At 38.1% G+C, this 62,340-nt stretch overlaps 2 protein-coding genes across 3 annotated transcripts; both read right to left on the bottom strand.

Annotated features, from left to right (window-relative positions):
- Positions 1-12,173: 12,173 nt before the first annotated feature.
- vtg3 (vitellogenin 3, phosvitinless) lies at positions 12,174-21,430 on the bottom strand. 2 transcript variants are annotated; one of them, XM_037250221.1, is made up of 28 exons: positions 21,367-21,430; positions 21,238-21,258; positions 20,985-21,136; positions 19,796-20,047; positions 19,556-19,717; positions 19,304-19,452; positions 19,065-19,221; positions 18,822-18,979; positions 18,246-18,411; positions 18,034-18,159; positions 17,120-17,338; positions 16,708-16,925; positions 16,530-16,627; positions 16,330-16,454; positions 16,135-16,230; positions 15,944-16,057; positions 15,671-15,860; positions 15,481-15,568; positions 15,222-15,407; positions 14,178-14,319; positions 13,941-14,109; positions 13,744-13,853; positions 13,602-13,664; positions 13,253-13,459; positions 12,969-13,114; positions 12,722-12,860; positions 12,515-12,630; positions 12,174-12,442 (listed from the first exon to the last, which is right to left on the bottom strand). In XM_037250221.1, exons 1-27 carry the CDS (start codon positions 21,404-21,406, stop codon positions 12,538-12,540), a joined length of 3,786 nt encoding a protein of 1,261 aa, XP_037106116.1. In that variant the 5' UTR covers positions 21,407-21,430; the 3' UTR covers positions 12,174-12,442; positions 12,515-12,537. The 2 variants fall into 2 exon arrangements, with proteins under 2 accessions (XP_037106116.1, XP_037106115.1); XM_037250220.1 differs by having other exon boundaries at positions 12,532-12,630.
- A 1,359-nt stretch (positions 21,431-22,789) lies between these two features.
- Positions 22,790-33,154, bottom strand: adgrl4 (adhesion G protein-coupled receptor L4). The gene is made up of 16 exons (XM_037248853.1): positions 32,985-33,154; positions 32,659-32,808; positions 30,646-30,795; positions 29,775-29,924; positions 29,439-29,509; positions 28,274-28,441; positions 27,969-28,152; positions 27,794-27,907; positions 27,208-27,407; positions 26,117-26,296; positions 25,417-25,620; positions 24,639-24,859; positions 24,146-24,212; positions 23,970-24,061; positions 23,720-23,888; positions 22,790-23,306 (listed from the first exon to the last, which is right to left on the bottom strand). Exons 1-16 carry the CDS (start codon positions 33,097-33,099, stop codon positions 23,244-23,246), a joined length of 2,298 nt encoding a protein of 765 aa, XP_037104748.1. The 5' UTR covers positions 33,100-33,154; the 3' UTR covers positions 22,790-23,243.
- Positions 33,155-62,340: the final 29,186 nt, after the last annotated feature.

Below are 62,340 nucleotides of genomic sequence, written 5' to 3'. Positions count from 1 at the left end.
CGTAGTGAGTCATAGCTACTGTATTTTGAGGTCACAAATGTGTATTTCATCCATATCTTATTTGCAGCCACAAACTAGTATTTCCCAAAAGAACATTTTGTATGCACGGTATGTCAAGTCAGGGGCTCCCGTACACAAATCCTCTGGCATAAGCAGCAGGGATACTGCTCTCAAAAACATCATTTCAGCTGTTTAAAAAGTACTATACAATGAGTTATATTGTCTAGTACACTACCGATCAAAAATCTGGGGTCACTTAGAAATCTCCTTATTTTTAAAATAAAATCGCTATTTTTTTCAATGACGTTAATATTAAACTAATCAGGAATAGACTATATTCACTATTAATGTGGTAAATGATTATTCCAGCTGCAAATGTCTGGTGTTTAATACATGTTTAATGAATCAACATAGGTGCATAAAGGCCCATTTCCAGCAACCATGCCTCCGGTGTTCTAATGGTCCATTGTGTTTGCTAATTGTGTTAGAAGACTAATGGATGATCTGGAAACCGTTGAAGACCCTTGAAAACCCTTGTGCAATTAGTTAGTTTTCATGGAAAACACTAAATTGCCTGTTTTGAACGGTACTTTTATGTTATATTTCTAGCTCTTCTGCCACATGCCCCCTTTTAAATTTGTGCGCCTGCCCATCCTAAGCTTTCTGCACGCCCCAGCTATGCAGCAATTACCAATCCCAATAAATCCCCTTTGGCAAAATCCTTTCAGAAGTCATACATTTAACGTATTTAATGCCACGTCTTCCTATCACTGTAGAGGAAAACCTAATGGTCGGCAAAGTTGTGATTGTGCTCCTGTGAGAATTTTGTGTGGCTATGGAGCATGACAAGGCTTTGCTGTGCTGAATTCATTCTACTTTGGTAACATTGCCGGGCGCTCTGCTCTCAATCCAGGTCAGTACGGGGTGCACTTGACTTGAACGGATGGCGACATCCTCACTGGAGAAAGACTGGAGAAAAGCCTTGTAAAACCGGAGAAAAATGGTGTAGCAGGGCACACTAAGGAAAAAAAAGATGTGTGACTGACAAGCCTGAAGAGGTAAGAGGACATTGCCCTGAAACAGGGCACCCTCTGCTTGAGAGAACCCTGTCAGACATACAGCAAGTACTGCTATGCTTACATACATGGATGGTTTTGTTTGTATGTCTAAAACACTGACTATGATGTGAATATTTACATTGAATATTGCAGCGAATATTGATGTACCGTATTTTCCGCACTATAAGGCGCACCTAAAAACCTCAAATTTTCTCATAAACCGACAGTGCGCTTTATAATCCAGTGCGCCTTATTTATGGACCAATATGGATTCGTGGATGAGGACTAATTTATTAAAGTAAGCTTTACGTGTTTATTTTGTGTGTTGTGCGATATTAACATTTGAGCAACGTTGAGTTATTGATATATTGTTATTGTTTTCACTATTTCGAGTGTTACTATATTGTGACTGCATTAACGTTTGAGCAACGTTGAGTTGTTTATTCTATGCGCCTTATAATCCAGTGCGCCTTATATACGAACATAGTTTTAAAATGGGCCATTCATTGAAGGTGCACCTTATAGTGCGGGAAATACGGTAAGCATACTACAGCAATTGCCATGCTAGTTGTCTCTGGGGCAGTTCTGATAGAACCTGATAACTGCTTACATGCCAGCCACAGTCAGCACGGTAATGAGAAAAGATAAAAAAATCTGTGCCATTTTGCGGAATGGATACTATACCAAATTGATTTTAGGCTTCTGACTGTAACTAGGTCATATTGTAGCTTTTCAGTATCCGACCACAGCAGATGCTTTGTCGTCATTTGCTTCATATCAAAAACCTGAACTCAGACACAGGTGGTCCTCAAAGCTCTTGTCAAGCCATTTTAACCTCACCATCTTCAACACCTAACCTTTGTATGTGGTGCTCTGTGCCACTCCCGGTATTTATATATTCCTCCTGTGGGTTGGTGAACAGGACCATGACACGGCAGATGGAAAGAACAGTTGGAGGCTTTGGAAGGGATGCAGGGAACTGTTCGAGCCCTTCAGCAATTGTCACATTTAAAATGGAAGATGATTGCAATAATTGAGCAATATCCTCATAAATACCAAACACGGATGAAAGCCATTGAAGGGCATGACATGTACTGCACACTACATGGTATAAGCTGATTTTCTCTTCCCTTTGCGGCGAGGAGGTTGGGTAGCTGCAAATCTCTCCAGAATCAAGGTCATGCAAGTAATGACCAGCAGAGTAAACTTTTTATAGTGAGGCCTTGGGCAACAGTGTGTAATAATTTGACCTTAAAATAACAGCTCCAAAAATCGTTCAGATAGTACACTGGCTTGTAATAGGGAGAATCGAAGCACAGTACCACGGTGACCTTCGACTCTCCTACTTTTAGGATCTGCGATAAACGTGAACCAGGTGGGACACACTCGTGTTGTGCTAGCAATAATATCCATGCTAGTTCATATTTATGTGCTGTACTTGACAATGATGAGATGACACTGATAGGTTTCATTACATTGACTTGTTTTTGTCCAGTGCTTAAAAACTAAGACAAGAGCACAGAAGGCCACAAAATACTCAGCAGTATTTTTCCACTCCAAATCCAGTGAAGGGCTTTCAGATAATGCTCAACACTGTACTGCTTGACACCAATGCAAGTGGACTTTAAATGGCAAAAAGAGAAAATACATTTTATTTATGTCAGAATGGTCCAAATGCACTTGTGGGTATAGTTGCACTCCAACAACATCATGTACTATAGTTATATAAAAAAAACTATTCCCAAACATAAATGAATTTAATTCATATGACAATATTTCATTATCAACTGTGTAATCCTTCAAATCAATATATCTTGAATTATATTATAAATCACTGCCGACTTCCCTCTCAGTTTTTTTTCCCTTCTCATATTCTATTTGGCCCACAAGCAGTACTCGATGCCTCACAGTGGAACTCCAAAGTGGGCTGAAATAATCACATTTTTTCTGCCCCCCTCCAAGATATTCCCTGTATGAAATTGGTTCACATTTTAAGGGTTGCGCATGTTGCGTCATAAATGGGGGGGAATCACATCAAAGCCAGAAGGTCCTTAAAATTAGCCTCCATGGATTGGTCGGTAATATATATTTGTAAAGAAGAAAGGGATGGTGGAGACAAGAACTATAATTATGGAACATAGATTTTGAAGATATGTGCATATTCTTTTGTTCAGACAATAAAAAAAAAAAAAGTACCTGTTGCGACGTCATCCGACGTGCTGCCGACGTGTCATTTATCCATTTCTCATTTTTCCCCTAGAAGGGTTTTTTGAGTTTTTCCTTGCACTCCCGGGAGTTTAAGATCGGGGTATGTTTGAGAAAAATTGAAAAAAAAAATGTGTACATGTACAGCCCTTTGAGACTTTCTCGTGATTTCGGGCTATCCAAATAAACTTAACTTGACCGGCTCGGCGGACCTGTCAAAGTCCGCCGAGGAGATCAGGAAGCGAAATAAGCACGACAATCAACAGGGATGAAGGGGCGTACACCCGATCGCACACCTGGGATTGCTTCGCCAAATACCGGCCAGTTGATAAATGAAACGTCGGCAGCACGTCGGATGACGTCTCTGAGGAAGACTGCAGCAGCAGGTAACTACAACTACAACTACAAATAATCTGCACATATCATTTTGAAGACATGATGAATCTAATCGAAATAAATAGATTTTGAGGAGATGTGAATTTTGCATGGTTTAAAAAGAAGCGGTCAAATGATTTATTTGACCTCAACTTTGCTATCCCTTGAGATAGTGCAAAGGTGAAGACAACACAAGCTGCTCCTTGCTTTAAATGTGCATCTTTTCAAAGCAACCAACGAGACCTAAATGGGATTCCTCTTTTGGCTTAAGCTTTTTATCTTTTTACTGCCTCATGAATTAATATTTTTCAGATATTGTGAAGTCTGACTTTATCAAACAGCCTCTACAAATAGGTCATCTCTTCAAGAAAACACTTTTTAAATTCATGTGGAAGTACTTTTACACAAAGGAGTTTAATATTTTACCATTAGAGGGAAAATTAAATTGAACAAAATATTTTCAAAGCCCCAACACATGCATGCAATCTATCTAATCTATTCATAATTCCTCCTGCCTTACTTTACCTCAGCAGCCACAAAGACAAGCTCTTTAAAGAAAAAAAACCTCAATGCGGCACTTATTAGACGGACTGTCTGAGACATGCTGCTCATTGAGCTTCCACAGCTTGAGGGCTAGCCTTTGAACTGTTTTATGCAGTGTTACATATGTGACTGAGAAACATATGTTTCAATAATAATTACATGTTCTGGGCATGGGAATTTTCCAGGATTGCATCCAATAGGCAATGTACGTACAGATGAACCGAATTCATTGGATCATGTCCGCCATGTTCGTAGAGTGCAAGGGGGCTTGCGTCTTGTGCACATATTTTGCTTGGAAATATACTAGCTGAATTTGCTCACTTATTTTTGCATTAATGACTTTAAATTCCAGGTGGCGTCAGTATGGCCACAGTTTGAGAATCTGCTAGCACAGGTTGTAACATATTGTGTGCACCTTTTATGCTACAGTACACATGTGAACACATTACTTTGACTAACAGGCCTAGACAATGAGGAAAGTAGTAATTGTCTGTCCTCAGACTGACGTGTGACATTTGGAACAGAACTTGTTTTCCTTTTAGTTCTACTTTGGAAAATAATTGCAGCTCATCCTTTCCTTGCTTTCCTGTACTTCTCTCTCTCAAAGTTAGACTGACGATATGTTCTAGCTCACTCGTGACCCGAATGAGGACACGCAGTATGGAAAATAGATGGTTTCGATCAAAGTCGCACTCTTTGAAGTTAATTCCTTAATTGGGTTGTGAAATGCATAAAACTGCTGTAGCTCATTCTTTACTGGATAGGTTCAATTTCATTATCGAGGCTATCAAACTTTAACAGCAGTTTGGTATACATTTAATGTGTATTAAGGGAGTAAAGTCAAAGCTCTTCTTCCCTCTCACTATTCCCAGCAGACTGTCCATAGACTCCTTTTAAAAAGCTTCATCTGTTCAGTCTTTAGGCCCATAGAGACAATTTCAGTAAGTGTAAAGCCTAAGTTTATTAAATATGTGATTTTATTCGAACATCATGTACAAAAAACTAAGTAAATATTGTGTGCAATGTGTTGATTCAAAAAAATTCAGGAGGCTTTTGTTCATTTTCAGCTATGTGAAGGACATGTGGTTGAGTGCTTTGCATCAGTGTCTTTTATAGCAGGAAGGTTCATACTGACCAGGATAATGGATCGATCGGGTATCTGCAAATCTCTCATTGTCAGACAGCAAAAATATGTGATTTATCAACGTTGTGTTTTTACACTAAAATGTCAGTGTATACATGTTAACTGTACTGATTTGTGCCGCCTCTTTTTTTAGGGGGGGGGGGGGGGGGTCGTTCCAAGGCTATTCAATCTGTCTGGAAACAACGAACAACTCATTGCTGTAAAAGTGTAAAGTTTAATATGGTTTTCATGCCAAGTTATGACATGAATCAAGAATAGTGTTATCAGTAGAAATCTGTGTCACACTATGTGTGAGCTGCTGCAGTAGTATTGCTTTGCTGCGACTTTAATCATTCTGCGTCACAGGGAGACATGACGGCAGATCTGCAGAGAAACATGTCAAAACCCACCGAGCTAGTGTCTAAAAATGTTTGCTAGCTGCAAAATAGAAGTGCTCTCAATTAGAAATTTGTTGACATGCTAATTTAGGATGACGTTTCTCATTAACAGTGTATCCAATGATGCTGACGCGTTGTCACAACAAATGAAAAGTGCTTTGAAGCACGGATGCTCTATTAAAACACAGGAAGCGTGCATACAAGACAATAAAATTATTTAATTCCAATTCAAAAGGATGAAGCAATTACAACTACTGATGTATCATTCTTGTCACGCTTGTCAAATCAAGTCTAAGCCGACTGACTGGAAAACTAGTGGCTTTACTATGCTAAAAAAAAGTCAACTTCCTTTGCCTGAGCCTTTATATGCTGTAAGAGATACCAGTTCTTCTTCCTCGTGAGAGCAGAGTAGCACTCCACTCCTTTTGAGGTGGCAAGACTGCTGAGATAAGACACCGGCTTTCCACGAAGCTCCATCAGGAAGGCGGGGTTGGTTGCCTAGCAACGGGCAGCAGGGTAGCTCAAACTGTCACTTAAGCCAGTTTCCCTAACTCTATGTGGCAGCAAAGTTGGTGGCAAAGAATTTGCTCGAGTCAAACTGCCCGTTAGATGTCCAGTAACGTATTGAGCAAGTCTTAATTGGATTCAATAAAAATCGTTGACGCTTTGGGTAGCACTGTAAATAATGGGTGGCATGTCTGCTCCACAGTTCTGGGGTTTAGAGTTCAAATTTCACCTTAGGTCTTCCTGTTTGGATGTTGCATCTGTTCCCCATGGGTTTCTTTCAGCTTCTGTATTAGGCAGACAAAAGACAAAACCTTCATTCCACTAAAGTGTCATATGTCTTCTTCCCGGCAGCCTTGTCTTTTCCGTCCGTCTCAAGCACACATATGCCAGAAAGATGATCAAACTATCACGCATTGAGCCTTTATTTGGGATGGGAGCTGAAATGTGCAAAAAATATACAAGCATTGCCCACAGTGGCATTCAGAATGATTGTGTTTCTGTTGGCGTCAGCAGGCAATATGAGAGAAGTCTCGTGAATGCACTGCCTCAGCCGTATACTGTGTGGATAAACTTAAAATGCCTGTATAGCCGAGTCAGCAAAAAGCTTGAAAATACACTGTCTGGTAAACCAAAATGCATCCCATCCAACAGTTCGTAGTATTTAGTTGAACATGCATCATACAAGTTGTTCAGCAAATTTATGTCACGTCTCTCGAGAGATCTGCCATAGATTCCATTCAAGTAATGTTATTAAAATTGCTTCTGATTGGTAAAAACCCAAGAAGAAGTGGTTGTAGTACCGTATTTTCCGCACTATAAAGCGCACCGGACTATAAGGCGCACCTTCAATGAATGGCCCATTTTAAAACGTTGTCCATATATAAGGCGCACCGGATTATAAGGCGCATAGAATAAATAACTCAACGTTGCTCGAACGTTAATGCAATCACAATAGAGTAACACTCGAAATAGTGAAAACAAGAACAATATATCAATAACTCAACGTTGCTCAAACGTTAATATCACACAACACACAAAATAAACACGTAAAGCTTACTTTAATAAATTAGTCCTCATCCACGAATCCATATTGGTCCATAAAGCGCACCGGATTATAAGGCGCACTGTCGGCTTTTGAGAAAATTGGAGGTTTTTAAGTGCGCCTTATAGTGCGGAAAATACGGTACATGATTGTCATAACATAGGCACATAATATTTGATGTCGTTTTTGCAAAATTAGTTAACTTCACATAATTATATACCCAACAGCAATAATGTCAGATTCAAAACAGACATCTTTGGGAGGCATCTATTGCTTTTTTTCCCCAATTTGCCCTAAACGCTGCGAGGACATGCTGTACATGTTAACATGTTTTTGCTGTGAGCAGTCCTGTATGCAGTGTGAATCTCACTGCCACGTGGTTTATTTGCCACATTACTTACAAAGTGCAAATTCTCCATCAGACCTACAAGCCACCAGTCATGCAGCTAATCTCTAATTACCTGCCACCTGCTTACCACTATTCGATGTGTGTGTGTGTGTGTGTGTGTGTGTGTGTGTGTGTCTGTGTGTGTGCGTGTGTGTGTTTTGTCAAACTGCATATTTTATCACTGATTACTCTGATGCTCTGTTTAAGTCAAGGCACAAAGCTCAGTCAGACCACACCTTGCAATGTATTTAAAAAAAAAGATTTTGTGTTTTGTTGAAGTGTCCTTGATTTTTGTTGCTGTGTGTGTGTGTTTGGGAGTCGTGCTAAGTTGAGTGTGTGTCCAAAACATTAGTAGCCTTTCTTTAGAGCATGCAATCTTGATAAACGTTGTGGTTGCCATGGCGACTGAATTTCACAAGCTGGGAGGTTCAGATGCCCTCTTTTGAGGGTGATACTGAGACTTTAAGACTACACTTCAAGAATTGCTATATCCTTGGCCAGTAACACTTAAAGGAACTTTGCTGTCTTTTCAAAAAGGTCTTTGATTTGACATTCTGTTCCCGCAGAAAAAAAAACAGAAGTTTGCTCTCTTGTTTATTTTATTCTTAATCTTTCAGTGAAAGATTATTACTAAACCAAGAAATATGGACAGTTTGCTTGTGTTTCAGCTCTGTAAAACTGAAAAGCATGTTGAATTGTTTTCAGTCCAGGCGACAGGAAAATAATCATTATGAGGTGGTTATATAACATTAAAAAAACGGTACCCTGACACATGCTGAGCACATTGTGTGGGGTTTGACATCATCATCAGTCAGCGTCATGAGACTCATTTTGTTGTAGGGTAGGTGAATTTCCGGGTCAAGTGTAACAGAAGCATTCCAATGATCCGAGCAAGACCACATCCATTTTTCACAAGCTGTATAAATAACTAAGACCCTTCAACATAAGTCTTACGTCACTGCTAGGATGAACAGTGCCCCCTCATGGACTAAAGACCACATACATCCTTTGGGTAATTCCAATTGAGTGCAAGTCATATAGATTGATTCAGTGCATTGAGTTTATCTTGAGAAGAATGTGTGGCAAGCATGCAAACATATTTTACAGCAGTCTTAAAAAATACGAGTTTTTTCATCAATGTGTTAAATGCAGAATATATTTTAATAATAAACAGTAATTCCTCATGGATGGATGGATGGAGTTGATAGTGATTTTGGTGCAAAAAGCGTGAGCTCAGTTCCCACACTGTGACGATCGACGTGAACATTGAGTATAAGAGAGTGTGTGCTCCGTGTGATTGTCAACTGGGTTATGCACCATGTAGTTGTAGTTTCATAAATTTACCTTGAAAATCCCCCATTAATTCATTGGTTAATCTTAATTTTTAGGACGTGAATAAAAAAAAAAAAAGCACACTGTTGTATTATAACATGAAGCACAGGTGAGAGATACCAACCATATTTTACCTGCTTGCCAATGATGATTAAAAGAAGCATATTTTCACAGGATTCCATGGTGTGATATTGGGTCAATTTTGACAGCTGCAGGCATGATGTCATATTTTGAGCTCCTCTGAGTTGTTGACAATCATGTCCACTTTTCCCTTGAAATGCAACAGATGCTTTTTTCCCATCAACTCACGCAATTATGTGAGCTCATGATGTTTTTCATGGCACAACACTGTATAGATCATTTACTGCTGCACTCATCTGCCAAGTGTTGTTTTTCATTTTATATTTTGTGTCCCCTCTTTCACATGGTTGCATGAGGACCAAAACATGCATTTATTTTCCCCCACAGTGTGTCAATATATGCAGCAAAGGCCTCTCTGTGAACTTCACACTGCTTCCAGGCATATTTCCATAACTGGTAAATACTGTCCTCTAGTGCCCAACACAAACATTTTATTTTGCAGCCAATAAAATAATAGCAATAAAATGCCCTTTCAGATTTTATGATGACTATCGGCAAAAATCGGGCAGGGTTTTCATGAGTTTTTGAACAGCATCACATAGAGGTGACAATTTTAACATGCCCCCCTGTTTGCATGCACTTGTATATAATTATTAAAAATGACTGAATGACCTGTCCCTGCAAGTTGATTTGAGTTGCCAGTTCTGGATGCATGTCCTCCATTTTTACAAACTAAAATTAGAATGTTCACTATGTTGTCAACAACATTAATTTCAAGGCACAGTTCCACCATTTCATTTTGTAATACCATTCCCTTTCTTCACTGTTTCTAGTAAAATCAAACATGTTGCGCAGTTTGACATTGAGACAGGTACACCACACAATAAGAACAAAAATGTGTGGTGTCTCAGATTTTAAAAATGTATTAACATATTAAAAATAAAACCATACCCAACTGAACAGTGCTGACTAAAATCAAATGAACAATCTTGCCGTTCGCTTTAGTTATCTTGAGAAAGCAATAAAACCTGGATGCGGTCCAGCTGCTGAACGATTGACTCATGAGGATGCCAAATAGCAAAATGCCATGCTGATGCAACTCCAACTAATGAGTAGATGAAAACATTGATTTACTAATCATGTCTTCAGTATATGGACGTTAGCATGTCGTCTGATTCTTTTCACGAAGATAATTTGCTTGCCCCAAAAACACATTCAACTAATTTGCTAACGTATTGTAGCCGAGCAGATACTGTTGCCCGTAGTAGAGTATATACGTACATATAGGGCCCAATATACATAGGCCCATATGTATATGTACCGTATTTTCCGCACTATAAGGCACACTGGATTATAAGGCGCACCTTCAATGAATGGCCCATTTTAAAACGTTGTCCATATACAAGGCACACCGGATTATAAGGCGCACCTTCAATGAATGGCCCATTTTAAAACTTATGTATAAATCCATATATTTGGACACGCCTGCTGTAGTGGTTCAATATTGGTCCATATATAAGGCGCACCTGATTATAAGGCGCACTGTCGGCTTTTGAGAAAATTGGAGGTTTTTAGATGCGCCTCATAGTGCGGAAAATACGGTACATATAGATGTACATATATATATGTATATGTACTGTACGCATATGGGCAGCTAATCCGAAACATCACATATTACCATCCACATTAGGAAGAGTCTTGAGGGCATCCGAGTCCATGCATTTTTATCTCTTTACGCTGCCATTACATAGAATAAATGTGGTAATTTGGTAGCACAAAGAAAACCATTTGTTATTGTAACACCATGAAGTGAAAATCTAGCCTTAATGACCTCATTGCACAAACACACATCAGTACGACTACAGTATATCTGCAGCCATTGTTGTCAGCTCCCTTCTGATGGCTCTATAGGCTGCCTAATGAGGCTCATCACCATCTCTCCACAGCAAGCAAAGGAGGTGGGAAGTGTTGATCGCTCATTGTCCAAATGACCTGATCGGTCATTCATGGTCATGTATTTTTTTTTCTACTAGTTGAGCCCACTTAACTTAATGACATGTGAGCGCAAGGTCAGTGTGGAGGCAGCACGAGGACACGCGGATCGTGATTTTTGACATAATACATTTGAATTCAAACAGTCGAGTGTCTCTTGACAGCACAAGGCATATTAGAGATTTAAATGAAACGTAATGACACCATTAGAATTGTGCTCATCTTGCAATGTCGACTCTCTACCATGGAACACCATCTGGCTAAAACAGTGCAGGCAAAAGATGCGGTGCCATACGTATTAAGGACAGCCAGTCCTTGTTTAAAAGGAGCCACTATTTATGTATCACCGGCAATGACATAGTATTTGTTGTCATGGCTAGTTAAATTTTAGCCCTCTTATTATTGTGCAAAAAGACTGTGAATCCTGCATAATTGTATGATACACACTTGGAACTGCAATTTGAATTATGCTAGGCGTTCAATGTATTGGTCATTTCATATGTTCTGAGGAAAGCTCTGAACGGTGCGATTGTCATTTTTGTCTTGTCTGTGCTGAATTTTAAGATACAGATGTAACTTTCACAGTAAAATGATGTTTTTACACATTTCTAATGACAAAACTCAAATCATAAATAGAATTTGTATTTATATAAGGAATTATTAAAGTGTTAATACATAGTTACATTCAGTCGAATAGCACATTACAGTACAATTAAATGAAAAAGAAATGGTCCTGTCATAAAATGTTACGTTAGTTTATATTCCTTTTTTTTTTTTTAATTTGTATATACAGCCAGTGAATGTTTTTCTTTGGGGGGAATGGTTATAAAATATGCAATTAGTTGTTTTCCCACAAGGCACAGCGCCCAACATTATTCACATGGACGGTGACATTGTGTTGTGGTATCTGCAAACAGTACCACTGGGTTATCAAATAGAGCATGTCACACAGACCCAAATAGAGCAGGTCACCCAGACCTTGTGAATATCAATATCTTTCAGTAAATGGAAGTTATCATCCTATTCACCTATTTCCAATCATTTAAAGCACTAGAAGGTCAATTAGCACTTCACCTCTTATATTTATGTATACTAAAAAGAAACCATGGAAATTACAGTTTTTTTTTACATCAGTACTGAGGTGGGTTTATTTTTATCATATATATTGGACAAGCAATCTGAACATGATGGTTGCAGGATATTTGAATTATATGAGGATGAGCATCAGAGACTTTGAGACACATAACAGGAACTTTACTCTAGAGATGGTTGTTCAAACATTGACATGGTCTTAAGGATTGCTGACACATCATTTATCGTGCTGCCTTTTATCACTATGGTGAAAACTTTGGGAGTTGTGTCTTCCGCTTCCATTTGGAATGTTCCGTGTCTCGCTCTCTGCAGGGATATAGAAAAATGGCACACTTTTAAAACCTCTTATCCTCTGTTCTTGAAACAGCAAATACTTAATTGTTGTAAGTTCTCACTTGATTTCACCCATGCCTCGACATTGTTGTGTTGTATTGGAGTTCCTGAAGACTGTCGCGTGGCAGAGGAACTGGGATAGACTGGCGGTAGACTGTATACTAATGAAAAAAACAAAGGAAATGACAAATCTGTGTGAATATGTCAGTTTAACACGAGGTAAGAATGTTAAAGGTTTGCTGAAGTATGCACCTCTGGGAACCGAAGCCTCACGTCAATGCTGTCTGATGAGGAAGCAACAACTGAGGCAGAAACTTCTTGCCTCGGATTACTTTCGAACTGCTGGTTGAAGCCAAGAAGGAAAGCCATGCCTGGGATATAGGTCTTAATCCTAAGAAAGGTAAAGAGCTCTTTTACTAACCAGTTATTCTGATAAATGTAATTTAAGAGAAACAACATTTAGTGAGTGAAGAGTCTCATTATTCGCTTGTCTTCTCACCCAGTGAAGAACTCTGACATGGCTTCTGGAATTCTGGTCCAGTGGACTTTGGCCCTTAGCGTTGGGTTGGAACAAGGCAGACGTGAAGTGTTGGCGCTCAATAACATTTCAAAGGACTGACATTCAGCTCCCCATCTAACGTTTGCCTGCACCAAACACGAGACATCAGCCAAGTTTGACTCATGACATTTAACTGTAGCGCCAAATACCGACACAAGACATATTACACTGAAAAGGATCAGTGACATAGAAAATGGATGATATTGTGTGTGTTTGAGGTCTACCTTTGCTTCTGCACGGCCATCCAGCACAGTATCCATACACATTTTCCAGTTGGTATTGTCTCCCACCTGGGACACAATGACTTGGGTGTTCCTTAGGTTGGTCATTGGTGTGTAGTACACAGCTGTTTCATAACCTTCAGGTTTTTGGTTCCCGCTCAATGCAAGAGCTTTGACGTTGAAAATTGCTTCAGGTGTGGAGTTGAAGACCTGGTGAAGCAAAAACAAGAATGTTGGGTGGAGTATTGATCAAGTAAGGAATTGGAGGTATCATAGATAATGATCCAAGACAAACTTTATAGAATTCATGATGTCAGACGAGATCATAATTTGTGCTTTCCATTTCCATTACCTTGCCAGGAGAGCTCAGATTAAGTTCTGCTTCGACTGACTCTGAGGACCCTTCTGAGGTGGTCTGTAAATAAATAGCATAATAATTTTAATGACTGAAATACAAAATGTAGGATAATAGATTTGTCTGCTTAGCTCGAGACCTTTGAGATCTTCCTTAGACTCTCAAGGAGTTCTTGGGTATTGCTAGGGTGTTGGATCGGATCAGCATTGACCTCAAATCGGATCTTCTCAACAGGTTTGTTTGTCTGGACTTGGAAAGAAAGATAATACGCTGTTAGTGACTTTGGGCGATAGCTTTTAACATACATATTTCATGTTTCTGAGTCGTGGAACATACCTGGAACTGCTTTGAGTGCCACATTGGTGTATCCCAACAGGTAGTACAAGGGATACTCCTCGTGGTAATATGCTCGTCTCAACTCAGATTCAACGCACAAAATTGATCCATAAACATTATTCTGTGTGCACCATTTGTCTCTTGGATGCCAGTTGTTGGGTTTCTGCAGCTGTTTGAGTAGAAAAACATTGGACTTTTATTGTTTGTAATTCATTCTTATTATGAAACTGATTATACCTCTCCTTCGTTTTCAAGCTTCGCAATTGTTGGATCCTTTCTGACAAGTTTGTCATTTGAGTCAATAGCTTTGGGCATCATGGGGGTAATTTTAGGCAAAGCTGGCGTTTCGATGTTCCTGGAGACTACGTATACATCGGAGCTATTGGTCAGGAAAAGAAAAAACAAGATAAATGTTCATTTTTGTATATATTGTTGTTTTTTCCATACCCTGACACAGTAAATCACTTATTGCCCTGTTAGCTGGAAACTGCCTCGATACTGTAAATCAAATGATGCATAAAACAATAATGCCAAGTCAAGTCATTATGGATGCCACACTAACCCAGGTAACATTGATGGCAGTTATGAGTCTTCATATTCAGCAAGATTGTCAAAAAAAAAAAGCTTTTCATTTAATATCAATTTTGGCATATAAACACACCATACTTAAATTTCTAACATTTTTTTTAAACTGAACCACTTTGAAAGAAAAGAAAACAGGCTTGATTGAGTCAAATCATTTCACCAGCAGCTGTGGCACAATGTTAGCGCCAACCCAACCCATTTACACACACCTTGGCCTATTGAATGGCCACCAAACAAACAATTAATCAGTGAGGGACCACAAATTCCCGCATGCAGGATATTTAGCTAATTGGATTGTTGATGCCACTTTGGACCAGTTAGATGTTGTTGTGGTCATTACTCCCCATAGCCCCTGTGAAAAATAGTCTGACTGTCGACCGTTGGAGCAAATTATATTTGTGAATCTCTATGGTGTAATGAAACCTGTTCAAGGGTTTGTTTCTTTTTTTACAGAGTTGTTCCATTGGCAGTTTAGGCTGAGGAAAGGAAGCCCTAAACATACTTATTCAAGGGAATCCAAATGCTTCACTTCTTTTGGGGCTTTTTGAGATTGTAAACACATATGATGTACAGAGTGTATGAATAAAAGATAATGATTTCAAAAAGCATCTCCTATTCAGAATAAAAGATCAATGAGTGTATGGAACTATTTTTTTTTTTTACTTTTACATGGTCGACGACCCCCCCAAATCATACCTGACTGAGATGAGTTCAACATCCTTTTTGCTCAAAGGGATGTCAAGTTCAAATTTCCTTTCTCTGATGTTAAGCTTGGCAGATAACTTCCATGGAATGGAATATGGTATTTTGCTCTTAAACTCAACCCCACTGTGGAAAAGTTCCGTGTTGATACCGTAGGACAGCCAAATATCCTTTGTGCAACTGTTAAAAAGAAAATTTAATTCAAGAGATGAAATGATGTAAACTTTTTTCAAACATCGTTTGACATATTTACCCAATGAAGCCATCAGTCTCCAGTGATATTTCTGAGGTCAAGAGTTGGCCGAGGTGATCAGTCAATGGTGGATTCATTGCAGCTTTTGCTAAAAACAACAAAAAGAATGTCGACAATATTAGACATTCAAAAAGTAGTTTTAAATATAATCCAGAGGTTTTTATTAAATAGGGATTAAAAAAGATGTTACCATTCACAGTGATGCCATTAAGAGTCTGATAATATTTGCTGATCTCCACTGGAAGGCCGAGAGTGGTAGCTTGGAAGTAACGAGTCTCAAAGATTAAGAAGGCCTTTGTTCGATGCCATGAAATTCCCTTCTGTAAATTCTCAATGGCTTTCCACACAGCGCTGTTTTTGCCTGCAGAAGGATTCACAGCCTGCAAGTGAACATTAAATAGTCAATACACACTACAGTGGGATTATATTTGCTCTGTATATATTTGGTGTTTTATGCTCTCACATTCATGATATTGCGAATATGCTCCTTGTTGATATCTGCAAAAAACCACTCTTGTCCAGAAGCACGAGAATAGAAATGAAGAAGGGGTTTGTCACCAGTTTCCAAGTTTTGAAGCTGAAAAATGGCACAATAAATTTCAGAGATACCATTTTTACTTAAATTTAAATTAAGAGTTGAAATAATGTCCCAACCTGCCGATAAATGATCTGCAAGTCACTAAGGTCTCCTTTGAGCTGAGGGATGATGGGGGCAAAGATTTGCTTTATTCCATCAGAACGTACTCCCATCTTGAAAAGAGAAACACCTCCGTGTATCATTTCATTTCATTTCATTTTGGACGCCATTTGCATCACATCAATATTTAGATACATCTCAATATACTGTACCTCCAAAAGCTGAATAATTCTACCAATGAAATACAATTTTCCTTTCATCATGATTTCAGTTGGGATGTTTTCTGTTGCATTTCTTAGCATGAAGAACTCCCCAGCTGTGCCAAGAAGTAAATCATCTGCATTGGGAAAGTATAAAGTCATACAGGCTCCTCAAAGAAAATTCCAAACAATATTGCTGTATGTGAATGTACCATTAAACCAGTCCAAGCGCATTGCCTTGCTGAAGCGGTAGGTGAGGCGGCCAAATTTTGGGGCCAGGATTTTCACTGCTACATTACAGGCAGTGGACCTTTTGCAGACAGCAAAAAAAAAAAAAGATGAGTGGTATTGCTATATTATGCCCTTGATTATTTTGATCAGTATACCCACAGGAATGTGTTGTCAGGAGTTCTGGATCTGGCCATGCTTCTCAAATAGGAGTACGTAAAACTAATAACATGAAGGTTCTTCTCCTCCTGCAGATGTGCAGTCACAGTAGACACCAGCGCCATTGATGGCTTTGTGTCAAATAAGATCATCAAGGCTAACATGCGCAACTCAGCACAAAGGTCCTTTTGCAGGTAAAGACTCATTGTGACTTCCTGGACCTGAAAAGTATAATATTTTCATCATAATGAGCTTTCAGAGTTAGGGTACAGCCAAAATGTATGTTTTTCACAATTCCATGCAAACCTTATTTGCCAATAATTCAACGCGGTATTTATACTTGAGTATATTAATATCCTTCTGCCATTTTAGAGCCTTCACACTCGTCATTCTCATCCATGTCTTGTGTTCTTACACTGTGTGGGTCTCGCGAAGCGATGAGTCTCAAGGCCTGTACAGCAGCACTCAGCACACGAGGAGGGAGATCAACTGGGTTAGCTGAAACTCCAGGGAGGAACCGCATGATGGTTTTAGTGCTGCCTGGATGACCCGCGTTGCCCAGAGCTTTCAGAGCCAAAACCATGTCTTTCTCATTGTTATTCTTCAGACTGTCCAGAGCGAAGTGCAGCAGTGGCTAGGGAAGGGAATAAAATCGTTGTCATGGTCAGTATAAGTTTTACATCTTCAGTAGAACTTTTACAGCCACTCAGTAAAGCGTTTCCAGCGAATTGAATGCGAGTCTGTGCCACAAGTTGCAAATTGCCAAAATTTCCATTCACCAATAAACGCGTTTCACATGATCCGGTATGTTAGTGTTAAGATCGTTAACGTTTGTTATTAGATGCTTTTGTTGAAATATTTTGGTGTTTAAATATGCAATGATTATTTCTCTTTTGTAGTATCGGTCAGTAGCACAAGAAACTTGAACTTCCTGTGACAAATACACAGCTTGAAACAAACATACTTGGTCCATGTGTGAGTATTAGAGTGGTACATGATTTTCTCCCATTTATTGACAGCAAAATAATGAGAACAGGTGGTAAGGAATATTTTAAAATTGTGTTTTAATAATAAATGCGTTTGAATTTGTAGGAGGCATAAAAATATATTAAAACTTCTTTTTTTTTTTTATCCCCAATTGGTTTCTCTTTTTAGGGCTTGTGTGTCTGAAATGTGTCCCCTGTGATAAATGGAAGTTCATCGTACACTTAAGATTGGAAAAACGTTTTTAAGGAAAAAAAAAGTTAGCCCAACTGATAAAAACCAGATGACAATTGATATCTGAAATTCTACTGCAATGCAAAAGTGCATGTGTGATGGTTTTGTTACCTGAACAGCAGACACTGGGCAAGGTGTGTGGTAGGCGCAGTGCTTGTACACCAGGGAGCCATAAGAAAGGGCCACAGTGTGCCATACAAAGATGTTGGATTTACTGTAGGGCATGTTCAGGAAGCTCTGAGAAGAAAAGACACCAACATTATCTTCGAAAAAAACACTTGTCTTTTATCAAACGGCCTTGTACCACTTTTTTCCATCCTCACTTTAGCCGTCTCAACCAGTTCAGGAGTAGTGTCAAGATGATCGAAGGCCAGCAGGAGCGTTTGAACGGCCTCGGAAACGGTTATGTCTCGTTCTTGGAACCTCCTTTGTAGGAACTTAAGGATTCTGGCATCGTTGACTTCTACAATCGTGTCCAAAAACCACCGTCTAATGAGGGCAAAGCCAGAGGAAATTGATTAAGTATTTCTAATCTATCACGTCTAAGATTATCCTTAAAAGTAATTAAATTAAATCATGCCAGAGAGATAAAGGTCAGGGGTTGCTTATAATAAAATATTAAGTGTCAATGGTTTCCTTCGTTTTAACGGAGAGCTGATTTTTGCATTAACCTTTCTTTAATCAGAACTGACACGATAATGCATTTTTAATCAGATGAAGTGTCAGACTGAAGACATGAATGAGGATTAACCATTCAGTCATTACTCATTCTCCTGAAGTGGATCTGATTTGGATATAATGTGCACCATGCAATCACTACTTTCCCATTTGGATTTGGCAAAAATAACTAACAGGTTCTGTAAGTTTCTTTCTCACTTAATGACGCTCAGATACTTAACCTGTACTCATCATGGGCAGCAAACTGCTTCCACATAGCTTCTAATCCTTCATAAGGCACTAATCGTAGGAGTTGATACAACTTCATCACATCCTCAGTTGTTGCTCTCTCAATTTGGTAGTTATTGACTTCAGCTAAATGTTTGATCAACTCAACAGCCTGCAGAAAGAAGAAATGTTTGAGTTCCTCAGTATCTTATGTTACATTTGATATGAATGGAAAGATACCAAGAAACAATCGTTACCTTTGACAATGCATCATCCGACTTCTGCATGAGGATAGGAAGGTGTGCACCTGCTTTGACAAACTTGTAAATAATATTGCCTCTGTTTTCCATTGGCCCATGTTTGCTGGTAACAGCAGACGGCTTATCTCTCACATCCAGCAACACTAATTCTTTTCTGCAGGATGGACATTTTGAACTTGTTAGCATTGCAAGCAAGGTTAACTGTGAGCAGAATTTAAAATTTAGTCATGTCTTACGTTGCTTTCATCTTGAAGCTTCCACCCTTCACATTGAAAGGACTGAAGTGTTGCTGCTCCAAACCATGAGCCCTGGAAATCAGGCCTCCTTCAGTCGTTGGTTTGATTGTGTAAACGTATCGCATGGTTGAAATAAGAGAATCTCCTCTCTGGAATGGAGGACACATTACATCATAAGGTTTTATAGGTAGGTAACAAACCTTTCTGTACAATTTACGATGAAATCTTTTCACATATGTCACCCGATCAGACCTTTTTGGAAATATCATCAAGCAGAGCGGTTGCCATTCCGCTGTAGCGTTCTGCCTTCTTCCTGCAGTTCGTGACATCCACAACCTGAGTGATGGTCATGTGCTTTGTTTCCTTGTTTTCTTCAACGGCATAATTACTCTTACACATGCCATGAATGCCAGCCTTAAAATAAAATTACATTTTTAGAAACGCTAATGAGGCTAATGGACTTTGACTACAGAAGAGAACGTGTGATCTCACCTCCTCGAGTTCGTAGAACGTCTGTGTGGTCTTGACAGTCATGTGGAAGAAGCTGAGTATGCCTCTAACGATGTTGACAACAGTGTCGGATACTTCAGCTGAGGCGTGGATGTTGCCCACATGCCCACTGGCAAAGTCAAACATAAAAGGTTTGACAAGCTGGGCCGCGATTCGCTGAGTGAGTTTAGGGGAAGCAATGAAGCTGTCCTTCCCTGGGAAGCCATTAAACTCCTCAAAGGCTAAATCTGAAATCTTTAAACAAAAACTAGACATTAATCACATAAGACTAGTGACAGCAAAACATACTAAAAATATTCTTAAAATATGACAGATGATAAAACAATTAAGAGCTGTGTCCTTGGTGTACGTAGAGCAGGTTATGTTTGTAATATTTAGGGTCACCTTTTATTCAGTCAGACTAAAACATTAATTAGATGGATGGATGTCCGTGGACTGCAGTCAATAGACAGAATTACAAAACAACGGATCCATAACAGTGGGGTACCAAACACCCAAGGCCACAAAAATATAGCAATTTGTCATACGGGCTGATGTGCTTTTGTAGCAGCAATGCACTAAACATAACATAACCTTCTTCATGGTTCTTTATAAAACATGAAAAAGATTCCTGTACATAGCAGACATATATTAAATCAATAATGTATAAATAGTAGGTAATAGATGGATAAAAATGGAGCGTGCAACTTGGCTCCAACCAACAGAGGTGCAGTCAAAACTTAAAGAGCCTGAGTGAAGTGGATTTCTTTCAGGCCGATCCCGATACACGTACATGACAGAAAGAAATTCGGGTAATTAATCGGCCAATTAATTTGAAAGAAAGAAAGAAAGAAAGAAAGAAAGAAAGAAAGAAAGAAAGAAAGAAAGAAAGAAAGAAAGAAAGAAAGAAAGAAAGAAAGAAAATCCAAAACAGTCTTTTTTTCTTGCCCAGTGACCCTGAGTACAAGCACTAGAATAAATAGATGAAGTTCAACGAGTGACAACTCTGTATTAAATATGAAATTCATATTTTAAAGTAAATGAAAAACAGCACAGAGCAACAAAAAGTTCAACCACTATTTGAATAGGGTGGGCACATTAGAATAATTGCATTCTCACTGATGCTTTCAAAGGTTTTCTTTGCAGCCACATAACTTCACAACTTTTTCCTATATTTCATGTGTCTGCTTACCTGAAGGAGGAAGCTCTGCGCAGACGCGCCGACAATCTTAATCTTGCATGTTAGTTTGGCCCCAGACTCAGCCATGTTTGGCATGCCCAGTCCAAAATTGACCAGTCCCTCATATTTATATTCATAGGATTTCTTGGGGTTTAGGCTGAAATCTGGAAACAGTTTTTAAAAGCATTAAGTGAAAATATTTCATTTTAAACACAATACTAGAAAAAAAGGAATTCAGTCCTGTGGAATATGCTGCAATACTCACCATAGCGGACACTTTCACATGCTAAAAAACATATAATAAGACAGCATTAAGGGGACCTGATTGGGAAGCATCCTGTAAAAATATTTCTTCAAAAGTACACAATTATTATTTTTTATTCAAATCACTTACCGGCCAGGGCCACAAGGCAGCAGAGGATGAGCCCTCTCATGGTCAATGTGGGTGCAAGCAAACATTTCACATCACCCCTTTAAATAGCTGAGTGTGTTTGATTAGGCAACCGTTGTGTTGACCTGTGCGGGCAGGTCACATTCGGGTTTTTTAGCCAGTCAACATCAATGTAAAGTCAACACTGACTTGGCGGCAACACGTTGACATTGTCACAATGACATGACAAAGACAGGTAATCATTAACAGCTGCAGGTAGAAGATAAATAAAGGCAAAAACACAAAGTAACCATCATACATATACATCATTTAGTATGTGTATTATTGTTGTAATTTACAGTAGTGTAAAACTGCACTTCACATTACTGACAGACGTTTTTACCAATATGATATTTGTTTGCACATGCCATATGTCTTATTATAGGCTGAGCAGCACCTTTTGGGGTAGAAATCAAATAATGTTGCAAATTCATATTTTGGCAACCAGTCCATTCACGACCCTGGTGGAAATAAGTTATAAAGCCAACAGATAGATGGAAAAGGTGGTATAGTCATACTGGGATAGTGTTAGTCATAAACAGCAACAATACCCTCCTACACCTAAATCAATAATTTAAAAAAGAAAAAGTGTAGAACTTTAGATGCAGTCAATAAAGGTTTGAGCTTGGTTTCCACTTTTTATTCTATACTATACTTTAAGTACTATACTTTAAGTTATGCATAAGAAAAGCTGTGTATGTTAAATGGTAAATGTATCTTATTTTAAATTTCATGACCAATACACTGATATGCAAACACACATTTAGAAATAATGTTGATGATGATGACAAAGGCTTATCTGTGCAAGATGATAAATGAATCCCACATATTACATTGTTTGTAACTGAATGGTTAATGTAATTGAGTATAACTAAATGTGTAAGGCTAGGTGAGTGCTGCCATCTAGTGGCTCAATGTGGGTACGACGATTTTCATATTTTATAGGACTACTGTAAATGGTCATTCACTATGACCATTATGGTAAGAAATTAATGACATCATTGTGCAATTATTTACTGTAATGTAATTTATTGGTATATTTTTTAGCCCCAAAAAGCACTTTAAAATACAAAAATACAATTTATTCATTTTAATGGATAAGCATTTTAATGGAAAATATTTTAATGGAAAATAATTATATGACGTGGGAAATGGAACATTATTTAACACTTTGTTAATTATAATTTGACATCATTTAGCAAATTATAATTAACATTTGCTGAGAAGACAGAGAAAACAACCAACAGAAACTAGCCAATCCAAGTGTTTTGCAGAGATGCTCCAAGAGATTTTTATTTCTTTACCACTAGATAGCGCCATTGTTCATTATTTCACCAAGAAGCAGGCTGAGTTTTTCAATACTCCATTGAGAATAAACAAAGCATGGTTTGTTTGCCAAAACTCATTTTATTATTAATTTAACATATACAAGAGTAAGTCAAGTGCAGTTCTGTTATAAAGAATACAACGGGCATTAAATAAAAACAATACAAAAAGGCAAATGTATATTGATTGCAGGGTTATTCAAAGGCAGGTGTAGGCAAATCCAGTCCTGCATGTTTTATATGGCTCCCTGTTGCAACACATGGTCAAATGGTCAGATAATAAGCAAGGTATGCAGAAGCTGGACAACAATCCTGATCATTTGAATTAGCTGTGTTGCAGCCGGGAGACCTATAAAACCTGCAGGACGCCGTCCCCTGAGGACTGGATTTGCTTTAAGGTGAAATAGATTTCAATGATGGAATAAAGGATTTTTCCACATTCGCATCTCATCTGTTTTTTAGTATAGTTTCCAACATTGTTCAAGTTGATCTGGTGCTTGAATTAATTCATTGAATTCATCTTAGGCATTCAAAACAGCATGGCATGTTTTTAAAAAGCCTGTAGTACTCCTCTTGAATCTGAAACAATAAAAATTACACAATTGCCTATGTTAACATATTTATTTATATTTTTATACCAATTACCATATGTCACCTACATGAGAGGAGGGAAATGATAGAAATTTAAACTATGACTCTGATGATAATACAGTAAATACTAAATTTTAACATTTCCCATTTTTTACATTATTTTCAAATAAAATTTGATACTCATAGCAATACACCATGGACATTTCTAGCATGCATGTACTGGTTTACCACCAACTATAATCATTATAATCCATGAAAATTATATAATCATGTGCAAAAAATATGCAGCCATAATTTATCATGATATGTCTAAGTACAGCGGTGATGGAGATGAAGTAATTTGGGTTAAATTTCTTCTCATGTGTTTTCATAGACGGTATGAATCCATGAGTCAGCATTACCTTTCTGGAGAGCACACAGAGGAAGATGAAGATGAACATGCCCTGGAAGGCGTTGGTGATGGTGAACAGATATGCGGTGAGTGTGCTCTCATAGAGGATGTGCAGCACTCCGAAGGTCCAGGTGGCACCCAGCACGAAGAGCAGCGCTATGGCTCCACGGGCACATGACCTGACCAGCCACAACCAACACAATCACGCTGACAAACTTGAGACGCCCAACCCAAGTCTAATCAAGTATTAATAATCCCACTTGATATTCTCATAGTGGCTTATTTCAGGCTTCTTCACCACCGCGTGTCGGTAGACTTTGTAGATGATCACTCCAAAGGCCAGTAGATTCACCTGAGTGGAGATCAAAAAAATCACATCACAATTTCTGTCCATTTTAAACCGTGAGCTTGCTTGCTTCTTGCTTAAATAACTTACCAGAATGATCAAACAAGCAGGTCCAATAAAGCTCCATATGAAGTGGTTCTCTGTGCTCAGCCAACACCTAAAATACAAAAGCAAGATGTCCCACTTAGTGATCTTGATTAATTGAATTTTGCCTGCCTTTTATCATTGGACCTCAGCTTTTTTTTTTTCTGATTTGAATCAATAGAACCCTGTTTGGGTCAGCAACCACTTCGGCCCCCCCCCTCAAACACAAGCAGGGATACTCATCATGAAAATAAATTTAAAATAAAAAATGTAGGTAGGTAGAAACAGCAGACATGTATTTATTTTTAACTACAGTTACTTATTTTAAATTAGGCCGTAAATATACAGTAAATATCATGCACTTCCGCCCTAACCAGCCATGAATCCAAACACCTTAAGAATATATAGACCCCAGCAACTAACAGTGTCATTTGAGTTTTAGTGAAGGTCTTTGCGTCATCAAATAAAAATGATAAGACATACATACGTATATGCTCACATTTTATCAGTGCCATAATACTTGGAACCCAGCGTGGCTGAGATGGCCACAACCACTGCTGGGCTTCCATAACCGAAAATGTAAAAGTTACGGTGCAGGAAGCCTTTGTTGTAGATGACGCCAACCACTATTAAGTACAGATGGATGCCCTCGATGCACATCCAGGCAAAGGCCGCCAGGAAGAAATAGTGCAGCAGCCCCGCAATAATCGAGCAAAAGAGCTGCCAAGAAACAAAGAAAGAGAGACAGAGAGAGAATGTTTCATTTGAAAGGCCAATTGAATGACCTGAAAAACATATAAATGTTGATTTTCATGTTAGTCTCACACATTTACTGCACCACTGCAAGTGACCATAAAACTTAAATTATACCGAGACAATAAAAATGATAGATCCAGATTTAAAAACCAATGAAGTGACATTCACATGTGAACAAAACTTTGTTTTCCCACAGAGTTGAATATGAGATTTGATTTTCAACGGCGCGTTAAATCATGACGAAAAGGAAAATAATATTATTGTTGTTATTTCAAACACCCTACAGAGTGACATTAACATATTGACTTTTCTTCCTTCCTTTACTTCATTTCAACTTTTAAAAAGTCACTGTGACCTTAACTCATGTGATTAAATACAGTAAACAACAGATGTCTTAGAAACATAACTACATACAATATGTTTACATTTATTTTGCAATGAATATTTATAGGGGGTTTGCGATCTATATATCAGAATACCAGAAAATGTTTAGGGCTGGGTTGAGCGTTCTTGATCATCACCTTGTGAGTGTACATGTTGATCCCCACGAGAAAGATGAACTCAGCCATGAATAGACTGCAGCACAGATTCTTGTGAATGGTAGTCCTGGTGCTCTGGATCTCACAGAAGAACCAGAAGGTGAAAATGCACATGGACAGACAGATGAGGGAGATAATCATCCCAAGCTGGGTGATGCGGGTCAGGACGGTTTGGTGGGCGATGAACTGACAAGAAAAGAGAAATGGATGGTGTTTTTATCTCACAGTTCAATCTCTGTTCATTTTTAACCAAAAAATAAGAGCGAGCCTGCTGTATTAAAGGTAAAACATCTAAGAATCAAGTAATAATTAATAATAATATGCCATGGTATATTAAACAATGGTGCCCACTGGCGGAGCTAGAGTGGGGGCCACAGGGGCACTCTCCCAGCCTGGAATATGCTTGGACCACCAGGTGCCAGGCTAGATTATTCACTTTTGGGTATTTTCCGATTTCCACCTGTCCGCCATAAAGATCATGTCAAGAATCTTTATCAGCCCTTTTTGAAGAATATTTGGAGTTTGTAAAAAAAAAAATATATATATATATTTGCGGACTCACGGTGATATCCTTGGCTCCCCCAAGGAAAAAATTCTACCTCTGCTACTGGTGGTGCCAAACCTCCAAAATGACATTTGGGGTACAGTGAACATGTTTTGTAATAAACATCTAAAACCTTACATTGGCTCGCCCCGAAGACATGAGAATAGCAAAGTGTGTGAGGTGGTTGCAGGTGCACGTGGTGGTATTGCTGTTGACTTGTACGGTCTTGCAGCCATGCGTGGCCCAGTGACCCTGCAGGCTGTCAGTTGTGTACTCCCAGAAGGCGCATTTGGTCACATCGGTTTTGAGGTCGACAGGCTTTGGAGGAGAGAATGTAACAAAAGAGCCAGTGAGATGGACATCTGTACTGAATTTGGAACACAACTGTTGTTGCCTTACAGTGGAGAGAAAAAACATCTCATTTAAATGTCAATGAAATTCAAATGCATTTTGTAAGATCAGTTTGACTAAATTAAATGTAACTAACTAGTATATGAGTGTTGAAATTATTTTTTTTCCCCCCAAATAATAATGCTGCATGTTTTGGGACAGAAATAAATGAACTATTATTAAGTTACATAAATGCAACCAGAATATGTCATAAATCATTTATGTTAATATCTGAGTCTTAACATAGTCTTTCCTACCAGTCAGTTTCCAATGATGTCATCTATTGTCCGAGTAAAAAAGTGATATGTACTCCCAACCACAAACATTTATTATGGATTTGGTTAATTCTAACAAATTAGTGTTCACTTTTTTTTTGATAATAAATGTATAAATTGTTACCAAATTCTACTGCTGCAATCTGGGTATTCAGAATCAATGTAACACCATACTTTTTGATCAATTGTGCCTGTTCTTGAAAAGAACTGGATTCAGTTACTGTCTTGTTAAAAATTTCCAAGTGTAATATGATGCAATTCAACTTGTTAACTCAACTTTGTCATTTGTTTTGGTTATTTTTTAGCCCTGATACTTCTTCCATCTGTTGATTGCCACAACAACAGATGCAAGTCTCGTACTAGTTATAATGCTTATTGGTGTTCAAGACTTCAAACTGAATAAAACTTTACCGGGAAGCAAAGTTTTAGTAAGGTACAGCACAAAGATGCTTACTGCAGCAGTATGACCAGATATTAAGGGGAACTCCCCGCAAAAAGGTTCTGCGCTGCAAATTTGCAGCCGCAGCAAATTGAATATAAGACAGCGTGCCCATTCATCTTTACCTCAACGTGCCTGAGAGTGAAGATGACATGGTCAAGCTGGTAGACGTCAGCAGGTTTGACGGCCGCTGCCACCACTTGGGAATTGACAGTGATTTCCCCCGTTTCCGCGTAGTGCGAGTAGTCATTGACACCCGGGTCGATGCTCGGCTTCAGGATGTCTCCCATGCTGTCATATCGCACAAACACCACTGACACGCTCTCTGATGGACGACACAAGTTGAGGAAACCATTGACGGCGGTCCAACCTCATTCTTCGGCTGACTTTGGTGACCGACAAGAAGTGTTGAATTTCTCAACACTATGATTTGTAAGGTGTCTGAAATTTGATTTCAAAAGTAGTGACAGTATGGAAAGCCCACAGTGCAAAAAGCAAGGTCTACAAAGACATGCTTGGATGAATTTAACTTGGAAGATCAAATAGCCTTGACCTAACGTCCAACACATTCAGGATAAACTAGAGCAGAGATTGTGAGTCAGGTACCCGTGACCGCTTCGCTAACATTTCGACATCCAGTGCAGTTGCAGATTGTTCCAGCAAAATTTGCTAAAGCAGCATTTTCCATCATTAAACTGTGATTCAACTCACCTTTACTTTCCTCTTTCGCTTTCATCTTTGGAGTTAGAGTCATGATGTCGCCGCCCATACTTGATGACAATGTAGGTTTTTTCTTATTGGCATCAAAAGTGAAGAGTCTCATTTCTGTGGAAAGGAATTGGCAGATAAAAACAAACACAAGTCATAGTGTAAATTTTGGTCTTACCCATTTGTGTATCTTTAATTTGAAACTCATATGGAGTTTGGAGGCTGTTAGCCAAAGTAAGAGCACTTTCTTCAACTGTGTGCAGCAGCTTGGTGACGGTTTGCTCCCGACGCTCCTCTTTAATCCTGCTCCACGCCACCAGCTCATCCTTCTCTACTAAGTTGTTGACTGCTTTAACTAATTTCTGTTGACAAGAGCATTTGTGATTCCTCCAATAAAGCATGCTTCTCATAAACCCCGTAAGAAAAGAGATGTCATGGTCAAAACAGTGAGTGAGAAGAATAGAACCAGTGAGTGGGGATTACTATGAGAGTTGAGTGCACAACAGGCTGATCTTTTTCTCCTGTGGCCAGCAACGACGTGGACCGGCTCAAGGCCTCAACGTACGCAATCACTTCCACAGAGGTCAGATCCCCGGACGACTGCTGAGCAATTTCATTCAGCAGGCTTAGTGGCTCAGTCAGGTTGCTCATCTAAAAGGGCAGCAAAAAATAGCAACTAACATTCAATTTTTTTAGAGAAAATAGAAACAGCAGTTGGAAGATCGAAAACAACGACGTTTGTTTTTATGAAATTGGTTTCCACCTCTTCACCCTCAGACAAGCCTATTAGATCTGATGAGCTCTGGTATAAGTTTATAATATAAAGAGGGATGATACAATTTTGTCATAATTTTGTATTATTTCAAACTGACCTAAATAAGGACATCACAATTCAATACTGCTAACAGTGCTAAAACACAATACAGTATGTTTTATTGAAAAATATGCCACAAAGGTCAAACAACTCAATTTTGAGCAGTCATCGTGCGAGATGTTATCAAATCACAAAGCTCAGGAGTAGGCAAGTCCGGTCCTAGAGACCCCGCCTTTTTTAGAAGTCTCCCTCCTTCACACAACTGATTGATTGGGTCATGATCTAGCTTGCTGATGAGGTCATTGAATCAGGTGTGGTGCAGCAGAGAGCCCCGAAAAACCCAAGGACCTGTGCATCTCCTGGTCTCGGTGACATGCAGGGTGGATTACAGCTGGATTTTTAATATATGCCATATCTTCCTGAGCAAGGTGCAATTGGGTAAGTGCTTGAACCCTTTTTTTTTTTCCTCAGAAAATTCAGTCATCACATGTTGCTCTCGAGTAGATCGATTAGGCCAGGTGATTTGGCGCCATCCAAAATCTAATCGTATTGATTCATTAGGGTTATTAGATTTGCAGCAGCTCTAGTTTTAGATCTAATTTGATTGTGCAGGTGTATTTAAATATACAGTCAGTCATTTTCAATCACTGTCCGGAGCCACTGTTAGATTTTGGTTGTAGGTATTGCAAATGAAGTCTTCAAACTTTTAGTCTGGAGATTTTCTGCAGATGACATGCTTGTGGTCACCACCCTCATAAATATCATGAATGAATATCTGTTCTTTCTTATGAATCTCAATCAGATCCATTGAAAGCCAGCAGATGGGGTACTTACATACTCCAGTGTTTTATTGACAGTCTGTGTGATGCACACAATGTTGTCATGGCAGTTTTTTTGGGGATGGTCTGAAAAATAACAATTAGAAAAATAACAATAAAAATAAATAAAAAATAACAATAAATACATTTAAAAAATAACAAAAAAATATCAAATAGATAGCAATAAAAAATAACCAGCTGAAGTGACTTCCACGAAAAGCATTGTCTGATTTTTATGCAACGTCAACATTTGCAGTAGCGGGTTTGAATATGTGGAAAAAAGTCTGAGAATAAATCACAATATAAGCGAATGTGGTGAGTGTGCATGTGTATTCTTCCTTCTTATACTGACCTTTACATTTTCCACCTTGCTCTGGATGAAAGTGCTTGGTGCCAGAAGTTGGGATGTAATCACGCTGACAAGTGCAATAGAAAGATCCATTGATATTATGGCAATGTGAGTTGGGTCCGCATCCCCCTCCTGCCTCACATTCATCAATGTCTGAATAATGCACACAAAGACCAATTAAATTAAAGGAGATTCTGCACATAAAAGGCAGCCAACCACATAACAAAACATAATCACATATAATAAATTCCAAGCATTGCAATTGATAACTTCATTTAATTTGATGTATCCTGCATAAAAATGATGCATAATCATTCTCGTAAGGTGGACGACTTTTTTCCATTATGTGTGTGGGCTGAGAATTACACACTTGAACATTTGTAAAGAAAGTGTTGTTGTTCATGCCGAATATTGAGCCAAAGATCCCGAGAGTGAATTCTCAGAGCAGCAGATGGAGAGGAAGCAAAAGGCCTGGGGAAGAAGCACCTCCAATGTGTTTATTCTCCATAGTTCAATGAAAGACAAAACAGTTCTCACATTCACACACTTTTCCAGCAGCTAACACCTAACAGCTGTTCGTCTGCGTTCACACGCATTGAAAAGGTAAATCAGTAATTTACAAATACATTACCATAATGACACAAAGGAAATCACACATAACATCATCAGTTAAAGATCTTAAGGCTTTAATTAATACATTTGATAATTTTCAGAATTACCATTTTGGGTGGTAATCATCTTAATCCTCATTTTCAATGCCATTGTTGAAGTCATTAAATTATTTGAGCTACATTAACTAAAAACTACTCTGCTTTTACGACTATAATTCTCTAACATTAACAAATATGTACGTGATGATAAATACCATTCTTACCTAAGCACTCAGTTCCATCATTCGTCTGGAACTTGGCTTGTCCAGTTGAAGTGTAACCGGGCAAACACGTACAGTAATAACTGCCTATTGTATTGGTGCAGTTGCCTTTGTTTCCGCAGATATTTGTCACATTCTGGCATTCATTGTCATCTGTGGCAAGAAAAGAAAGAACATTATGATTACCTGGGAAATCATCTCAGCATATTTCGACAGTCACTGTCTGATGACACATCGTAAAGAAGCTCAATGTACCGAGTTGATTTTGCAAGGAAAGTCATATGATTTGTTTACTTAAACTGATTTTAAACAAAATTAACAATGTTTGTATACAACAGGCATAGGGGATACATCCTGGTAGCAGTCCACAAATGACCACCACTGACCTGAACAAATCCAGCCAGGCAGAGAGACATAGTCGAGATAGTGAAGTGTCTTAAACAATATACTACGTGCTAATATTGTGTGACTGTTGAGAGGCAAGCATTTTCCAGACTGGAAAATTGTCTGTTAAAACTGCGTGAAATCGCTGACTGAAAGGCGAAGCTGTGAAACATATGTCATGACGTGATTCATAACATGAAGTATTCAGTCAGACTGATGATTTGACTATACCGCTCACAACCACTGGGGTTTATTGCATGGTAACTAGGGATAGCTATGATATGAGATGAGATTCTCTATTGCATTCCGAGGTGTTATATTTCCTCCTTTTGGCATTTGGCTCTGGCATGTGTGATGGATGAGTAATTTTCACTTTAGGTATTGTATTAGTGCAATGTGCAACCTTTATTGTTTTTTGTTGTTGTTGTTGCTTGGAAGAAAGAATGCTCATGATTTTAACCAACATGTCTGCCTCACAAGCACAGAAATAAAAATGGAATGGATGGATGCTCTGTAAACATGGCTTTCTTTGTTTTGGCTTTGAGGCATGTTCATATAAATAATTACGTGCAATGTCCTTGTTTTGGAAGGTTTTGAAGTTGTGTGTTTAATTCTGCTTTAAATATTTAATTGATTTAATGGGTGATTGACTGGAATACTGATGCCAACTCTCTTCATGTAGTTTACTGGAAGTGACTATGAATTTCCACTGCTGTCCATATATGACAAATGCGTGCTTTTCCTCTCATCTGTACTTTGTGCACAAAGGTTGTCTAAGAGGGGATATCCTGCCTTCTCATGAGAGGTGACTAGGATTCAGAAGGGAAATACCTCGCAGCATGCACAGGATGCTTTAGCAATTCCTCTGACACCAGCATCGCGCCTGCATGCTCGCTTTCATGTTTTATCTGCAGCATCCTCTTGAAAAAAATAGCATTTCTCTGTTTACATAACAAAAACAGTAAGCAGGGTTAAGATTGAACTTCAACCCTCTTTGTCTCAAAATGAGCTGCCAGTGTTTATTTGGTGGGAAAACTGTGCGGCCGCCAGTATGTATTAAATTAACTACATATATTATATTCTTACTACATTTATTATAACTATAATGCCAGACACAATATGCCCACTATAAAGCCTCCAACGAGGCTGAATTCCATGAGTAGAAAAAAGCATCACGCATCTTTTTATACCGCAACCGGATGAGTCTTATATTATGTCGTAGTTTACAAGGTCAAGATGACTGCTCTGAAAAGGGTTTGTGAAGTAAAGCTTGCAGAGTCAACCCTGCTCATTTCAATGGATATGTTTCAGTCTGACGAGCAATATGTGATAATCAGTTTTAATGGAACGACCATATATAAACCATTTTAAAAATTATTTCACCTCTCCCACAGTTTTAAAGACATTTAAACTTATTTAAAGAGGGCGGAAAATATATTTATAGATATAAAGATATGTGACTCGATATAGACATAAATATCATACTGTCCTGCTGTAATGTTATTGACAGAATTTTGAAAATACTCATTTATAAATATAGATTTCCACTAGTTGGCAGTAGACTACACACATAATCATCAATATTACAACTATTCAGTGACCATATGAATATTTTTGGTGATTGATATTTACCATTGCAAAACGTTGTTCCATCTCCGGTATATCCATGGTCACAAAAGCAAGCCTCGTTGGAGCCATTCAAACCCTTGCATGTTGCAAGTTTGTGGCAAGAATCACAAATGTCAGAGAATCGGCAGGGATCCATCATACTGGAGAGCCATGCTGTCCGGACACAAAGACAAAACAGAACCTTTGAAAATATACCACATCATTTTACGGCCTGTTTTGGTGCCACATAGATTACATAAATAAGTTGCTTACAGCTGTCTTGTAATGATGGCATTGTATTTGTTAGTGTTAGTATTTATCCTTCTTTAAAATTTGCTTGATTCACATACCTGTCAAAAGTACAAGTTTCATTGGTGACCAGAGCGAAGACTCCATAATTGCACTGGTTGTGAATTTGGCTTTTAGCAGACTGTGTGTAGTGGGCTGGCTTCTGACGTCGTCCATTTCCTTGCATCACTTTTCCTGTTTCCCTAAACCTGGCCCTTCCTGTCTTGATCTTGAATCTGCTTCTTTCAAAAAACAAAACAAGAAAAGACAGTCCCTTGGCTACGACTTTTCAAAAAGTGCTTCTTTATTTGATCAAACTTATCATATATATATATTGTATAATGCTTCGAAGCATTTGTGTTCGTCCTTCTAGTCTTCCGGTGGTTCATGTTGCCCTTTGGAAAGCCTCTGTTGCCATTGTTCCAGTTGTCCAATAAGGTTTCACGCAGGACACAACAACTCAGACTATGGCAGGAGTCAAGGATGACCTCCTCCCTTCCGTAGATAACTTTACATAACTCCGCTGTTGCCATCTTCTGCTACACAGGCCCAGTAACTTCGTGTCTTGTCATCTTGCTGTGTTTTAATGATTAGACAAGATTTTAGTTGCTCCTACTAATTGCTGTAATTTTCTAATAGCTGACATTTTCATACAAAGGAACAATTTGATGTAGTTTCCTGACATTTTCAATAGATTATCATTTAAAAATATCACTTTTCTTTCGCTTATGTTTGTAACACACACAGATATTAAACTTTACAAGCAGTAGAGTTCTCACATGTTTATTTATGTCATATATTTAGAGACATAGTACATATGAAAGTCTTCAGTCATTAGACAAAATCAGCACTCGGCCAGACTCTTGTTCTGTGTAATGCTAATAGAGTCCACCACCAAACCCGAACAGTCCAAACGTCTGCGGTTGAAGAAGAACGACAATTCTGGGCAGACGGCATCAGAAAAGTGCCGGAGCGTTGTGGTGAAAATTCCACCAACGTGATTCCACACATGTTGCTCATTTAGTGACAAAGTGTTTTGTTTTGTCCCGTGACTCATTCGGCTGAGTACCAAATAAGAGTTCCACTGTTTTGTTAAGTCTCCCAAAACGTCTGGGTCATTTAAGTTGCACTGTTTTATTACATCATTGCTGGTGGAAGATTAAAATCTGATTGTTGTTGAAGTGGTGGAAAGTTTAATGGCTTAAAATACAAACATAACAATGAACTGGTTTGTACTGTATTTTCTGAGAAAAGCTTTATAAAATACAGATGTTTTTTTATGTTGTTTTTCCCCCCCAATTGCTGTTCATGTGAAACTAGAGCATAACTCCTGAAAGTAATTTTTGTTTTGATGGCTTAACTTCCCCAGACAGTTTTTCTTGACAGACTTATCCAGCTCAAAATGAGTGTAAATGTGATTTTCTTGACTTTTTAGATGAAAAATAGTCCTTGTGAGAAACTACTTCAAAAAAAAAAAAACAGGTGCGAATATACAAAACTTTCTCTAAAGTAAGAATTCTTGTTCCCTCAAAGCTACCAAGTCCCATTTATATCCATCCAACCTATGAATATTAATGCACTAAATTCTTGTGTCAAAGCATCATTTACTTGGAGGAAGTTAGGAAACAGGTGAAATGAAATGTGAACTCAATAAAGACAAGTAGCCATTCAGGTGTAACTGAGGTCTTTTTATACCCGACTTTTCGCTTACAAACACATTCATTGATGAATAGTCTCCCTTGGAGAACCTCTGTGTTGACTTTATTGCAATCTGTGGAGGCGGTTTGAATTGCTTAGGCAAGGCGTAGAGTTTGCTGAGAGAGGCAGCTGCATTGAATGACACAACATTACTGTCCTTGGAAACAACTCGATGAAAAACATATCTGAATGTCTCGCTCAGACTTTCTCCTAAAACCATGAGGAAGGATGTTGACTCGAACAAACCTGGACTGATTGCACCCTTCCATCGTGCGTTTTTACTCTTTTCGAGCGTGCTCACATTGAGTGACAAGTTCTTAAAAGCTCTCATGGGAGCTTTATCAGCTCCATAGTGTGTATTGTAAAAATAGGACACCTGAGTAGACTGAGACTTTGCGTTTTCCTCTTATTGATATGGAAATTCTGACTCCGAAGTGGCAGAATTTTGCATAGGTTTGACACTGCTGCTGTTTAGGAGGTATCGAGGATTGAAGTGCAATGTTCGCTGGGTAATCTGTTTTGATACTTGGCACACAGGGGGGGATGTACGTCAGCCGTATGGTTCGCCTGATGGGAGAACTGTTTACTGGGCCACAGATGGTCACAACTCTCTCTCATAAAACTGGGAGCAGTTTGTTATTCCAACACACAAGGTTGAAAGTGAGCATACGCTGTGTTTCTTACTCCTGCTAGTTCTTGCGTGAGTGGACATCCCGCCCACCGTTTCTGTTCATTTGCACTTTGACAAGCTATTTAGAAGTCTTTGGATGAACAGAAGGAGAAGAAACTTTTTGAGTGCCTAAAAGACAATATAAAAGCTCTTTTATTTCTTCCTTCAAATAAAGCAAAGAAGTGCAGTTTTTGTTCTAAAAGGTTTATCTTTAAATTCTTAATTTGTGCATTAATTTGTTGTAAACACAAAATCTCACAAAAAAAAAATTTGCATGAAAAAAATCTGACAGTCAGTATATTGAAATTTTGAAAGACATCAGTTTTTCCAAAGTTGCAACTTATTAATACATTTCCTTCACGCTTGAACGCTTCACAAAAGCCCTGGTCGTGTTGAACACAGTTGAACAATCCTATCCATATTCCTGAGTCATTTTTTCGCCCCATATTCTCAGGAAGAAGCCACAAGTGTTACTGATTGGGACTTTTTCTTTTTTTTTTGTCTACTACCAGCCTCTTGTTAGTTTAACCACTGGAACAAAATGGCACAATGTATAGAGCTTATAAGTATATATCCTATGCTATGAGCCAGTGGCGATGCTCCCTCCAAAAGTGTACAACATAACATAGTTATATTTGGAGAATTAAAAAAATAATAATAATAATAATTATATATACTATATATATATATATAGTATATACTATATTTATGTAATTTAACCTTTAGGCTCATATGATGACTTATCGTTTATTGAGAGCATCTACACAATCCATAAAACAGATAAATCATGAATATTTTTTTTAGCTGCACCTTAATGGTTTAGCAATGTTGTCCTTACATATGATCCCATACCTGGTTTTGTGGTTTTGAAATAATCATTTGTGATGATGTTAAAAACTGTATTGATGTAGGACGCATGATGTGTTCTAACCTTTGGTGAGATTGATTTATGCAAACTTAAAGGTGAAGCCACCGCCACTGTGCGCCACCTCCCTGTGAAGCCGATTCTGAATTTATAAAATTTCGAGGAGCTTGATAATGTAATTTGGAGTGGCCTTTTATAGGTTAGGTCACCTGCAGCGCTCCTTGCAAATTGAATAAAAAACTGATAGAAAAAGTATGTCAGGTGGGCTCCCTGCTTATAAAATCATTTACAGCAGTGTGTCTTATCTTATAAAGGAGCTCATTTATACTGAGGAAGACTTGTTATGAAAGTGTAGGGAGGAACTCAATTACATTTTTGTTAGCACTTACCTCAGAACCATTACAGCACAGGTTAACAGTTGTAGGTGTACATCAGCAGCAGGAACTAAATGTTGAATTGAGAAATCCCTTCTGTGTTACTCAAACCCTGTTCTAACTACCTTTTAAGCAAACTGGTATCACCATGTATAGTTTACATTATACCATTCAATCACCGTATTCGATATGCATGAACCTCAAAGTCCAACACAATCTACCATACAGGCAGTGGTGGGTTGTCAGAGGCAGCTGGACCAAACACAATCAGAAGCACTGACCTACATTTGCAACCTAAAAGCTAATATTTGTTCCATTAAATTTGATGTATTCCCAACAGTCTATTCTTTTCATGATCTCTTGGTTATACGGCTTTCAGTACTTGTAGATAATGGATTTTATTTATTTATTTATTTATTTATTGTGAAAATATGTTGTATCTATGTACTGTCATACCGATTTAATCTGGTCAGGGCCTTCAGAATCACTAATTCTGTCTGATGTAAATAGCTTTATGAGCAATGAGGCTGTCTCCATACCCGAACAGATTTCAAATTTGCCTAGGAAGGTGGCGAGCCCACAATACCGTCAGAAATGTATCCTCCTCTGATTGGTATTTCAGAGCATGTTTGCCTAGCAAAACAAGTCTGGGGTTGGTGGCACACATTAAGCACCTCTGGTGAATAGGATGTATTTTATTTAAATATACGTTTTGTCACGTTAGGTAAACATTGTTTCTCAATTCCTTGACGCAGATAATTTACTTTACTGGGCCACATAAAATGATATGGCTGGCTAGATTCAACCCCGGGGCCTTGAGTCGTTTTCAGATGCTCACAGCAGGACTCTGGAGAATTGCTGATATCATGCATAGTAATGATTTGAAGTTTTGTTTTTATCTTGAAAAATGTTTTGGATAGAAAATAGATGAGGTCCAAATTATTCGACATTTCGGAAATTCACCCTTCCGGGTTTCTAATCCCCTAAAATCTTGTTCAATGCAAGAAGGGAGGCTTTGAGACACAGGGGGTGGTACGAGGATAAATAGCACACCCCCTACCTCGGTCTCATGCTGACGGCTTTGTTTGGGTCATATCGTAATAATAATACCGCAGCTACGTAGGTCAAATCCTCTCGCTCATTCCACAGAACTCCCGGTGTTCTCAGCAGGACTTGGGCCATGTACAGCAGGAGGTAGAAAACCCTGTCTAATCCCTTCAATGCTTTTCCAAATATCTATATTTTCTCACTGATTACTGCAACTGGATTTATTATGGCAGCCGTGTGGGGTGTTTTTCATTGGCTACATAATTTATTTTTGCTGCCACTGAGATTGAGAACACTATAAAATATGACTGTCAAGTTGGTTTCTTGCACTTTTTTGTTTCTCTATTAAACTGCAATACAGCCTCTCTCTTTTTTTTTGTAAAATAGACCAGATTTTGGATTACCAATATGACTTGTCATAGGACAAACGGGCGTCGTGGACTGAAGCAGTTCTCGACTCCTGACGTGACATTGTAGTATTTTTTTTTTGCTATTTATTGCATCATAGTCATCATATAACACACTGTATTGGCAATGATGAAAATTACTTGTGTTATTTACTGTTACAGCTATTTATTGCATACAGGCAATGAATACATTATGAATACATTATGCCAAATTTTATTTCCTCCTGTCTCTCCATTCAAAAACAAGAAATAAATATTTTACACACTCATCTGCCTATTATGATGTCTAGTGCAGCCGTGCCTACAATTCCCAGGGTGTATACTGTATGTTCCTGTTCATTAGTGCAATGCATATATGCATACACAGGCAATGCATTAATCCCTATAGTAAACTTTTTGACATAGCTAAAAAGCTAGATGAAAGAACACTCCTTTCATAACATCACTTAGAAACAGTAATTTATGCCTTTGTTACATTTGGATGGATTACTGTCATGCACTTTATTTTGGAGCCAGCCAGTCCTTCCTCAAGCATTTTTAGTGGGTCTAAAATACTATTGCCAGCCTACTGACTGGAGCTCATAGGAGGGAGCACACAGTAACTTAAATTCTAGCTGACCTTCACTGTGGTTTCACCAGCCATAATATAAAACAACAAAAATTAAGCATAGTAGTTACATTTCTGGACCAATGCCATTTTATGCCATTAAGCCATAAAAAAAGTCTGTACAATTTGGGTACTATTTTCATTATAAAAAAATGTTTGTTTAGTTTTGTCCAAGAAAAGACAACATTATCAAATTAGTCATAATCACACGGGCCCACAAATAAATAAGTCACTATCATCCCTATGTGCATACCGGATTCATAAATCACACAACACATAGCATGTTCATCAATTGTTTGTCCTCATGGATTTTATCTTTAAGAATTGGTTCCACACAAAAATACACAGCAATGAAATGACATTTTTATCCAATCTTAGTTAAAAACAGCAAACTGAAAAGTTTCGATTTTTCTTCCCCCCCCCCATTTCAGGAGAATTGTCTTTTTCTTTGACCTTTCAGAAGAAAGCTTGGTGTGCTGTTTTCACCCCTCTTTCAGCTTTGTCAGGAACTGTCGTCGAGCGGTCATCCAATCTACCCTGCTGACATGGAAGAGAGCTTTTACTGGCCTTTTTTAGAGAGCAGAACCACAAACCACTGACAGTTGCCATTAATGTGTCTTCTTTTACACTGGGAAAGAATAAAAAAAAACGTTCCCTTTCAATGGGGTTCAAATGAACGTATGGCATCAGAAAAAAACATGTGAGGTCCAGAGCATTGCTGCTGCTTTTAGAGAACCTTTTTTACTATTATTACTAAAGATGAAATTATATTTATAAATATATATATATATATATATATATATATATATATATATGTGTGTTTGTATATATGTATGAAATTACTTCATAAACCCAAGCTGAGCGTGACCAGCGTTTAAACGTATCCGTTGTATTGAACACTTGTTTTTGCAGATTGGTAGAAACAAATGTACAGTAAAATACATGCTCACGAAGGACTCTTTTCACTCAAAGGTCATTCAGGAAAAGAGCGGAAAAGAAGGCACACCTAGTCGCTTTTTGAAAGGCTAAATGTTGTGCGGAAATAGACCACTGGGAGACTCAAATGACTCAAAGGGCTATATCGGCGTGCACTTGCGGTCGAGGTTATTTATTTATTAATTTGAGGCCTGTCTACTGACACATCTGAGTGGTCTAATTGCTGCGAATTGACACCGGTTACTCTCCATAATGGGATCTTGGGAGTCTTTCCTGACCACAGTTCATTCAGTTGCCCCTTGCTGCATCTTAACTGCCCTTAAAATGTCTGATTGCAACACAGGAACTGAGTGTGCATTGCGGGCGGAGACTGGATTATCAGTCTTTGTTGTATGACTGTGTCTATTATCCTGACCTCTACTCACATTGGGCCCTTAAGAGTGTGGCCAACAAGCCCTTCTCCGTCTAACAAGTGAATGAGAGCTCTCGCCATGTCCCAACGCACTTTACGGCTCCTATACCAGGGAAAAAAACAACTCTGGAGGTAAGGCTATTTAATACATTAGAAAATATTTTGTTCCTCCACTTTTGGTCAATACAAGTCGCAGGATTTGATTTTCTATTAATAATTTAGGCACTTTATACCAGACCTTGTTTGTACGGGTTCTACTGGTTAGCTTTAGTAGCCTACACAATTTCTCTCTCTCTTTGTAGCCTTGTAACCTTTCTTTCAAATTTAGTTTTTAAAAGCACTCAAACTAAAGGGAGGCTACAACCCTGGAGAATCTCTAGGAAATGCTCCTGAATGTTATACAAATGTTAATAGTTTTTGCACATTATTATAAGTATTATTATTATTATTTATAATAGGCTACCTGCCTGAATAATCTCTGGGAAATGCTGTTGAAAAATACAAAAATGTTCATAGATTTTGCACGTTATTGTTAATATCATCACGGTCATTATGAAACTAATTCAATTGACCTCTCTGACAAAACCATTTTAATTAATGATCAACTAATGCAAGGACTTAGTTCTGCTTTCAACTTGGAATCCATGTTTAGAAATACATCCTTAATAAAACACAATTAATTAATTTGTAATGTTTATTTTAATGGTAGATTGTTGTTGCCGACATGCATATGTATTTTCTTTCAAAAAAAACTTTATTCAGTTGTGCCCATAAGTCTTTTCTTTAGTCAAACTCGGTTTATGTCAAATTTCTAGCAACTGAGGGATTTCAGATGAACACTGCCTAAAATAAATAGTTAAAAACGTGTTTAATTTTGTAACATGTAAAGTTAATATCAACAGACAGTTTACAATATAATACAAAATGTAGTGATTGTTGCTATTTTTAAGACATGTATATATACAGAATAGTGATTTTTTTTTACCTTTTTTATTAATTTTACACAAAGTAATACTTATATTTAAATATAGTAATTATAATGGAAGATAAAAAAGAAATATGTTTTTTATAAAATAGTTTTCATTTGTCCCACTCCGCCCAACAGAATATTTACTTTGACTTTTTACTTTGCTGTTCACCGCTTTTCATTCATCCAAAATACTCCAGTTTCCTTGCGATTAAATTGTTCATGTCAAAGTTGTAATGCTGACAAAGAGACTGCATCCTCACTTATCCTCTCTCTGCCCACTACATCAGATGGAGATGATTGCAGTCTTGAAATCAATGAAACCACTAACCTCCCTGATAATATTCCCTCAAGGTTTGCAGTTGCAAATGCAGCCCAGGCTCACTTTATCCATCAACTGTAATCCATACTGTAACTGTGAATACTTGTGGTCTCAGTCTATTGGCGATGATCCTCACATGATCATACTACATATTCCTAAAAACTGTGCTTTCAGCCAAACAGATGTGGCTTTTTTATAGTTTAATATTTCAGGTCATGTCAGCCTTATTAGATGGTTAAGTCATCGTATCATATTGTATTAAAAATCCAAATATCATGCCTTTTGTGGTTGGGCTTTGTTCTTGTGGGTCAACCAACATTTCATTTTTAGTCACCAAGCTGGGATTTAGTTGACTGAACACCAGACCATGTCTTCACATATGAAGTTACTGGTGGATAGCAAAGTCTAAAACCGTACTTTTTGGTGAATCCCTCCCCCCATCTGAGAGATTATTGTATCCATCTTCTATGACCTCTGGGGCTAAGGAGGTACTATGTGGCTGTCCTGTGATAAATGCAAGGGGTAAAACTGTCATTTTGATGCTACGCTCAAACACTGCTTGCCTCTTTTGTTGAGGGCCTCATGGCACTATATGCACCATCACAATCATCCACTTGTGTCTTGCCTGCATTTGTTCATCTCAAATCTGCACGTGGCTTTGGTACTAAAATCATTAAGTCTTATTTGTGTTTAATGAATAACTTTTAGAATCTTTCCTTTGAAAATAATAATTCATTAGGTTAATTTGCATGTAGTGGTTCACAAGGATGAGTGTCGTGAGATTGATTCCCATTCAGAGCAACGTGCACATTCCTACTCTGTGATTGACTGGATGGCAGGTCAAGCTGTAGTCTGCAGGGAAAGACTTCGGTCCTTGCTGTGACCCTGAACAGGATAAGCCGTTCAGAAAATGGATGGATGGCGAGAACTAACAAGCGAGTGCATACCTCGGTGAGAGATTAATTGACCATTCTGAATTGTCAAATAAATGAATTAATACATGAATGAGAATAGAAAATGGAATAAAGTTATCGTAAATTGTTGAAAGTACACTCTCCGCAGGAGTCACAGTTTTATATGGATCCAAACCAAAATGTGACAACACACAAACGTATTTCTAAGTACTTGGTAGAGATAAAACCTATTGAGACATTTTCCATCTTGTGTGTCTTACTTTGACAGCTAGTGATGGAGGTGGACAAAATTTGACAGAGTTGGTGTCAAGATGTTGGAGAGAACACCCAGAAAATGTCTGTATTGAATATCCTCAAGGTCTCTCTATTTCCTGGCCTGAACCACAAAACTCAGTACAAGCAGCAAAAGACAAAAAAAAAAAATCTGACAGTCCCATTTCTCAGGCTACCAAGCCTTCTGGTTTTGTTATTGTGTGAAGTACACTGTACACAAGTCCCCTAAGGAAGTGGAGATGCTAGAACAGCCGATTTCATCCAGCATGTCAAAAGTGCGCAAGTCAGGCGATAACAAAAACAGAACCACATGAAAAGAGCTGCTTAGAAGTATCCAGATGGTTGTCGGCATTTGGAAAACATTGCCCCCGAAAACAAACCTGCTTTTCTAGTAAAAACAATGTTGTATTCTGTCAGTGTGGCTTAAAAACAACACAGACTATCGTGGCAGTACCATCACGTAGATGTTTTACAGTTTTGTATACCAACCATTTAAGTGATTATCATCATCATGCTTTTGCTTAAAAAAATGTCTCTTTACTCTACGCCCTTACTGAAATCACAGAGCTTTGTCACAAGGATATTTATCTGCTTCTTATGAGCTGTTTCTCCCAACTATGTGAATCTAACAATACAATTAAGGAGTTGGCTGCAGAATGTGTATGCTTGAAAAAAGGAGGGAATCGCATTGCCTCAAGTCAGCTCATGCAATGTGTTGCAACTCCCTTCGGAAAGTCATTTTAGGCTATCAGCAACCACAAGCAGTATCCCCTGAAGGAAATAGATACTTTCTTTTATGTCATCAAGAGTTTTTTAAAGAGCTGTTGGCAACTTTGAAAGGTAATATCTATATGAGGTTGTCAAATGTAAAACTGTCAGAGCTAAATGGACAATAGTTGTCATTATTATTTAAATTATTGTTTTACTGAGAGTACTTCTGGTCTTCGGTGTGCTCTTTATAAAGTAGAAGAATATGAAAATAAATAAAAACGATTTGTATATTTCACACATGGCCATTAACGAACAGGGTGGAAGGCGGTCTCAAGTGACCACTTCACAGCAGTAATCTATGATTGCCAGTACAATCTTGACATCATCCAAAAGTGGGATTCTTCTAGGACTTCCTTAAAAAATTTACTTTGCGTTTGTTGATTCCCGACATCGACTCCAGCCCTGGCTGGGAAGCAAGTTGGCTATGCTCACGCCCACAACGGCGTAATTGAATTTTTCTATCTGGGCATGAAAATAGGGCCTTGTGTCTCACTCACACTGTGGTAAAGTTTTTTTTTTTTTTTTTGAATGACTGTAGAAAGCTAGGCATGAGAGTACATTTTCAGAGCACCACCGACTAGTTGAGTATTCTGCATTTTATTATTAACCCAAGCACCTGGCAAATAGACTGCCATGTGATGTGTTGTCTTTATTGTGGAGGTCTCAGCGGTTCCATAGAAGCGGAACTGGCCTGGTGTTTAGAACCATATAATTCAAGTTGTCAGCCCCTTTCCATGGTGAGGTAAAAAGCAGAAGCAGCCAATCGCGTTCTATGCTTTACTTTTTACAAACTAGCTTTTTAAGTGATAACTGCTTGACCACTTGCATTCCAGTGCCATGCTTGGTATTTTCATTTTGTGGCAATTTTGAGATTTCACTTTGAGGTATGTTTAAAAGGAGGCTATCTGCCCTGTTGTGAGCTGAGTTGAGCAGGTGGTCAGGACCTGACTTTGAATAGCGGTTTCCTCAAAAGAGAACCTAACAGAATGGCAGGCCACAAGGATGAGTGTTGGAAGTACATTATCAACTTTGCTGATCATATCCTCGAGAGCTGCCTCATAATTTACTACCAGGGCCTCGGGTAAAATCTGTCTGTGGTTGATACAAGCCCAACTGTGTGTGCTACCAAGATAACAAACCAGAGCAGTAGCCATGACAAAAATGCTAAAAAAATGAATTTAGTGATATATATAATGTGCAGTTTAATCCCCACAATCCCTCACCTCTTTGACATTCCCTCACTAATATGTTGATTCAGTTTGTGAAATTGCTTGGCTGAAAAGGGTTTAGATTTGCTCGAATTTAAACGTTCTGTCAAGTGAAAAGTATCATTTGAGTATGGGTTGATACTGATTTTTTTTCATCCAATATGGATTGTACGGAAGTAAACTGGACTTTCAAACCAGGCAAGGCAGAGAGAATTGCACACTTTTAAATGAATAATATTTTGAATTACTTGCTTAAATACATCTTTAGAAATCTAATAGCCCACAACATATTATATCCCGAGCTGCGACGTATTATGTGAAAGAAAACCAGTTCCGCACTTTTAATTAGAATAAATCATATGATGCCATATCCATTGCATTGTATAAATCCTTACATCATATGTGCATGTAATTATCTTAATGAGTTGTTGTATTTTTGCCATGGGAATTCATTAATGTTGTTCCTTTGTCAATTGAACCAGCAGTTTACCCCGGGCCACTTACTGGTACCAAGCCGTGGGCATTGCCAACCCATCTGGAAGAAACAGGAGAATTAGTACAGGATGGATATTTTTGTATTTTATTTTTTTTCCAACCGCGGAGGTGTATAAGTATAATATTGTATGATGCAAAGCAAAAGTACCCTTTAACGAGACAAAATGCCAAAACAACAGATTACCTATGATACTAGTGTCAATAGACTTACTTACAGAATGTACGTACATCCAAAAGCAACTATTTTAGTATACTTTATGGATGTTCTCCTCATGTCCAACAGATTTATTTGCATCATTATCAATTATTAGTTTATTGATTTGTTAATCATTATTATTTCACAGTAATTGAATCAATTATTTTAAACGTTTTTCTTCAATATATGGCACTGAATAAAAAAAAAAAAAAAACAATGAAAATCAATATAAATTATAATATTTGTTTATTTTAACAATTCTCACTGAAAAGCTAATGAAGCAAATGTTGCAGGTAGGCAGGAAATTAGTGTTAGCGCAACTTTTGATTCATTTAAAAACCAAACGGAATGTGTTTTATTGGTCACAGTGAATGTTGGGTTTAGTGACGAGTCAAAAAAAACCTGGGAGGTGTGAATGAGTGAATATACTGTCCTATGATTGACTGGTGATCTGTCCAAAATGTACCGCCTGCCCCTTTTGTCTTCTGGGGTCGCCTTTAGCTTTTTCAAGATGGCTTATGATAGTCATTACTCAATGTAAAAACAAAAACAAAAAAATAAAGCATCGACCTGTGCCAAGGCCAATTCTTCTGATCAAAGTTGACAATAACAAATTAACCTAAACTTCCTTCCTGTGCCACATCCCTCCACTGCATCTCATTGAAATATCTTATATTTGCAATATTCTGTGTATGCACGCGAAACATTGCTTCACACCTGATTCTTTGTGTAGAGAAAAAAACATGCAGTAAATTTAAATCGGGGGAAAAACATCAATAAACATGCTATTTAAGCAAACATGGCAAGATCGCTTTGCATATAATGTATGTACTAACTTTAACTTAATCAATAAATATATGCCTTGAGAACAGAACGGATAGCCAGCATTGATTTTTATAATGGATTGCATCCTCAAGCTAAGACATCTCTTTATTAACAGTAGATGGCACTAAATGATCATAGTGTTAGGTTTAACTATTTAACAGGCATTGTGGTTGTGGGTTAAATAATGGGCTTCCTGAAGATTAAAAAATATATATATTTGTGCTTGACTAAACTATCAAATTTTAAGTTCTGATAAGATTTCTGACACTTGAGATTTTTTTTTAAAAGGGAATGGTGTGTGTGTGGGGGGGGGCTTTGTCCTTAGACAACTTTTTGTGTTCATGGTTGTGTGTACCCTGTCTGATTGAGGACATCTACATCTATGATAAAGGACTTTGGAATTAATCGTTTTTGAGGCCAGCACTCCAGTAAATATTTTATAAGTCTATTCCACTCTATTTATCTTGGTTTGTGACAATCGAGCCATTGGAAAACAGTTTTCAATCAATTATTCACACCTACTCAACAAGCTCATTAAAATTGATGATTCCGATGGTTGAATGACAAGACACCTAGTAATAAAGGAAAACAATGTGTTGAACATTTTGTTTTCATAATTAAGGCTGTGGAAACTGCATGAACCCTAACGAATTATTGAGGACAAGATGTTTAATAATCAGATAGCTGGATTAAGGTACAATGTCAGCGACAGCAATATTATGAAGAATGGAATTTACTGATTTTTTTCCCAGTGTTGGGTAGGTAAACACTTATTCTCTTTAAAATTGTTCACACCAGAGATAGAACTTAGTTAAGTATGTTTTTATGTTTAAATATGCAAATATATTTATAATATTTATTATTATTATTTTAATATCAGTTGATTGTTTATTGAGAAGGTAAGGCAGCTTTATTTATAAAGCAAACTCAATGTGCTTCACACAAGCAAAGACACAACACCTAAAAACATTTACAAGTAGACTACATACAAAAGTAAAGTTTCATTTCCTAAAATTAAACAGTTGATATAAAAACAAATGCTTTTAATAGGCCTTTGCATACCACTGATGGGTTAAACTTCATTTTTAGACTCGAGATACAACAGCACATTTGAGGGGGTTTATCTATTTTATTTCAACAATTTATCATTAATCCATTTTACACATTGAGAATAATTCTTAATTAATGATGAATCGTTCATTATTCCAGCTCGCCAATGTTGCCACAGCTTCTAAGCTTCAACCTCATTTTATAGCACGACTTCATGTGAAATCATTAAATGTCATGGTTGAATTCAAACCAATTTTGTATAATTACATTTAAATGTTCCTGTGTTTAAAGCATCTTTTGTCCTTGTTTCTTTTTCAACTTTTTCTTGTGATTGTTGTTGTTGAACTTTTGACTTTATTGCTAACTTCTAATGATCAAGAACACAGTTTTACGCTCACAGCCGTAAACATGCTCCGGCCATTTGCTCAGTCAATGTTGCAAGAGATAATGGCATGTTGAAAATAAATGAGCCCAATCATAATCATGCCTAATCTGCCATTGCAGTCCTTCTTGTGACAAGGATTAATCATTTGGTAATCCAATGGGCTATTTTATTTGCAGTGCCTCAGGATTGGTTAGTAAGTTGAGTGGAGGCACTCTGAGAATCACCTGACATGATACATTGATTGCTAATTATGAAATTCTCTGATGGGCCAAAGCTCCATTGGCTTATTGCTTTATCGTCTGATTATAAAAAGTTTCCTGATAACAAGTCCATTTTATTCACAGCATATACAATATGCTTTACCTTTCAGCCATAACAATTTGGTTTTATTCATCCAATACAGTGTACCCTTTAGGCATAATCATCTCTATTGCGTATACAGCTCTAGATATAGTCACCGTACATCGAGTGCACACAAACAAAGCTTTCAAAGGACCGTTTTCAGTTGTGCCATTTTGTAGTCTTAATTGAATTTAAACGGTTGTTTCCTCAGAGGGCCATAAAGTCTCTAAAGGAAGCCATAACATCAGGAGTCTTTAAAACAGTCAAGGAAACATAACAACAAATCTCTGAACTGCTCAACTGTAAGACATAATTGTTATTGTCACTTCAAAACTCTTGCACAAAAGCAATTTGGCATTTAAAGAAGACATGGCTAAAGCAAATATGTGGATGAACACAGCTCCTTTTGTGCTCCCGCAATTAGTGAATGGTCAGCTTTTCCCTTGATTGCGCAAAGTTTCGATGATGGCCGAGCAAGAACAGCTACTAGTCGAGTTCTTTGACAAGAATACAGCTCTACAACCACACCGAACATTCTTTTAGCATACAAGCAGAGAAAACAATGGCCACATTGAATGGCCCTCCCTTTATAGATTTTTACACGAGATCCTCGTCACATTGCTTTCCAAGAAATACGAACACAGCAGTTTTACTTTCTTCATCATCTTTGACAGACATTATCATTAATAATAACTCAAAATCTGCTATCAATTTTCATCTGCTCTCAGCCTTTTACATATTGCGCGTCCATGTAAAAGTAATTTATTTATTTTCAGTATGTCGGAGCACAAATCAATAAGAGTCGCGTGGGAAGGAGAGATACATCTTTGTTAGAAAATGTCAGTCACCAACATTAGTCAAACATAATTTATCAGTGTATGGGGAAATTACCGTATGTATATATGACATCGTAATGCATGTGGAAAAATCTTTAGATGCCTATTATTATGTTTTCAAGAAACAAGGTAGATGCTGTAGAATCATTATAAAAGCATCATCTTAAAAGTGACATCTTTCAGGTGTTGTCACAACATTGCGGATGAGGACTTGCAATTGTGAGGTAAGATGGTGAGTGGTTTTATTAAATAAATAAATAAATACTACCAACTGCGGTCTGATAGGAAAAACATTTTCACCATGGGGGAAAAGTATTAGGCATGATTGAAACAGTCTATTTACACAATGTAATATATAATAATATTAATAATATTTAAAAAGAAAAAGTGAAAATTAAACAATTAACATATGTGATCTCTCTTAGGCCTCTGGGTGTCATCCACATCATGATGTAATGTCTTCTTTTTAATAGTTTGTAATGTTGAATTCTCGGTGATGTTGATTGAGTAAGCTGAACGTGACAAATCCTCTTTGCAATATATAGTGGCACGCTGAGGGTTGTAAACAAGACAGCACTACAAACCATTGCAAAGTTCAAATTCCGCATAACTCTGCTCATTCCCTGAGGCCTTCTGCTCAAGATCACCTCCACCAAGGGCCAGTGTGATAGCTGCATGAGCATTAGCTGAAGCAGAGGCTGATGGACCCTGGACAGAAAGAGATGGGAATTAAGCTTCTGGGGGAAGAATAGAAAAAGTAGCTAAGAAGATTCAACTAGAGTCAGAGGCTGTTGCCACACTGGCCAAAGCAAATGTCATGGTATCTAAGCAGAAGAGAAGATCCTTTAATCGTCCGACGAGATTTTTTTTTCTTTGTATAATTAGTCCAAATTGCCAATGGGTAAATGTATATAATCCAATACACATACCATTGGGGAAAGCTCTGCAAATCATTTTCTACAGCATATAGTTCTTTGCCTAAATGTGAATGTCAACAAAATATTTGTAGTTCCAAGCAAACAGTGTAGGTTCAATTCTTGTGTGAATGTTTGTGGAATGTTTGGTGGACTTATGACCATTCAGGGTGTAGTATTGCCTTTTGCCTGAAGCTGGAAGAGGCTCTGGTGCCCTGCAACCCTGACCAGAATAAAGGTGGCATTAATATATTTGGACTTCAATAGCTTGGAATCTCTGAGGACAGTGGTTCAAAATTGAGACGCCTTTTTCACAAGTGGGTGTATTTGCGCAAATCTTGGTCAAACTGAACTGTATGACTTTAGGCAAACTTCAACTTATTGTATTGCCTTAGGAAGAGGAATGGATCCATACAGGAGGGTATGAAACATTAAACTGGCTGACGTTTTGTCACCAAGTGCTCAAACCTTGTATGAATTAGTTCATCTTTGCTTCCGTACCTGTAATTGTTAACCTAATTTGAATAGGCATAGCAATTGGGGGTGTCAAGGAGCCCCTGTGGGACCCAGCATGGGTCCTTTCAGTGCTGTATATTTCAGCTGTGCCATTTCAATAAAATGTGTCTCACTCTAATAGTCTTGCAGCACTGGTAAATGTCATGCCATTCTCTCGTGTGGGAAGAACTGCTGGTATGGTGGTTGTCATGGAACCGGCATCACAACAGGGGATCGGGCATTTTAACAATTGCAAACATTTCCTTTTGGTATTAGATGAAACAGACGCTTTAAAATTTCGAGGCAGTGGTTGAGGACACGGTGTTGTCCCCGCGTAGCTCCGTTGAAGACGAGAAGAGAGTAGAGGCACTAAGGCGTCAAAGAAGAAATGGCAGAAGTAGGTAGTTTATATACATTCATTAAATTTGTCTCTTTTGAGTATCTGTAGCAGAAAAATGGCGACGCACCATGTCAGCCTTAGTGGGGCAAATGTAAATTAATTTATGATTACGTACGTTGATATGAAAGAACCTTTTTTTTTTTGGCATATTACACTTTCCAAGTGCATAACACTTTCCAAGGTAGTCATCATTGTTGTGACTCCCACACAAGGCTAAGCATAAAGCAGGTTTTCATTGATTGTATACCTAAGCAGTGTTTGCATGACATCAGATTAACATTATTTTAAAACTGCAACAGTATCACCATTGACTGATTGAAACTACACCACATGAGATAACAATATGGCAAAATGGATATTTTGTCCTAATCCATACAAGGCTCATCATTGCAAATCTGTGACATTATGAAGTGAAAATATTTCATTTAAATTAAAAACAAAATCATATCCTTGAATATTTCACAGACCCCAAGGCTAGTAATAGATTATTGGAAAGATTAAAATGTGGGCTTCTGAGATTAGGTCCCTTTAAGATTTTATTTAGTTGTCACGGTACTTGCGTCGAGCTGTCGCATTTAAATAATGTAAAGAGGCCGAGAAAAAGGCCAACCTGTCCTGAGTTTCAAGAACCCAATGAGTAAATATTTTTACTCTGTCGACCATTCATCATATAGCAGCATGGTTTCCTGACCATCTTAAGATGTCCCATAGGTGATTTCTCTTTGAAGCCATCTGTCTTGAATGTTGAATACAAATGGCCTGTGCTACAAAACTTCTCCATTTATCTCGGGAAACTCCTTTTTTGTGTGCATAAATACACAACTTTTACATTTGACCCCGCTGAACAGCAACAACCAGCACTTTCTGTCATTTATTATCAATGCCAATGGGCCATATTAACTCAATAAATTCACATGAGAATTTAGAAGGGAGTCCCATATGGCGTGTTAAACAATATATATTGCTTGCGTTACATCCTCAACAGTCTCAACAAACTTGAGTGATATGCTGCAGTTAAAATTGTATGTTTGATGTGTGAGCGATGAGCATAATTTGGACTTTGCAAAAACAACACTTTGAAGCCCACATATGTATTATATGGAATTATTTAATTATTTTTAAATAGCCCAGAAAATATGTGACTATTATTTCTATGTCTGTGTTTGTCATGTAAAAAAAAAAAAAAAGCAGCGAATTCTGAGAACAGGCTTCATGTAAGCACCTCTTCCTGTCATATGGCCAAATAATAAGCAAAAATGTTCAGCAATTACAAAACGTACTTTAATTTAAATACTCTTGTCCTTTTGCCCTTAACTGTAGTTTAATTATCATAAATGACCAGAATTTAGCCCAAACACATTTGAAAAGTGTGCTCATTTTTCAGCCCGTCAGCTATGTTTGTTTGCACCTCAGAGACCCGAGGACACCGTGCTTCTATGCAAAGACTCAGCAGCGTGCATGCAGGCAGGGTGAAATAGAGGTTATGGAAGCTCTTCAATATTTTACAGACGTACCCCTCCCTTGCCACAATTAGATAGATTACCTGTTAGCTGTGTGTATGTGTGCAGAAATGTTTTTAAACGGCTGTATCCTCCAGGCAATGGAAAAGCAAGTCACAAAGAATTTCACGCTGTCCAAGCATCATTGAACATGCTAAAGCAAAAAAAAAAAAAAAAGCTTCCTCATGTTGAATTGTGATAAATTTTTTACAGGTTCAGAGTGAAAAGGGTTGGTTAAAAATTTAGAGGCCTTGTGGCTGACAGTGGCTATTAGATGTTTAGACTTTAGTCACTTGTGAGCAGCTTGGGTTCTATTGCTCAACACTAGCCTCAAAAGGAATGTTTGTACACTTTGTACAGCTACAAGGGATTCGACAGCAACTCGTGATTTGGCAAAAGCAAAAACACAACTTGAAAGGAAGCCATTAAAATGGCAGTCAGTGATAGCTATTTCACATTATAATGCAGTTGGGAAAATGATTGAAGAATGAAGAAAAATGTTCTTTGTGATTAATATTAGTTTTGTTTTGAGACATCTAATTGACTCACAAGCTTCCTCACGCTTGCATTGCTGTTAAATGATAGGGCTAAAAGTGATAGATAAATTATAAATATTTACAAAAGAAATAATTTATTGTGTCAACATAAAATGTTGATATGCTGTATTTATTTTTCTACAATCTTTTGATTTCTTTTTTTGTTTTTGTCCTAGTTTTTGTTTTGTTAGTTTAGTGTTTTTCTACTTCTGTGTTTTATACCACCATTTATATTTCGGGAACAGAATGACCCGAATGCTACAGAAAAACTTCAATTTCGATTCTGTGAGTAGTTCTGGTATTAATCTGCTTATTCACTTTCAAGTGATACCATCAGCAATCTGCTTGCATTGCTTAATTTGCAAACATGAATTAAGCATATTTTTCTCATATATTGCCGGGGTAATTAATCGCTTTCCTTCGTAATATAATCATTGTAGTGTTAGCCTATATTTGTGCCAAGTACAGTAGGGACGCCGTTTTCCCTGTGGGCTGTTGGACCATCTGTGTTGTGTTTTTTTACAGATGACAAGTGCTTCAGTTACACATTGTTTCTAAACAGCCAAGTTTTTTTTTCTCCATAGGTTTCTTTTTAAGCCATGGTAAGCTTCCAACTTTTAGAACCTACCATCCAATTATGTAAATGTTTTTCCTCCTATGGTCCAGATTTAGGCCAAACAGCCAGATTAATTTCCACTAGTTTTGTTTAAATTTGTATCTACAAGGCACAAATGTGTGCGTAGTAGGCTACTGAAAGCCCCCATACTGTGAAAGATGCAAGAACACCTCAAAAGATGTGGTGGGGAAAAGGATATATTGTATGACAAAACTCTAGAGGCACTCAAAGTAAAGTCAATTTAATGTGTGTAATACTTCACACTTGGGTGTGATCAGATGTGCAAAAATCTACCCCGCCCCCAAAAAAAGAAAACAGATGAATCCTACAAGGTGCGAGATGAGCTGGGACTCATTCGCTAATTGGTTGAATTCTGTCATGGTTCATTTCTGAATAATTTAGTGCCTAAAATGGCTCTCGATTTGATCATTTCCAATTCATATCAAAATTCTAAATTGTTAAGTATCACAAGATAAAATTTTTACTGCTGTTAAAAGTTGTATGTGGGCATGTTTTCATGTGTCACAGTGCAAGTTAACTTTTGGCAGTTGGACTTTTGGGACCTCTTTTTTGAATACATGTCTAATTTTATTTTAGAAAATAATCCATTTCTGGGTATGGAACTTAAAAACTTAAATAGAACAGCACAAGTTTATTATGCATAGCCATAGCAAGCCCCTTAATCATTACATTAAATCATTATAGGATTCTGATTCTACAGCAATGAGCAAATACAGTAAAATAAATGTCATTGTCATTCCCAACACAAGGTGAAAACAACAAGCTTATTGACTAAGACATTGCACTCCTTCAAATGTGAAAACACATATCGTCCTTCTGATTAATTTCCTCTCCAGAACGTTGTTGTTGTGGTTTGTCCATCTTATGTAAGTGTAACCACAAAAAAATAATAATACAAAAACCAGTGTAGTCACTGATCTGACAGGCATTGCCCTGCTGCCTGAGCTATACATCATTTAAAATACACAAAGGCCAATTGTAAATCCCATGAGCAGTATTAAAATGCGATAAGGCTGATTGAATTCCCTATGTAACATTAAGCCTAAAGGAAAATGGATCGGCCACTCTATACTGTGCTGCACCAAATATATACTGTGCAGGAAGTGCACACCCCCATTTTATCAGTATGCAAAGCGTTGGACAAGAGGATCTGGAATTTCAAGTCTGATGGGAATCCAGTGCAGAAGCATTGAGGACATGCAGTTGTACCGTTCTCACATTTTAACTCAATCATTCCTTTTGGTCCAGGTAAGCAGGGACTGCATAAAGAGAGTCAGATTGAAAGAAAGGCAACATGATATGCAATGTCACCGCCAAGCTATCAGGAGACGATATGTCTTTTTAATCAAAGGCTCCCATCATAATGTCCGCAGGCCTTTAGCTGTTCATTTGCAGTCACCATAGTAAAAAGCTGCAAAAGTGCTGGCACACTGAAAGTGCAGACTCTTTCTCTCCCAGCTAAGATTTTATGTGGATCATCTTTGATTGACCCAATTAGGCTGGTCCGCCGGGTGGTGCTTGCTGCTTATTAGTGCTTCACATCGGCTTAATCATTGGATATAGTTGGTGAGTGATGTGTGGAGCAACCTGGAGGAAGACTGACACAAGCCTCCTTTCAAGTGCAAATGAAAGCAAAGGATTCAAACAGTTGGTCTCTCCAGCTGCTCTCTGATCTCTAAAACTTACCATTTAAACTATTTTAGTAACTGAAGCCCAATGCATGGATATTTCAGACACTTTTTGAAATACTGGAGGATCATTTGGGTATTTGAACACAATATTCACCCATGTTTTTTTTTAGCTGCCTATCTAATATGGTTTGAAAGGATAGTGTGAATGGGGATGGCTATTTCAGCTAGTCTACATAAAAATAATCCATCTGTGAGTTTTTGTCATTATTTCAGGTGATGAAACTGTGAAAAATATTAAATTGACTAAATGATATAATTATGGTAGCTTTCTCAAATATAGATAACGTGATATAAAAGCTATTGTGACTTCATCAACATTTTTAAAAATGACGTGGCAGCTATGCCCTCAAACGTGCAATTTATTTTTCTGTTTATATCCACCTGCTACACTTGGTTCAATATATAAAGAAATCTACATTTTTCCCCATCAATTTTCAACTGTGATATTTTTTTCCATATTTTTGCATATATTTATGATGTTCTTTATAGCATCATAACCCAAAGTTTATGAGATTAGTTACAGTATGGTGGGATGAGAATGAATTGAGTGGCAGCGCAATCTGCAGCAGATGCAGGTGAAGTCCCCTGTGTGAAGGATCGAGGGGAAAAGGTAATTTGTGAAGAGACTCACCTGCCAAAATGATGAAGAGTCCTCCTTTGTTGATTTTCCCCGCAAGTGTCTCCCAGTCAGGAGTTATAAGAGAGCAGAGTTTACAGTTTACAGAGAGGTCCAGAAGATCTGCTAGTCCATTCTCAATAGTAGTATGTGAGCATGTGTGTGTTTGTGTGTGCATGTGTGTGTTTGCATGAATGTCAGAAAAAGAGAGTGCAACAACTGCGTGCCATTTGCAGAAGTAATTTTTCATCTTTTTGACACGGTTGCCTTTGGGCTCAGTTTATGTCAAGACATGTAAAGAGATTAAACTCTCATTGGGGAATATGCTTAGCATTGTGTAACCCGAAAAAGTACATATCGTAATCTGGAGACACTGGGATACAAGATGCTACTACATTTTTTTTTTTTTTAAGTTTATAATTATACTGTATTCTGAATTAATGCAAATCATTGGATATGTGCCAAAGCAACATTTCCTCCTAAAATTCCAGACACATATTGCTTAGTTGAAAATTCAAAATTGGACATAAGTGTGAATGTGAGTGTGCATGGTTCTTTGTTTATCATGTGACCCGTGATTTGACCAGTTCAAGGTCTACCCTACCCTGCCTTTCACCCAAAGTTAGCTGATATAAGCTCCATCACACCCATGACCCTAGTGAGGATAAGCAGTACAGAAAATGGATGGATAAACATAGAGCTTATGTGTGTTTCCAAAAAGCTCCAGTTTTGTCTCCAAAGCTTCTCCCAAAAGCTCCTTGGCTTGTCAGTTTCAAGATTCAAGTCATTATTTTTTGTACTTATTTGAAGCAGAACAATTTTCTACATGTGCAGTATCTGTCTTATATACTAAACAATTCTTTTTTGTGGGACCTGGAATAGAGTCTTGTTTGTTTTGTTTCCTGTCCTCTTAAAATGTTTCCTTATGTAATAAATTAACGTGTGGGCGTGATGACCATTGGGAATTTTGGGCAATTCCAAAACGGCCTGCCAAACTGCAAATATGCTTATTAAATATTTTAGGCAATTAATTCAAATTGAGTTAGATGCTTTGCCAGTATTCGGGGGACATAAATAACAGTGCCCATATGTTTTCCTGTATGCACAGTCAAAGTCACTTTTTTACCCCAAAGATTGTTTTCTGGGGTCTGTGTGCTGTTACTTGATATAAGAAAGACAACAAAAGTGTTGCAAATGATGATGAGCATTTGCAGAGAAGGACCTAAATATTTCACACCTGGAGAGTTGTCGGCAGGTGTTGCTTTAACAAACGTGTGCCTAAGCACATCCCTTAAGTGAGATGCAGTCAGGAACACATCAGGATCCCCATCTGTCGAAAAGAGATGGAGGCTGCCCCTGAGGAAGTCGTACAGGTAGACACGGTAAAACCAATACAAGCCTTCCCCTGCGCATGTATAATGTGCTGTCAAACTTCATGATGGTGCAACAGCCTGATGGCTTCCCAGTCAAATGTGTTAAGTTGTAAACATATCCTGACTTGATGAGCAAATGGCTCAAAGTTGCATTTTATTTGAGTGCACAAATTTCTTATATGATTTGTATTTTATTATCACCTGAAATTGATTTAGTGTTTAAATCTTTAAAAGCAAGGGAAGTGAGCTTAATTTATGTATAGTAGTGCATTTCAACCACAATTTGTTTCACATATGTATTAAAAAGTACAACGTTAAAAAGCATTTACACATTTAGACATTTAAAAGCACAGTAAAGAATTAAAATTATATTACTATAATTCCAAATATACCATGAAGTGCAAGAACATAAGAAAAAAACAGTTTTGACCTGGATTTAAAATCACTTACATCGGCTTATATGTAAATTTAAAATTTCCATGTGCGATAAATTGACCTTAAAAAACATAAACATATTCACATTAAAAAAAATTATTGTCGAATTGAATATTTTAAATAGTTTCAAAACCAACTGTCAACCATTTGAGCCATCTGCAGTAACAACTGGGATAAATTTAAATGTTCATACCCAAACTTAAAAATCAATATTCTGCTTCATCATTTATATTATTACAAACAATTAAAAAAAACATGAAAATAAAAGTCATTGCATGTTACATCTTGAGGACTTTAAAGTAATTTACATTGAAACAAAAATCTTTTTAAACACAACTTTAGCCACTGGAGCTGTAAATAATGAAATAATAACAAATAATTAAAACAAAAATCTTTAAGATGATGAATACTTTAATGCAGTGTTATAGTAGTCTAAATGAATTTTCCACTGTACAAATAAAAATAGGTTTACCCAAAACTAACTTCTATTTTAAAAATATGCAAGTTGAAAGAGTCAACTGTTTTGTTATTGACTTTCTTTCCCTTTACTCTTTATTTTCAGGGTTCCTTCATTCAAACCAGAAATATCTGCAGTGTTTAAAAAAAAAAAAAAAACAGTATTTTGCTCTATTTGTTACCCATAATGGTGTCTGTCAGCAGTGTGACGGCCTCGCACAGTTGTCACAAGCGCTCTGTCTCGTGTCTCCCCTCGGACTGCATTAGTGTCACCGTGCACTCTGCTCTCCTCATTGTGTGTAATCGTTGCTTTGTCTCTCGTGCCCTGACACACACCTCACTGCATGCAACTTCCGCACTCTCACCGTTCCTCCACCGCCAAATCTCTCGCCGTCCCCTGCACCGCTGAACCTTCCTCGTCTCGCACCTAAAGGGATTGCTGTCAAGTTGAAAAGGCTGAGCTTGCTATGCCTGACAACTTGCGTATTTGTACGGATGCTGCCATGCAAATGTTGTGATATTGTTTTGTCACTTGGTGGTTGACCCCCACTAGTGGGCCATTAAAAGCGAGGCATTCCAGTCAAACAGAAACACGTCATTTCTGCGAAACCCCCTCTGCAGGGCATTTTCAATACGTGTCCGTCTTCTTATCTATGCGCCATTGTGGGCTGCACAAACCCATTTTCTGCTTAATTCAACCCCGGCTACAAGATCCTACAGAGAACCCATGGGGGGGATGACTAGAGAGACCCCTCACCACTCTCACTCTGGAAACCTTCTACTCTTGTCCTCTTATTTCTGTCCTAAGACGACACTTGGGAAGACTCCTGGTGTTTCTGACAATAATTGAATTCAAATTAAAAGGATTAGCTGGGACAATCGCAGTCACTTTTTCCATTGTTTAAATGCTCCAAATCCGCCAACATACATTTGAAGGAAATGTACAAGCTTATGTTCACCAGCATGAATTGTAGGAGAGGATATGTTCTAGTTTGTGTGCTACAAACAAGCCATTGGGCATCATACATCCTCATTGGTGCCACATCAGGGATTGGCCCGTCTCTGCAACACGTATAGTTTACCCTGTTACCTGTCACCACTTCAGCTGTGAGAGACTCCATGTCAGCAATCGCTGTCTCCATTCACATGCCTATGAATAAATATTCTATTGGTAACTCTTTGAGGCGCTTTTTTTTTTTTATATACCTATGTGCAGTCAGAGCTGTCAAGAAACCCTTTCGAGATGCTTTTTTGGAAATAATCATTTGCCAGGATTTTTTAAGCTTTTTTTGTACCATTTGGAATTCTGCATTTATTTCACATTGGTGACTATTGCCAATGACAGCAGAGTATTAATTAAAGGAGTTGAAATTCCCATAAAATTCAATTCAATACCATTTCTGAAATGGAGAACAATGAGTTGAATACTTCCCACTTTTAAATCTGACCTCTTTAAATGTTACTTGTATTTTCTACATATTCACTGCAACACTTCAGCAGTGTAATAATGAAAGAAAGGTAGCTGGATTCTTTCAAGGACATCATGCCACATTAAATAAAAATACCTCAGGGATTTCTATTCCATCTTAATTATATGGCTTTCATAGTATACGTAAAGAAGTTCATCCAGTTTCCGCCATCCTTTTTAATTAATTGTGAAGACTATGAATCTTGTGTGGATGCAGCCTCGAAACAGGCACAAAGAGAAGCCATATGGTGTTGTCTGACATGAAGAAATTAGGCCAACAATGCTGTCTGTTGGTTGTCATCAACCTGGCCACCTGCTTTGCTTCTGCAGCAATACAGTCAACGCAGATTTGTACTACCTGCGAGTCGAGCTTTCTCTATCTCTTTATAGGACAGGTTTCAACGGGAAATTAAACTATTCAGGTGTCAGGCTCTCAGGCTTAAACATTTGTTACCTGCAGTAATCAATGATTGAATGACTTTGTGCTACTGACTGGATCAAGAAGGGATTTTCGAGCTGGGTATCTCCTTTTAGCTTTTAAGAGCCTACATAAGCGCATAACCTCATTGGATTATATCAATGGAAATGGAAATGTTGCTAACATGTGGAATCCGTATTACTCAAGCCTAGTAAGGTTATCTGGCATTATTTCAGCAAGCTCAGAAGTTTCAAGTCAATTCATGTGGGTCGATCAGTCCTTGCTATATCCTCGTGCCTAACCTGGCGTTCTATAAGGGGTGCTTTTTTCACAGAGGACAGTGTCGCACCTTCCTCAGAGGAAGACTCACACGTTACATTTTGTTTGCATTCTAAACATTTACTTGAATCCACTGCGTTGTGACATGTCAGTGGGAAAACATATGGCGGGGCGAAGGCTTACACTATCAGTCGGCAGGCAGTTACTTAGGTCACATTACAAGCTGCCGGCTTCCACTCAGAATAGACACATTTAAAGCGGACCTCAATGGCGAGAGAGCAACCTCGAGGGACAGACAACACACGCTTTCAGAAGCACTTAATTTTTTTCTGTGTCTGAATTAATTTTTCATTGCTGCTCTACAGACTCAGCGAGGCTCTATTGGTTCACTCATCTATGTTGGGGAGAACCGTCACATCCATTTGGCAATGAATCACAAGCTGAACCCGGCTGCTTTGTTTGTGGCTTTGTTGCGATGATACACGTCGTTCGTAAGACTGTCCTCTGTCCTGTCATCTTAGATCGCACCCTTGATTTTCATATGCCTTGGGAGGAAAAAACTCAAACCCACATAACCAGGAAGGATTCACACATTCTTAAGTCTTTGCTGCCAGAACAGGTTTAGACTTACTTTCAACATTGAATTTTTGTCTAAATGTGTGCAATGAAAATGTGTTGTTCCCATTGTGTTTACATAATCTCAAAACTGTCATGCTTTTTAAAAGCATAACCAAAACCTACAGTTGAGACAGAATGGATGTTACCACTGGCCCCAACCACCTGTCAACAAGTCCTCCAGTCCTTTGCTTGAACTTAAAACACACTCCTGATTCGAGATTTGGTGGGGATGTTTTTTTTACTCTTTGTGGCCCCAGAGAGCCCGAGGACAAATTAATGTTTGATGAGTGCTCTCCGAGCCAGTTTATTGCTCTAGAGATCGTCACATGTGGTATTAATGGGAATATGATGCTGTTTTGCCTCTTAGAATAAGAGAAGTAAGGTTGAAATAGCACCAAAGTGTTTGACAATCAGGGCTGTGTGCAACTTCTTTTTTACACGCCAGAGATTTTTTGGGGGGATTGTAACAGACCTGATGAATATACAGGAAGGAAAAAATAAAATAAAAAATAAAAAATATATATATACTATATATATAATTTTGTTTTTTTCCTCTTTTTACGTTGCCATTTTACTTCCTTACCTTCTAGCATTACTGAGGAATCATCCTGGGTTACTGGGGAAAACTGGAGCTCAGTGAAGTTGTTTGGGAAACCGTTACTGGTGCAAGCCTGGTTTCCATGGAATGGATGAGCTTCTTCATCACTGATTGGCTGAAATAGCTTTGGGAAAAACCAATAGAAATGTGTTGCCTACACAGATACACGCTCGCACCAATCGGGTGATGAAGCACCCCCTGTTGCACAGTAGTAGAATTTTCTCCCTCTGTTTATTCTGCAGCTGCTGCTAGTTTGCAATTTTTAGCGATTACGACCTCAAGTAATAGGCAACAATGGCACGAGGCCTCTGCGGCATTCTCCTTTAACTGCAGATTAAGCCAGTAACCCAGGAGACCCTATGTCGGGATTTGACCGTACAGTAAATGTGCAGTGCTCATGATCTGCTCTGTGAAGTAGACAGCAGCGATCTCTGTATTGGGAGCTAGGCCTACTTGATGAAAATCAGGCATTCTTACCAAGGCTTGATGAAAGCTTTGGCCTCGCATAGTAGAAATTTGATAGGGTTAGGATTACATCCAGAGAATGAAGAGCCATCCCAAAGTGTGTCCAAACTGTAAAGGAACACATTTTTCATTTGCACAAATAATGTTGTCTATTTAGACTCAAACAATGATACTTTGTATGAGCTTTGCATGCGAACAACAAAAAATAATTGTTAGCCCAATATACATAATTTGATAATTGCTTTCGGAATCTCTGTAATACTTTGAATTGATAGATTGTGCCTTTTTTTTTTAGATAATCACTTACCGTCATCTCAGCTGCTCGTCATTCCTTCCAAACCTTGTGCACATTTTCCAGTGACATCATATTGACGTTACTATACACACATCTTTGGAATCCATCCACCCTAAAACCTCTGTTTCCTCTTAATTGAGCTGTGAACTCCTTCCAGCCTACCACACTGTACGCATCCCTTCAGCCGACACGGTGCAGGACCGGGTGGTTCCTCCTATGGAATGGCCTGACCTTTCTTTTGTGCAATCAAATGGGGTTGCCTTGGTCCTTGGCTCTGAATAATTAATTCCTCCCCTCAGTCAGAGTGTTTGCTAAACAGTGGGGTCCTCGGCAGTTCACTTTTTTCTGCACGACTGCCACCGTACCCTAGGGGAGAGACGGATGTACACTTTAGTCAGTCCTGAGATATGCCTTTCAGAGATAAGAGAAACAGTCAGGCGATATCGGAAGGTTCCTCTTTGCAGTGAGCGAACTTTGTAATTCTTTGCTGCTTTTAATGTCGCTTATGACAGCGCGACTGATCTGTTGTAGTTCAGATCAGGCCTCATTTGCACACTAAGCTTGTTATTTGTTTATTTATTATTTATTCATCACTCTTATTTATTCATTGTTTGTGCCTTCTTGT

This window comes from Syngnathus acus, chromosome 4 (genome assembly GCF_901709675.1).
Source record: "Syngnathus acus chromosome 4, fSynAcu1.2, whole genome shotgun sequence".
NCBI classification, from domain to species: domain Eukaryota; kingdom Metazoa; phylum Chordata; class Actinopteri; order Syngnathiformes; family Syngnathidae; genus Syngnathus; species Syngnathus acus.
Note: the sequence above shows the minus strand (reverse complement) of the source record. Positions and strands in the feature narration are given on the sequence as shown.

What these genes read in the sequence shown, in the direction of transcription:
- vtg3 (XM_037250221.1), bottom strand. Translation starts at nt 21,406, where the DNA reads ATGAGAGGGCTCATCCTCTGCTGCCTTGTGGCCCTGGCCG. An exon ending in AGCTTGAAAACGAAGGAGAG is followed by an intron (nt 14,110 to 14,177) that starts GTATAATCAGTT and finishes CTACTCAAACAG; the next exon opens with CTGCAGAAACCCAACAACTG. An exon ending in ATGGCCGTGCAGAAGCAAAG is followed by an intron (nt 13,115 to 13,252) that starts GTAGACCTCAAA and finishes TGTTTGGTGCAG; the next exon opens with GCAAACGTTAGATGGGGAGC.
- adgrl4 (XM_037248853.1), bottom strand. Translation starts at nt 33,099, where the DNA reads ATGGACGACGTCAGAAGCCAGCCCACTACACACAGTCTGCTAAAAGCC. An exon ending in CTGCTTGTTTGATCATTCTG is followed by an intron (nt 24,062 to 24,145) that starts GTAAGTTATTTA and finishes ATCTCCACTCAG; the next exon opens with GTGAATCTACTGGCCTTTGG. An exon ending in TCTGTGTGCTCTCCAGAAAG is followed by an intron (nt 23,307 to 23,719) that starts GTAATGCTGACT and finishes TTATTGTTTCAG; the next exon opens with ATTCAAGAGGAGTACTACAG.